At 43.3% G+C, this 66,702-nt stretch overlaps 1 protein-coding gene and 2 long non-coding RNA genes across 4 annotated transcripts in view; 2 read left to right on the forward strand and 1 right to left on the reverse strand.

Annotated features, from left to right (window-relative positions):
- Positions 1-2,014: 2,014 nt before the first annotated feature.
- On the reverse strand, positions 2,015-19,768 carry ELF5 (E74 like ETS transcription factor 5). Of its 2 annotated transcripts, none has more exons than XM_089778540.1 (7): positions 19,614-19,768; positions 16,229-16,356; positions 8,856-9,089; positions 7,249-7,299; positions 5,806-5,874; positions 4,539-4,734; positions 2,015-4,015 (listed from the first exon to the last, which is right to left on the reverse strand). In XM_089778540.1, the coding sequence occupies exons 2-7, from the start codon at positions 16,350-16,352 to the stop codon at positions 3,919-3,921; spliced, it is 771 nt and encodes a 256-aa protein (XP_089634666.1). In that variant the 5' UTR covers positions 16,353-16,356; positions 19,614-19,768; the 3' UTR covers positions 2,015-3,918. The 2 variants fall into 2 exon arrangements, with proteins under 2 accessions (XP_089634666.1, XP_075783579.2); XM_075927464.2 differs by having other exon boundaries at positions 4,527-4,734.
- A 26,335-nt stretch (positions 19,769-46,103) lies between these two features.
- LOC142828987 (uncharacterized) lies at positions 46,104-50,693 on the forward strand. Its single transcript, XR_012903195.2, has 3 exons — positions 46,104-46,252; positions 46,601-46,760; positions 49,151-50,693. It is a non-coding gene; the product is annotated as an uncharacterized LOC142828987 (long non-coding RNA).
- A 6,945-nt stretch (positions 50,694-57,638) lies between these two features.
- LOC142828988 (uncharacterized) overlaps positions 57,639-66,702 on the forward strand; it is a 9,360-nt gene continuing 296 nt past the window's right edge. The window contains exons 1-4 of the long non-coding RNA XR_016349562.1: positions 57,639-57,762; positions 60,611-62,037; positions 65,368-65,486; positions 66,579-66,702. The exon at positions 66,579-66,702 is cut by the window's right edge and continues 296 nt beyond it. This is a non-coding gene — a long non-coding RNA (uncharacterized LOC142828988). The remainder of the gene's footprint in view (positions 57,763-60,610; positions 62,038-65,367; positions 65,487-66,578) is intronic.

The following is a 66,702-nucleotide window of genomic DNA, read 5'->3' on the forward strand; positions in this document are numbered from 1 at the left end:
CTTACTATTATTTATTATCTTTTTAGAGTCTGGAGCTTGACCAAGAAAATTTGGACCATGACAAAAATAATTGAATACACTTCTCTTAAACATTGTTCTGCTTTTACTTACATGTATGTGATCTAATACCCTAATACACTTGTTAGTCTTTAAAGTGCCCCTGGACTTCTTGTTGTATGTGCTATAGTTGAACTGCAAAGCATAGTGCCCTAATGAGCATTCTTCTTAATGGACTATTTCAAACGTTTGTCTTAGGCTTTTCCTACATAAGCTCATAAGTATAATTTAGATTGTAGTTCAGCTGTAGTCTTCAAATCATAAATTGAATGGCAAAAGCAGTTGAAGGGCATGTTGGTTTACAATGGTATCTCTGCTGTGGCTTGCTTAGACTTGTTAAACATTTGTTTCAATTGATAGAGGTTTATGGACACTTTGTATGCATTGACATGAGTTACAAAAGACCCAAAACCAAAAACTAACAATGCCATGCATCTTCCATATTAAATATTTCATTCTCATTGTTTACCAACAGCAACAGCTGGAAAATATACACAATTGAAAAATATTTTACCATAATCCATATTTTAAAGATATATTTACAGTAAAATTTCACATTTGTGCGTTTTACTCCATAGTGCACTTCCGTGCTTCTTACCATGCTGATTTTTCTTTGCTGGTGCTAGTTTAATGGCAATGAGGATCATACAGTACTTCTGAATTGATTCAGTCAGTGATGACTTAACAATGCCTGATTAGACAATGCCAGGGCAGTTTCTGCCACTTGTGAAGATTTAGAAAAGTCTGCTTTTATTAGCACTGGCAAGGAAGCCTGATCATAATATTTTCACTGTGTTCAATATTTGTAAAATGTACATGGTATTTAACATTTTTTCAGTTTTCAGCTGCATATTGTTTTTTGGCCCTAAAATGAGGACTGTAGATTTAATGCCCCATCATTGCTATAACTACACAGTGATTATATTCTATTTCTGCAAAGTTGCTCTCGCTTGCTAAATGATGGGCAGCAGCAGCCCTCAAACTTTTTGCTATTCCTTTGATACTCTATTGGTATCTCTGAGGGGTTTAACTAGATTAAAAAAAAGCTACATGGCAAAATTGCAACAACAGAAATTCTTTCCCAGAGATGCACAATTTCTGGATGAATTGGGAAAATGCTGTGAGAGAAACTTCTTGTGTGACTCTCAGGGCTTGATCTTGCATTCAGTAGCAGGGACAAGCATTTCTTGGGCTTAACACAATGCCTAGTATAGTCAGCAGAAGTCGTGTTGCATCCCTGTTGACTTCCCAGGATCCTGAATAGCAGAGCACCAAGTTAGGCGGTCTCTACTGCATTTAGGTTTATGCTTACTTAATTGGCCAATCCTGATTAAAAGGACCACTACCCAGTCTTTAGGGTAAAACAAAAGGAATAATTGTTACTACTAAAATGATAATAGTTGAGTTTAAAAGAAGCTGACTTGTGCATTATCATTTCTTTTCCCTTAATACAACAGTAAGTTCAGGTTCTACAGAGGACCCCTGAAAAGTGACTCCTGTGAAAACAAGACGAGGACCTCATTTATATGCTCAAAGTGCTATCTGAGAGAATACTAAAGGAGAATGCCTGGGCCCTTCAGGTGGAAAGGGCAATATTGTAATGAAAATATAGTACATCGATGAAGCTTTCAAAATATCATTGAATTATTCATATGCCACCTTGTATTTTAACAAATGTACTTATTAGTTGAAATTTAAGCTGTCAAGGGCATTTAGCTACACATTAACTTTAATAAAATATGTGTGGCTGTGTGCTGTAGACTGCTTTGAAGTTCTCAGCTATATTACCTGTAGAGATTTGGGTGATTTCTTTGTACACTTTTTCACAAAATATTTATTTGCATCTGTTTTTATTGGTGCTTGTTCCCTTTCATGCTTGCTTTCCCCAAACACTGGTGTGCTGGCATTTTATATTCATAGAAGTTCTTAGCAATTAAATTTCAAACTTCCATGTAAGTGTTTGTGAACAGTTACTTTTTAATTCACAGAAACACTTGCATCAATAAGTGCTTGCAATAAGAGTTATGCCAACTCAATCAAGAAACAGAATTAATACCATGTGATCAATCACAGTTAACTACATAATACAAATAATAGTTATTGAATTCTTGCAGTGAATAGTTCATAGTATGTACAGTAATGTTCAGTAAAATTCACAAAATAAATGTGTAGGAGTCATTTGTAGCTAAGTGAGGAATTCAGATTCGTGCTTAAACCCCTGTTTTTCTTATGGATGGTTGGTTTGATTGGACAGATTAATTCAGTGGATGTGTGTGGGGGGGGGAGGGGGGCTCTCAGCTGGCTTGATCTTCTAGCACAAAAGGAACATTGTAGACATCAAAATCCAGGCAATGGAAATGAGCTCAGGAACATATACTGACCACAATGATGTGATGGCCTCCTCCTCCCATGCTTTATGAAATGGACTTATAGACACAAATACACATAACTCAAAGATGCTCGGGACAAATGGTCTCGTGGGACACGTCAACGTTAATGTCTTAATCAACTGGATCTGTATATCTCATTTTGGTGTATGTATCATTCTTGTGTGTAAAGTTAGATATTCAGAGTATGGAATGCTTTATGGTTTTAAATATGCAAATGAAAGCCATCAAGGGTGTTACTCTCAATGTCTAGAGGACCAACTGTAAACTGCTTCTTTTGTCCTTTAAGTCTTAGCAATGGTTGGTCTTAGGAAGTCACATGTCCACCCCCAACTGGTAGGGGTGGGCCAAGTAATTGTCCATGGAAAGGTGGTATCTATAAAACAATAAGAAGCTAGGAGTTTCTTTGTCTTTGGTTGGAGTGGCACACCCAAGAGGATAACTAAAGACCCCACGGAAAATTTGATTTCCCCCCTTTGGAGGCTTAGTTGGAATTAAGAATAGTGCGAGTTTGTTATACATTTGTACTGAGGTTTTAGTGTTAGAATTAGCTAAGCGTTTTCTGTTTTTTAAAATGTGTAATCTACTTTGCTCTGCCTGTTTTCACTTATTATCACTTAAATCCTACTGCTTGTACTTAATAAAATCACTTTTATTTACTATCAAGCCCAGCGTAAATAATTGTTACTTGGGGGAGCAATCAGTATGTACATCCTCTTTCCTTGTTAAAGGGGGCATATCTAAATAATTCATTCGGGGTTCTGATCCCATTTGGGGAGTGATATACCAGGAAGCTGGGCCCCAAACTGCATTTTCCTTGGACCAGAAGAGTTTCAGCATCTGTACTGATCCTCAGGGAGAGGGCAGTGATCGCAGATCTGAGCCTTGGCTGGGGGAGACCAGGCAAAGGGCAACCCAGAGAGCAGGAAGATGGGTGGCAGTGGCCTTGTCAGCACTCTGGGAAGCACCCCATGGGGTTGTTTGTGACCTCACCCTGTCACAATATTTTCTATAGAAGAACCAAAATACTGACATTCTAACCAAGAATAGGAAAAAACATTGTATGTTCTGCAAAATATTTAACAACTTTACTGCAATAAAAAAATCCTCACCAACTACTTTTAAATGTCAGTAGTAAGCAGTAATTTCAAACTGAGGGCTAATAGCCCTTCTAGGCACAGGAAAAGGCATCACAGATAAGAATTCATCTTAATGAAACCTTGAGCTGCATCTTAAGTGTCACTTTCATAAAGGCTATGCACGAGCTAATGCTGGTAAGAAGATATATAGTTGTGAAGAGCCTCCCTTTTGTGTGCTGTCCCATGTTGTCTGGCCAGTCTCTCAAAGAGTTGTCAACTCCAGTCTGGAGTAGAAGAGAGATGCAGGAGAAAAATTCCTTCTCTCAAGGGTCTGTTGTAGTCAAACACTTCATGTCGCAGACTGCATAATTAGTCTGATGCATGGGGCAGTTAGTTCATAGATTGTTCTCCTGCCACCCATGGGCATTCTTTCCAAACTTATATACTAGCCTTCTGTCTATGCGTTCCAAAATTCCAGTTTTATAATAATATCTGCAGTAACAAATCAGAAGTGGAATTTACTTTAGAGGAACTGTTCCCAAGTAGTACACAATAGAAACATAACAGAGCAGTCAATATGATTTTTCCCATCAAACAGCAAGCCTTTCTTTCTGTTAAATGAATAGTTTAACACCCCCAGATCAACTTACATTAGAATTTGAAACTTTCCCAGACTTCTTGAAAGGTGAACTTTGATCCTTTTAAAACAAATACTGCATACGTGTTTTTGCTTCTAAGATGACCGCAATTCAGAATGAACTGCTAGGATTATCAAAGCAGAAAGGCAGGTAGTGCCATATTACCAGTCATGGGTTAAATTCTCAGCTCATGTAAGTCAGAATAGCTCCATTACCTTCAATGGAGTTATGCTGATTTATACCAGCTGAAGAGTTGGCCTTCGAAAGAGCCATAATTCTGTCTTATGCCGTTTGGATACATACAAAAAGCTATGCAATCAATGTAATTATGTGAAATAGACTCATAATACACCATTAGTAATCACCTACTAACGCACCGGAGAGCTCTGCTAAGTTTTTCATATGTCATTCTGTCATTTCGCTTCCTTTGTCCCCACATCTTTGCCAGAGCTTCTGACTTAACAACCCGAAAGATGCCTTGTTCTCTATTTTCCCATTCGAGAATGCCACAATTTTCTTCTGGAAACAGGAGGAGGTCTCGTACAAATTCCCACAAGTGAGAACTCTGCAGGCCTTCAGCAGGAAAAGAACGGAAGGTTAACAGACTTTCAGTGGCACAGTACTATAGCACTAGAAATAATTGGTACCACAGGATTGTGCCTGTCAGTATCTGGCATCCATTTAGCTTACAAGACCAAGTGCATTGCTTATCTGTAAGCGGAATCAAATGACCTTCTGCAAACTGACCTTGAAAGCAAGCTAATTCTAGAATCTGTCTTTTATTCCAGAAAATTTTGGGTTTTTTTCCCCTTGCAAAGTTGGGATGCATTTACATCCTACAGGAATCAGTACTTATCTTCACAGACTAATACTGGAACTCAGTAATAAAGGATAGCTTGATTTGGGGATTGTTTTTACAGCCCATTTTAGATTAATTTTAAAAGTTTTGATGTGAATTTAGTGCTGGTGAAAGTTCTAGATTATCGATAGTGACCAAATTTCCTGTTAGCCTGAACAGTTACAGCTTTAGCAACAGGTGGTGGGCAAAGCTTTCCATGAAGGTAGATTTCTCTGTGGTGCTGTAGTTTAAGCCTGAGGCTAGCTGAATCCTAACTACTCTGGAAGGGATAAGAATCTCTGAAGAAAGAGAACACACTTGGTTACCTCACATGCATGCATGTGTTATGCTCAAGGAGATTCTAGTAAGCAATGTTCTAGGAATCAGGCAATCATTGAAAAATCTTCATCCAGGCCTTCCAAAATCATGTGTGGTTTAAAAATCATGAGGTTTTTTTTGTTTAAAAATAATTCATTTAGGTTTGTTTATTTACCTTCTAGATTTTGAGTCTTTAGGTGATACTCAGTTTTTGTTTTCCTGCTCTTTTCCACAACTCCAAAGGCTGGAAGCTTACTTTTTTTTTTTTTTTTTTAAAGAAAGCTGAGATTCTCCTGACTCCAAGAATGCACCCATGTAATAAGACTCATGCTACAACTGTTGAGAGTTGTCAACACTGTTATACAGCTGCGGCTCAGCATTTTGCGGTCTGACTAAGTGATTCAGCCCTTTTGACAAACATTTGAAACCAGGACTTTGTGTCTCATAATCTTTCAAGCACAATTTCTGCATTTCAAATATATACCTACTTGTTTTACCGTGATTGTGACATTCTTGACTTTTCATGGTCCCTGTTCTCAGGCATGCCCTATCATTGTCTGGAACAGAATAACAAAATGATATGAGGAGGAGGAATCTGAGTTGTGATAATGTGGTCAAATAGGTAATGTGTTCACCTAATCAAATGTCGGGCAATACTGACTGAAACTGGGGATGTGCTGTTATTAAAGTTACCTTTTTAATAACAATAAAAAGAAAATAGCTTTATTATAGAGCTAAACGAAAGTGAATAACCAATTTGCAGTTGGATTAACTTGACAGCCACCCTAAAAGAAAAAGAAACCATTTAACATATCTACACAGTATGTCTGTATTATTTTGTTTTAGGGAATTTAGGTCTCTTTGTCAAATCCATACATATCTGTGAAAACCTTCCGGGCTTAACACTCAAACTACACTGTGGTTGTGGGTACATATGGCCAAAGTGCAATGGTAGTAGGTGAATATGAAATTTGGCAACAACACTGCCGTGACACAAGCTATATCACCAAATTTGAGAAAGAGGGTCTGTCATGACATTGCTGTGACATAAACAGAGCTGGTCAGAGGAAGGCATTGAAGGAGGGATTGCAAAGGCTGATTGTACAGCACTCTTAAGTGTGCGATAGACATCTCATTTCAGAGGTTGATCCCCACTGGGTTCTGAGTTATCTGCAGCCTCTAATGAGAGTTCTTAATCCTTTAGCTGAAGATGAAGAAACTCATTATGTTAGTGCTGACATTCTGGGAGGCAGACCCTGCTGCCAGTGCAAAAGGCATGACTAGAATTACATACGAGACACATCGCCATATGACGGCAGGACAAGGCACCAGTGTGCTTTCCCCTCCACCCTCACTTCCTGGAGTAACACTTTGGCACCTCTGGTCAGTTTGTTCCGTGCACTCTGGGCTGCCTTGAAACCGGTGATCCTGTGTCAGAGGGTTTTCAACACGGTGCCTACATCCACACAGGGCGTGAATAAGTCCGGTAATACCCGTGGACTCTGCAAGAGCTGAATGTGGTTCTACAACCGCAGGCTATTATGGGGTTACCTAGAGCAGTGGTTCTCAACTCGTTTCAGTCCACAGACCACCAAGCCAATCAAAAAATTTTCGTGGACTTTGGACAATGTTCCTGTGGACCACCGAAAAAGTCACCATGGACCACCAGTTGAGAACCACTACAGACAATGTTAGGTCACTAGGATTTTCAATGGGGAAAAAGGAGCCTATATTGGGAACCTCACTCACCTTTCCCTACCCACCACAAGAGTCTTTAAATTTAAAGCATTCAGATGGAGACAATTTTTGGAGTATTTTCTCATTTGTAAAAATCCTTTGAATTGCTGCATCTGGTAGTACTGCTAATCATGGAACAAGTCACACTTTTCCTAGTGAATAGAACTTTGCATGTCGAAAACAAGAGTACTTACAATCCGTGACAGCTGGCTTGGTTTCCTCAGCGTCATTAAAAAAGGAAATGCCTATGGGGGGAAAAACGTGCAATCCAGTATGATCAATTCTGTATTCATACACTGTGCATTGATGCGCAAGGCACAGCTAGAGCCCTTTTCCCATGCTATATTAAATTGTATCATGAGAAACTCAAAAGAGAATTTAATTTCAACAAGGAAAATTAGATGCCTTACTATGCAAAAGCTGTTGCTAAAGTTCAGCTTTCCCTCCCATGTCTCTGGCATTGTCCCTACTATCTCCAGAGCCCTCTACTGGCTCCCTCTAACTTCCTGTATCTTGTTCAAGCTCCTCATCCTTATTTTCAAGGCCCTAAACCCATATCATGTACCCCAGCAGCTTCTTTGCTCTCATTACATCTTAATACCCACTGTGCTCTTTTCGCATGTGTGGTTTTTCCTGTCTACATGATCCCTTTGTATCTTTCTCTCACCTCTGGTGTTTTCCTTATTGTCCTGTACACTTGCATTAGCCCCTCTTCCTTCAGATCTTTCCTAAAAACACATTACTTCACTTCTCCCTACTCTACTTCAAGCACATTTAGGAAATACCAGAGTTAAGGTTGCTTGTCAACCTTAATTTGGCCTCTTTGTGCATATGCATTATGAGCATTTAATTACGTAATTACATTTGATTTTTTTTCTGTAGGACCCCAACCCCATTCACAACATAGGATGGATGGTGTGGCATGACCTGAGATGAGGGGGATAATGCCACACATACTCCTCCCTCGCATACCTCCCCCCCCGCCTAGGGAAAGGCCTACACTGTCAGCCACCACTGGCCTTTTGGAGGTTGTTCTAGCAGCCAGGAATTGCTGGAGTGGAGGGATTCTTAGGCCATGCATCCTTTTGCCATGAACACACCTATGGCAGCAGCCCCATGGCAGCATTACACCACTCACCAATTCTCCCAGACAGGAAGGATCCAAAAGTAGCATGTAAGCTAGCTTTAGGAAAGCCTTGAATCACAGAGAGGCACAAAGCAGATGGAATGCATTACAGGATTGGGTTTAACTCTATTACCCAACAATTTATAATCCATCTGGAGATGGGAAAATAGTATAGCATGTGAGAAGACCTGCTAAACCTCCCTGTCCCCTTGGCAATAAAATGTCATCCATTTAAGTTATCATTAGAACTGAAACCTATGGAGCTGTCCTATTGATCTCCTGGAATCTACAAGAAAGGCTAGCTGTAAAAGAAATTTCACTTTGCTTCAGTTAGGGCAGACAGGGCAATAGTTCTGAAGTTTGAGCCTAAACTCACTTCAGCAGCAATAAGTCTCGTAAACTTTTAGGAAGCAAATAAAGAAAATAAGAAAAGCATAATGTCATAGTGGCCCGGCTGGGAAACTAGTAACCTCATTGCCCATGCGATCCTCTATCTATCTGTTGACTTCTAGCGCACTGATCATTGTATCTAGACACCAGATGCATTTCACCTCTTCTGTGAATAAATAAGGGACTTTAGGCCCAGGGTTGTTAATCTAGCATTTTTTACTAGCATGAAGCTGACACAAAAGTTTAAGGCATTTTTGCTTTGCATTTAATCTCTGAAACACTAACCGTGTGCCCTGATGTTCTGTAAGATGAAATATAGATATTCGCCGCAAATACCAGCAGCATCTGTGAACTCTTCCTGGGTCATGCTGCACAACTGCAAGCCATTAATATTAAAGTGGGAAAAGGGAATGCAGTTGGCATCTAGCTTGTATTGGTCACAGCAAAACTGCAGCCACTCACAGACATTGTGCTTACTCCAGTATTCCGGGTGAATAGATGTCCAGCAAGAATCACCAACTGCAAGAGATTCAGCAGGAGAGAGAATTTAAGTGGAAATACTTACATTATGACATCTTTTCCAGTGAGCATGTTCCATACAAGGGCAGTTCCCATTTCTTATTCTAGCAAGACCACAAGCTTCCTCAATTATTCCTTTTAATACTGTCTGCTTATGTTTTGGTGCCTAGTGTTACAGCTTTTTGCATGTAAGATATTAATTATTGTGTAGGACATTATTGGAGGAGGATCTCAAAAGCACACACCTTTCAATCCATTACACCTCAAGTGTGATACAGAAGATGAAACACAAACCCAGAGTGAGAGGCACCAAAATATTCCTGCCGGATAATTAAAATACTGTGGGATCAAATCCTTTAGCTTAAATAACTTTCTCTCCCCAATTTAACGATTATTTCTTTTTGGTGTAAATAAATTGTCAACAGTAAAAGTGAAGTGAACCAAAATTCAATGACTTATAGTACATTTTGCAGTACAAATGAACAATGTTTAATGAATAATGAACAATGAATAATGAGAGGCTGAGAGATGTGCAAAACACTATGTAAGCTTTAAAGAAACCTAACAATATCCCTTGCAGGTAGGAAAACATGGTAAGTTAATTACTAAGGTCAATGCTAATTATCACAGCTATACTCAGCAAGTTAACATCACACATCACATTAACTTCAGGATGAATTCCAGGTGTGAGGATTTTGTGAACTTTTTTTATATTAGAGACTGCCACTAGATGGTGTAATGTGTAGTTCCCAGAAAAATTATTTTTAGGGAAGCATCTCTGACAGATAAAGAAAAATGCTAGTAGAGCTGGTAGGCAATTTTTAGTCTAAAAATATTTCAGTCAGAAGTGTCAATGTTTTATTCAACTAACGTGAAAAAGTTTCTCAATCAGAAATAGAGCCTGTCGGAAAATTTTGTTAATATTGTACAGTAAAACTTGAACAATATTTTTCTGAGAGTTTGTAGAATAGATTTTTTTAAAAACTAGCTCTGATGTTGAACAGGGGTACACAGGCCTAGGGTACAGTCAACAGACATTATTACTGTACAGATGACATATACAGGGAAGCTTTAGATACAAATGTACAAATTCCTACCACTTGAGCTAACAGAGAATATCTGTAGCGAACTGTAATAGGAGGCTTTGTAGCCTGTCTGAAAACTAGATACTAGAGGAAAACACACATGGAAAAGTCCTTCATCCTGCAAAAGGCTCCCACAGGCTATCTGTGCAGGTGCAGCCTGCATGGATCAACCACTAGAACAATAGCCAAAGCCACTAAAATGCCCTTTAGCTTCAGATGCATTTTCCCAATGCCTGTGAAAAATCAACACAAAATTCTGCCTCTCAGAGCCAACGTTCCCTCTTATCTTTTCCATCCATATGCAGATTTTTCTATTCATTTGTGGAATAACTTTGTATATATAGTGATGCATGTGTGAATGTGCAAATGCGCACCACCAACAGAAACACAAACTTAACTGTGGGCACTCTGTTAATCAGATGATGAGTGACACTTGATTTTTCCTTGAGCAGCTGCACAAGTGCACAGCTTACAGGGAACATTGTACCAGACTCACTATGTCTATTAACTCACTAGATAAATTCTTTTTGTTATACTGGAGTCCTTGAGAATGAGTAAGGATTGGCCTCAGGAGACATTCTGGGTCCATGACAGAAATATCAGCCTTTGAGAATATTGCTCTAATCAATGAGTTTAAAAGAACTATGCCAATTCACATGACCCGAGGCTCTGGCCTGTACGAATCATGACGGAGGGAACACATGACAGTGTTCTGGTGTAAAAAGTAGTGCATTCAGCTAATTTAAGTGGCAGCATTGTTTATGCAAAATTTGGTATCTGTAGGTAATCACGAAGTATGACTTTGTGGATTTGTTTGTGCAAAATAAACTCAATTTTCAAAATATATAATAGATTGTTTTTTGGTCATAATCTAGTCAGGAAGGTTACTTCAGGATTTCAGGGGTCAGGAACCATTTTTGGCTCATGGGCTGCTGACCCTCAGAAAAATCAGTCAGGGGCCGCACACAAGTGAGAGTCAAGAAAACAAAAACAAACCCTCACTGACAAGACCCCTGACTGAGAAGGACAAGGAGCTTCAAGGTCTTAGCTGAGTTGGTCTGTTACAGAAAAAAACAGCAAAGACACTCCTCACATCCCCCTCGCACGCCAGGTTAGTTGATTTTATGTACTCCAGCCAGGTCCAGATTAAGGGGGGGCTAGCCGGGCAGTTAGAGCTGCCATCAGGCGCTGTGTGCCCGGGGTCGGGGGCTGCGTGGCGCCACTTAGAGCTGCAATCAGGTGCCGTGCGCCCAATTGTAGCTGTAAGGTGTGCAACGCGCCGGGGGCAGGGCCACGCATGCATTGTGCGCCCGCTGCCTGGGGCGCAGGAATGACTCGAGCTGACCCTGACCCCAGCCCCAGAGAGGCTAACCCTAACCCTAACCCTAACCCTAACCCTAACCCAGCAAGGTCTCCCAAATGCTGGGGGGGGGGGGGAGGAGTACATCCAGCCTCCAGGCCTTAGGTTCCCCACCCCTCTGATTTGACTGCCCTAATGAAATCAATGAAATGATTCAAAATTGTGACAGTGTCAGAAACATGGATCTTGCATTCTAAATGGGTTTTTATAATATAAATAGATCTTTTTCATGAAATTTTAAAACCAATAGGACAATCTGTTCTTTCATGTATCATCTACATACTGTAAATATCCCCATTTTCATGCATACAGAATTAAAATAATGCTGTACATATTGTTCATGCTGTAGATCCCATGCAGATCTATCATCTCATCCAAGGGAGGTAGCCTAGAAAGGAGGAGAGGTGGCCAAAAGATGCAAACTTTGGATCTGGGTTTCCCAGACTCTCAAAACTTTTGAGGGTATTTGACTCTGACATTGTTTTTGGTCCTTTATAAAGAAAGAAGTCAATTTGTGAAATACAAATTGATGCTAGGTCAGGTTCTATAGGCCTTGGAACTGTGTGTATGGTTATGCCAAAGGATAATTGATTCATGTGGACGAGAAGCAGCTTTAGAGCCACCAGCCTCCCTCAGACCTTTTGCAGAGCAAGGGCAGCTTGAAAGTCAGATGTATTCCCCAGGCTCTGGAGGCTAGTCAGGAATCACTGCATTGCCTGCCTCTGTCCCTCCTGACTGGCAACACCTGCTGTTGGGGACTGTGAGGGCTGGCTCCAGCCCTGTGGCAGAATTGGAACAAAGTAGCCTTCCCTACTCCCAAATCAGGTGGAGGCGCCACGGCATGAATCTGGCCCTATATTTTTGGTGGTGTCTTGTTTGCACCTTTGGGATCCTGGAACTGTTTGGATTTATTCTTTTTATGTAAAAAATAGGGTGAAGGTCAAGGCCACAACTTCCTTTTCATGTGTTGAAGAGTTAAATGAAGTTTGCTCTTTTGGTGCATCTATTTTTATTTCCCTTAGGATACCATGAGATAAAAGTTACTGTTCCTCTATAGTTAAAAGGTACAGTAAGTAACCTTTAAATACGTAAGCAACTCGTTCTGAAATTTTGTCTTGATGGTGATAAATATCAGCTTTGCTGGCAATATAAATGCCATGGCATGTTCCTTTCATGGAACAGTTCTTGTCAGGTTAGCATCCCTACTGACTTCTAAAAAGAGCTGATTATTTCTGGAAGGCAGAAGATATTCTTAGGTCCCAAAAAGTGCTGAGCTGGGTCATGGAGGCTCAAAAGGTGATGACATAGAGGTCTGGCAATTTGAAAAGCACTCTTCCTTTACTCCTTACACTGAAGTTTAATTTCCAGAGTAGCATTCTTTTCCTTTGGGGTATGCACTGTATACTCTTCTGGAAGAAAAATCAGCAATAAGGACAGAGACTCTATAGGAGATGTACAAATTTCCTTTGACAGAGAAGGAAAGAACAGGATATGTTTTCCTTGAGGGATAGTGACATTCTAAGTGAAAACTATTCATGTGAGATGAGGAGGGGAGCAAATAAATAACTCAGCAGTCAGTACAGAAACATTTTAGAAGTGTGCCTAGAATTAGAAGTGAGGGACAGTAACAATTTTAATGGGGGTTATGAGAACCCTTGAACAGAAATGTAAAACACCACACATACTGGAAGTAACTTCTCAAGCTGGGGATGAGGGGTGCTGCAGCACCCCACCATCCCAAAACACTAGTTTTAGCAACCATGGTCTCTGAGAAAGATTAGAAGTTGAAAACAGATAAGTGGGAGCTACAGAGTTCCAACCATCACCTGGACCTTTGCGAAGTTGTGGGGTGTTACTTGCCTTAAGGTTGGATTCAAGTTACAATAACTGTCCCATGGCACTTTTTTGCCAGACTGAATATTTTAAGTGTTTGTTCCATTCCAACCCAGGGGAATGAAATTCTGTGGATCTAGCAAAGTTGTTTGGATTCATGTCCCACCTCTAGGGTTACATGTATAATGGCAAGAAGCCTCACAATTCCCCAACAAAGAAGCTTCATTCATGATAACAAGGATCAAAGACTTTGTGCAGATAGGACTAAGGGAAGCACAGGGACTTTTCCCACTGACTTCTATAATCCTGCTCTGCACTCAAAGCAGTATGGGATAGCAGATTTTCCCAGAATGCACTGGTTCATGCATAGCTGTACTGACAAGCCAACAAGATGTATACATTAGTGCAGGGTCAAATGAAGGCCAAGTACTTACCCTACCCAACCCATCTTAAAATGTGATGTCTGGTAGGATCCCAGCACAAAGTACTAATGATGTAAGCTTATGAAACATTTCAAAAACTTTAACGTAGACAGTCAATGTTCTTTCCAGTGTCCATATGCAATAGTACTGTCTTTGAATTAGATGGACTCGGAACAGCATAGGACATAAACTGCTAACAGCTAATGAAGATGCTCAGAGCTAGTGGAAAATTTTCTAATAGAATTATTTTCCATTGGGAAATGTTGATTCATTGAAATTAAAACATTCCTACATTTTGTTTAGAAATATATATATATATGTCTTGAAAAGAATGAAATTTATAATCTAAAGTAAAAAAAAAAGCCAAAAGTGAAACAAAACATTGATTTACCTGAAATAATCCCGCCCCTCCCCCCCCATTTTGTTTTACAGGAAACTTAGGGTACGTCTAGACTACAGGCTTTTGTCGACAGAAGTTTTGTCGACAATATCTGTCGACAAAGCTTCTGTCGACAAAGACCGTCTAGACTACATTCAGTTCTGTCGACAAAGCAAGCACCTTTGTCGACAAAACCCTGTAGTCTAGACACAACCTTAGATGCAATAACACCTTCTGTCGACAGAACTCTGTCGACAAAAGGCATTATGCCTCGTAAAATGAGGTTTACCAGTGTCGACAAAACTGCTGTGTTCTGTCGACGTTATGTCGACAGAACTCAGCGGTAGTATAGACGCAGGTATAGTTTTGTCAACAAAAGTCCACTTTTGTCGACAAAACTCTGTAGTCTAGATACACCCTTAGACATTAATTTATTTTGCTTTGATTTAGGATGAAACCAAATTTCCTGAAAACAAGAACTTCTAGTTCCTACACAACACTTGGATTCTTCTTTAGCTGAAGCAATAGAGTATTTGGAGTAGTTTCTATTTCAAATCATGTGGGAAATTTTTTGAATGGCTAAGGTTTGATGATCATAAACTTGTTAAGATTTAAACTGTTTGAAAAGTGCTGTTGTCCAGTACTTAAACTGTCTCATTAGGGGACAAAGTCTGCTCTGTAAGAGTGCCAACTTTGTAATTTGAAGACATAAAAGTAGTTTTATGGGGCAAAATTTTATGTGTAAATCTGATTCAGATCCAAGTTTCACCAGAAGCTTGGCTTAGTAACATCAGTGAGACTATGCTACATTTTTTTTCAGAGCCTATTGAATGATTTAGCTTGAGAGAAGGGCCCCAAAGTCCAGTCATTTAAGAATGAAATCAAACTCTTATGGAAGAAAAAGAGTTTCTAATGGGAAATGCTAACTGAACCTTCATAGCAGGAATCTGGCCTGAAAGTATGCCATTTGGAGTACATTCCTTAAAATTAACTATACTCCCCAGATGAGTCTTATGGCTTGGTGACGTGTAGGATTTCCATAATCACAGTGTGGGAATTGTACACTACACATTCAGGAGTAATCAGTAACTAGTCCAGTGGGGGCATTATTGAGTTAATATAGGTGCATTACTACAATCCACAGAGATCTGTGCTGTTTTTTAAAACCCCACAACCTCAGATGTTTACTATGGATTTAACTGGTTCTTGCTACTATGGATAATACAGTTAATATCATACATTTATACAAAGTTACAGAAAATTTAAAGAGATGTCACCAAACTGAATTACTATTGCATAGTCAGTCTGATGTTCAAAGTTAGGCAAAAGCTCTTCATTAGCATGTGCTGTTTTAAAGCAGACAGAGCAAAAGATTGGGAGCCAGGCATACTAGGATCTATTCCTGACTTTGCTTTTTTCTCCCTCTGTAAGTAAGGGGGACTATTGCTGAAATGGAGTGAGTCTCCATTTGTCTTCTTGCAAAATGAAGATGGCAATGCCTAATTAACTGATAGCTGAAACTAAAAAACGTAATTAACCGATAGCTGAAAAGCAATGATGTTCTTTTGAAGTCATGGGGTAAGATTCAGGAGATCTAAGTTTAAATATTGGGTTTCCCGCAGATTTCTGGCTGACCTTGAGCAAATCACTTTATTTCTCTGATTCGCTTTTCCACCTAGATAATGGTGAGAAAGCTTCCCTATGCCACAAGTATGTTGCAGTGAGGAATCCAGCAATGTTTGTGGGGCCTCCATACATTATTAGTGATGTATGCAACACAAGTCTCTTGTAGATATATGATTCCTGTTACAGATGTGCACATATTATTTTTGCTGCAAGCAGCTTGTGTGCCTGAACAGAGCACTAGTTTTTTAATTAGAAATAAACACTGCAACAGGCTGAGCAGCGAGCACAGGGTTACAGAGGGAGTCAAAAGCAAAGTCAGGAATAAATCCTGGTATGCCTGGACCATCACAGTTGTTTTAACTCTATTAAATTCAGTCCAGTCTTGGACATGTATCAGTCTCACACTTTTTGTCAAACTGAGCCTATTTACATACCTGTCTGATGATCAAAGGTGGGATAATAGTCTTCTGTTGTCCCAAACAATTCTGTCCATGACATCAGAGGCTCGCAGATCATGGTGTTCGGCAAAAAAGTGCTGTGAGTGACAGAGTCCAACATCCCCCTAAAATATTAACATAGGAGTCAAAGCATGGCAAGAAAATATCAAAGACCTAGGTTATAAGGCCACAACAAGAATTACTTTAACGGGGAATGGCATGTATCTGTGAAAAGTACTCTTGGGTCTATGCTACACCCATTTAAAGTTCCACTGAAGTGTATGGCTGAGCTCCCGAAAATTTCAGACAGCAGCGAAGAAGTTAGTGAGTTCACCAAGAATGTTATCAGTTCCAAAGGATCTGAAAGCAGATTTATGAGTAAACACGAATGCGAGTGGCATGCAGTTTTCTACAGATTTTTGTGGGTGACTGGGAGCACATGTAAAAGCCCAGGGATGAACAGATCTATAGCACAGTACACAGACACATCATCATTGCTAGTATCATTAGTTAGAGATCATTTAGTTAGAGTCGATTGACAAAGAAATTGTCAAAACATAGGGAAACATGTGCTTACAGTGTAAATCAGAAACCAAGCATAGACACCAGACAGTCTATGGTTTATAGAGAATGTGCCATATCTGAATAATCAATCACAGGCTGGAATTCAGTTTACTTCTAGAGCTTGCTCAGTGCTAGAAGTCAAGCAGAAACTTGCTTAATAAAAATAGAAAACTTCATTCTGTGACATTTTCAACTTAAATTGATCTACAGAGTTGCTGAAAATAATACAATTCTATTGTGAAACAATAAAGGAAGAGAGGAATTAAGAGATCTAGGTAAGGGAGAAAAGCTACATTTTCAGATGAGATTTGAAATGAGGCAGTCCATGAAGTATAGTGATTCACTGGGATCATTCCAGAGGACAGGCAAGCACATGCACACAGGCATAGTTTTCCTTAGGTATGGCTTGTGACACCCCACCTCTAAGCTCCCATGTGAATATTACCTATAACTGATTCAATTTTAATAGTCTGGAAAAAAGCAAAAAACATGGAATGAAAATCATTCTGGTTCAGTTCTGCTTTTCCAGTCGCAAGAGACTGAAACTGTCATTGTTCCAATGTCTAGTAACAGTTCCAGGGATGTGCCACAGTGAATATACAAGTGCAAAAGAAATGGACAAGATTTGACATCTTTGGCTTTTGTCTCTTTAAGCTTTCATTTCTTCTGCATTCCATAATTTACTCCAGATTTGATCTTTCCTAGCAGAAACAAACCCGAGTGAGTTTACATGATCATATAGCCTTAAAGGTTGACATTGAATATAATGCATAAATAAATTAAATACATAAATAGTGGCAAGCTGTGTGCAGTGGATGTAGGAATCCAGATCTGTGCTGGAACTGGTATATTGCAATATGGGCCATCTGCTCCATTTGACAGAGTTCATTAGAAAACCAGGGTTTACTCTCCCATGAGGGAGAGTGGAGAATGGGGGTCACTGAGGACTGTGTGAATGTAATGCTCTAGCATCTCATCATCAACTTGGCCTGGAAGATGAAAGATTTGTTTACCTAGCAAGCTCTGAGAACACAGCTTTCAGAAGCTTTAATGGATAAAATGGTCATTTCTTTCCCTAGTGGAATTGAGGAAATGCTAAAATCTTTACCTGGATGAAATAGGAGTAGACTTGGACATTTGGAACATTTGGGATGCCCCCAAAATTCTCTTTAATCAGGTCCAAAGGGTGTGCATGTCCCAGAAAAAATGCAGCGCTAATGTACTATACCACTGCGAAAGGAACGCACGAACATTCAAACACTCAGTGGATCACTTGAGCTGCTGTATTGCAACATTACTTCTAGTGGAGCCCTACATAGAAATAGGTGACCTATACTACACAGGTTAGAAGGGCAGAGTAATGACAAGTTTATTATTTCATTTTAGATACAGGATCTAACATTATACAAAATCCTTTCCTAATTCTTCTGCAATTATTAAAACAATTAAATTGTTATTTTTGCATCAGATCATGGAGCATTAATACTGCAGAGAGTTACGGCAGGTCAGACCCAGTGCACCAACCATAAAGCAACATACATCAGTTTAGTACCTAGATATTTGGGGTGAAATCTGGGCACTATTGAAGACCAAGGGATTTCACCCTTTGTCTCTGTAAACAGCCAAGAGATGGCAAGACATCAAACAAACAAATCAACCACCTGCATGTACAATGCTGTTTCTAAAAGTACTTTTTACTAGAAATACATAATCTGTGCAGGTGGGGGAAAACAAATCCTCTTTGTGGTGCATCTAATTTTGCAGCTGATTTTTTTAAAAACTAGCATTTGGAAATTTGTCACTACTGTACTTACATATGGGAATGTATTAGCTTTGAAGGGAAAGTCATGTCTTTCCTACCAAGTTTTTGAAAGGCAGGTAAAATACTGTTAGTTTTACAGCCTCATTATCATTGTGACGGGAGAGATCATGCCTTGACTAATGAATTTTTGTGAGGATTTTCCAAGGCCGAATAGCTACTTTTAGGGTAATATGAATTGTTAGAAGTGAAGATAGGCCTGATCCAGAGCCAACGCATCACATTATGGAGAAGTTCAGATCGGAATGTACATCTGATCTCTATGATTTGGTTTGAACAGAGTTTATTTCTCCAAACTGGGAAATTCTAGATCTGCTGCAGCTTTAATGCTAGTTTGATTTTTGGCTTGCAGCTATAGAAACAAAGTGGCTATCACTATAGAGTTCAGCAACACACTATAACAGATGACAAACCTAATTTACAGATGAGAAAATCCCATTTTAGAGAGGTACCTGGTTTATACTGTTGGTCCCATATACAACTGTGCATTTTACAGTTAGATTTATTTATTCTCAAGGTCAATAGGAGGGCTAATTTCTTTTTCAAATATTCTAGATGAACAGATTCTTATTAATTTAGGTACATCAGATAGCATTATCTGGTACTGTTTTTAAACACATTCTATATCTGCTTCCATGAAAAAAGGGAAGGAGAGACGTCATTTATTTAAACAGGAGATCTTTTTAATGGTAGTTTTGCTTCCCTTATTCATGGTTGCAAGAGGCAATTAAATTTCCTTTTGGTTTAATGAGACAGGTCTGGATTTTTCATTTGTTAAAACATGTTTGTTGAGGTTCAATTGCAGGATAGGAGACAGGCACACCTCAATGAATAATGTATTAAATTGAAGTTAAATGGGTTGGTCGGAACAACTGGTTTGAAGCCCAAACACAAATGGCATCAGGTGGATGACTGATAAATTAGCACAGCCCACATGCTGCTTTGGCAGCTAGAAATCAGTTTAACAAATATGGACATCAATAAACAAACTGAGCTTACGTGCAGATGGGTGCTTATTCCCGTCGGAATGTTTAGGTCCAAAAGGAGGTCTCAGAAGCAAGGGGAAGGCAGTGGCTTTGCAGCAGCAATGCACAGCACTGTGGAAATAAAGCCACCTGCACTGCTGTGATATATGGAACTCCTTACAGACAGGTTCGTTTGGTTTTTCAGGTTCTTATACACACCCCTTTTGACGACAGTGATAATACAAAGTGACACACAGAGGAGGGAAGGAAGGAGAAATGTTTTAAGTGCAGAACATTTATTTTTATATATTGTTTATTCTCCTCTTAAAGATGTTGACTTAAGTAACTGTGACTCTTGGGCCACATTAAAAAGTCAGGTGTGCATATGTGCTTCAGTGTAGGAGACTCTCCAGCTATGCCTTCTTTCAGAACCTTGGCACTTTAAAGGGCTCTCACATTTCATTTGTAAGCCTCAAAAAAGTAAATATAGAAGTTAAGTAGCATTATCCCCATTTTACAGATGGAGAAGCAAAGGAGCAGAGAGATGAAGTAACTTGCTTGAAATCACCTATGAATTCATTGGGAGTGTTGTGAATAGAACCCTGATCACCTGACTCCGAGCCATTTCCTATCCACTAGGATATGCTGCCTCCCAACAAAAATAGCTTTTGAGGTCGACTTCAAAAGTGACTGCATTTTAGTAGTGGATGAATGATTGTAAAGTGTTTGCGGATCTTTCAAAGTGAAAGGTAGGATCCTTGCGGTTGCCGTTCAGTAAAAAATGAAAGCACTGTTATTTGTAATGAATGTATCAGAGATCTTATGAGCAGGGTATATTTTAAGAGAGTCAGATGTTTATGGCCACCAGAAGGGAAAGTTGTCAGAAAAAGAAGATCTGGATGGATGATATTGTATCCCAGATGGATCAAAACCCAAAAACAAAACAACCCCCCCAAACAAGGTGCATCTATACTCAGGGGTGGCCCTAGACTAGCTGCCAGCAACTGGCGCCCTTGGTGAACCATGCAATCAGCGCCCCCGCCCACAACCCCAAGGGCAGATATAGGCTGAGATTTTTGGTTCCGTGGCTGGGGATAGGGGGGCTGGGGATGGAGTTCTGTGGCTGGGGACAGAGGAGTAGGGAGAGGGAACAGGGTGCCAGTGGGGGGAGAGAGTCCCCTGCACCCGCCTCTTCCCAGGATTCTTCCCCCCCCCCCCCAGGGGAACCCAGCACATGCCTCTTCTGGGGCGACCACCCTTCCTGTGGCATGGGGAAACCCCCGCATGCCTCCTCCTCTGGGGCTGAACCCCCCCACAGCACAGAGAACCCCCGCACATGCCTTTCCCGGGGCTGCCCCCCCCCTACGGTGCAGGGGAAGCCAGCGCGTGCCTCCCCCGGGGCCAACCCCTCTCTTCCCGTGGCGCGGGGAAACCCCCATGTGCTTCCTCCCCCAGGCCTGACCCCCCCCATGGTGCAGGGAACCCCCATGCACCGCCTCCCCTGGGGCCAACTCCCCACGCCCTCCTCCGGGGCCGACTCATCCCTCCTGTGGCTCAGGGAAGCCGCTGCGCTCCTCCTCCGGGGCTGAAGCCAGGTGTTAGGGGAAGGGGAAGGGGAAGTGACAGGAAATTTGGCGCCCCATTTAACTTGGCGCCCTAGGTGGCTGCCGAGTTTGACGATAGGCACAGGCTGCTCCTGTCTACGCTGCACCTGTAGGTCAAAATAAGATACACAATCTGAACTATGCAAATTGTGCATCTTATTTTGATCTAATTTTGAAATAAAGTGCTGTTCTGAAACTTTCTTTAATCCTTGTGGAACGAGGGACCAGAATAGCACACCCATTATTTTGAAATTGATTTCAAAATAACAAGAGTATTTAAAGAGCAGAATAGCTATTTCAGGATACTTCCAGTATCCCAAAATAGTTCCACTGTCTAGACGTAGCCCCAGAGATTAGCAAAGGATCTTATAGAATGGATTGCCCTGCCTTCAATATAGTGGAGATGCCACATCAGAAGAACATCTGCACAAACTTGCAAGACTGCTTTCAGTTATGCTCCTGCTCTTCTTCAATGCTCTTTTCCTGTATATCAGTGCAGGAAATGCCTTCCTTTAGTGTAGCATTCATGAAGCAGTCAATTGTATTTATCCTCACAACACCCTAGTATGGTAGGGCATTGCTATTATTGCCATTTCACAGATGAGGAACAGAGGTAGATACACAGGCTGAGGGTACATCTCTGCTTGGAGCTGAAGGAGTGATTCTCAGCTTGAAGAGATGGACTTCTGCAAGGGTAGCGAGACAAGGGGAGGAAACGCCTTCCCTGGGTCTTAGTACTCAACCTATCCCTCTTCTGGACCCTATTCTGACCATTCTGGAAGGCTCCTGAAGCAGGTTGTTGGTGCTTGCTGACTGGTGACTCTTCCATCCTGCCCCAAGTGGATCCGTTAACGTAAAAGTGAAAAGCCTTCCAGCTTGCCAGACCTACTAGCATAACACTGAACCTGTGAATGAGCCATTAAGTAGTAATGAAACCATTTATCAGGCATATGCCAATCCTGAATTTACTGACAAAAACAGTTGCACATTACTAGGTCTACAGGGCCTTAACTTAAAATTTGCTTTAAATATTTCATTAGTTTTTTTGCTGAAGATTATAAAATTATATCTCTAAAAGAATTCTTGCATAGATATTAAGATATACCATCCGAGTATTCATTTTTAGCCTTAAATGCTTAGATTTTCATGCACTTTTTAAAATAAATTCAGCAAAAAGACCACCCTTCTCTAAAATACACTTTTTATACTATAGTAATTAACAGTTAAAGGCTTGCTTTCAAAATCTTCCCGTCCTTTCTATCTATCCCTATTCCCCTTTCATCCTCCTGCTGAAGAGAATCCTTCAAACAGGAGTGGGGAAGCTTTTTGGGGCTTGGAACCGCTGACCCACAGAAAAAATCAATTGGGGGCCACACGCAAGTGAGAAGCAAAAAACAAACAGACAAAACCAAGCCCCTTGCTGACGTGGCCCCTGACTAACAAGAAAGAACACACTCCCCAGATTCCGCTTGCACATCAGAGCCTAGGGAGGCCAAGCCTAGTAGATTTTGTGTGCTCCAGCCATACAGTGGGGCAGTGGAGAGGCTGGTGAGCCAGTGCGAGCTCGCCAGTGCTGGGAGTGGGAGCCCATGAGCCTCAGAAGCTGGATCCACCCATACCGTAAAAGGGACAATGTTCCTTTTCTCCCAGATAGCTGGACAAATGAGTTTCCCTTTTACTTCTGACTATTTGATGAACTAGTTTAAGGGAACCTTCCATCAATAAAATACTTTGTCATGCCTAAAATCTTTGGAAAAAATATTTTTAACATAATTTCATTAACATGTCTTGATATGAAAACCACACAAAATAAATGATTGTTCTATTTTTCTAGCAGCAATTAACTTTGTTATGAACACACTAAACTGCTCTGATTAAAATGATGTCTTTGTTTCAGTGACTTTCTGTATGTAGCAAGTTGGAATGATTAAGGCTGAAGAGTATATCTGCAACACAAAATTGGCTTAGAAATAATTATGAAGAAAATGTAAAATAGAGAAGGGCAGCATCATGTATTCCATAATATTTAATGTTGTATTCAGCAGGACAACTGACTTGCCCTTACTACAAAGTTTTTTCAAATAAATCTCTGACAAATTTCAGGATGTGTATGTATATATATATATATATATATATATATATATATATATATATATATATATAAAACATAAACCAAAACTTGTGGCTGACATTTTTTATTCCCAAACTTAGTGCTTTTAATTAGGTACGGTCTACATGTCCAGTCTTCCTAGTCTGGCATGCAACGGAAAACATCCTCCATTTTCTTTAGAAAGATATTTTAGAAGAGTATTTTTTTTCTAAATGTCATTTGCTTCATTTGGGTTCAGGGATTTGGCTGGAATGCGTGAGCAGAGAGAGGAGGGGAAAGAGGCTGGGGTGGAACACAGATAGGGAGCTTGCCTCCCTAAGCAGCAGGTTCACCCACCCACCACAACTCTCACTCTCTAGTCCAATGGCTAGAATACTCCCTTGGGCTATAGGAGATCCTCGTTCAAATCCACAGCTGCCCGTTCAGCAGGGGTTTTCACAGGGATTTCCTGCCCCCTAGGTGATTGTCCTTTGAAGTGGGTCATCCTTGTCCAACCCCCTTTTTTCTCAAGAGGCTGCTGTCTTCTTGGGATGGGGAAGGGAGTCAGACAGGGATGGCTCACCAGTGACTCTCCCCAGGAGGTGGGAGCCCCCAGCACTTAGGATCTGATCTCTTACTTCTCAAATGAATGGTCTTTCTCAGAGAGCATAAAGGGGGTTTGAACCAGCCTCAGACTGGAGGAATTTCATGTGCATTGCGAACAGTGACTGATGGGCATTTTTGATGGTTTGAATTTGATCAGTAATAGGGATGTATTATTGAGAACTGGTCTCGAGAGGATTGAAGTCACTGCCAGCTGGAACTTTTTGGTCATGTAGCCTGCCTCAGAGATAAAGTCCTTGCACACTGAACCCTGAAGATTGGACTTCAGGTCAGAGGGAAACGTAGTCCAGCCACGGACAGGTGGCTGCCTTGTGTTCATCTATGACTAATTTGGCTGTATCAAATCAGTAACAACTTTGTGGAGCTATTAAACACCTGGAATAAAGCTATACAGTGTGGCCATGGACATCCAGCACTATGGTCTCACTTTGCCAAGCATATTGTTGTTGTTATGAAAGAGCCCCCAGGCTTTCAAGCAAGCTTGAGCTGGTTTAAGGCTTTCCAAGAGAACCAAGTAGAATCCCCCATTTCCAGACAGTTTCAAACTTTCATCTGTTTTGGTTTGATATTGTAGATTCATTGTAATATGTGTATGTATATTCCTTTCCATACTGAACAAGTATTGGCTCTAGTTCTGGCCTATGTTGAAGGTTCTTATCCAATTAGATCATAGATCACAGAAACTCCTCTAGTGCCCCTCTGTGTATGCTTGCACAACATTTTACCTTATTTATATAAGCTGAACATCTCTCCTTAAGTACATGCTGTGATGCTGGCAGACTAGTCACCAGCTCATGCCAAGGTCTCCATGTCTCAGCGGGACACTGACAGACGCATAACTGGAATTAGTCTGTCTCATTTATGGTTTACTACAGTACTGATAGAATAGCATGGGTGGAGGTATTGTAGGCAGGGGGAGGCTGAGCCTCCCCAAACAGCCTATTGTGACCCTTCTCTCGGGCCTCTGTATTGGGATTGGATGTGTTGCCTCTCTAGTGTACTGGGGCTCAGAGCTATGGGACTGTGGGGGCAGCAGCCACATTGCCCAGGAACTGTGGGCGCTGAATCTGCAGCACACCAGGGTTGGTGCCTTCTTCCTTGCCCCCAGTCAAGCAGTGCTGGGGTCGTGGACCATGGAGGGCATGCTTTGGGCTTCTACAGTGGTGAGAGGGTAGAAGATGGGACACAAGGGGCAGGGCCAGACTGCCCATGAACTTCTGCTAGCTCTGATAGAGCTAATGTGCTAAAATTAGAGTGTAGCTGCAGTGGTATAACAGGTTAGCCAGGTTAGCGGGCCTATGGTTTCAGCTGGGCACAGGCTCATGGCAACTAGCCCTTCCTGCTAGTCATGGTTTTGTGCACCAGCTTGATGAGTCTGTCTTCTTGAGCTGCAGTCGCTTCTCTCTTTCCAGCTGCAAGTATTGACACAGCCTAAGTGACTTCTCATACAGTTTGGTAGCACAAAGGTAGCACTTGAACCAAGGGTCCCAAGTCCTAGGCAGGTCACAGAAAATACAACTAGGGAGCTCTCTCAGAACCTACATTTGTTTACTCTGTCGTGGTTGTTTGAAATCTCTATTAGCAGAATAAGTGGATGAAACCTCTCACTTGCAGGGTAGTTTTGTAGAAATATTTCTGTACCTCAGAGGTCAGGAACAGGCCACATTTGCTATTACAAGGCACACAGAAACAGCAGTAATAGATGCTGTGTGAACTTCATCAGGCACATTTCTGCCTGGACAGTAGTGCTTAGAGCTCAGTGGATAAACTAAAATCAAAATCTCCTCAGGCATGGGGCCAAATCCCAGTGTTTTTCTCTGGGTTTTAATCTGGGCTTTACTCATATGTCATACCTGACACTGAGCTGAGAAATCCCTCTGTAATGGGAGATTTGCCAGAGAATGGACTGGGTAGGAAGTTAAAGGCCAGATGAAATTTTAGTTGATAGAAATTGGTCTAGTGCTACATGATTATGCAGTGGGATCTTACTGCTTAGATCATGTTGATTGTGATACGAGACTGGCTGGAGTCTCAAAACTAGAGGAAAGAAACTTTTAATGTTTTATCCCACAACCACATTTTCCTTTTTAAAAGAACTTGCCACAGAAAACTTTATGCTCTAGTCAGCAGTATCGCTTACGTGACACAGAGGTGAGTACGAATGGATACCCACGATTCCCACACTGGGTTATTTCTGCTTCAAATACAGCTCAGATTTCAACTGACTAAAGCTAACTTTGTTCACAGTCTGTTAAACCAGTTTCATCTGATAGTCCCTTGATTTATGACCATTATTATTTTTTATCTCTTGCAATCATCTGAGTGGCTCCAAGGAAGCAGTGAAGTACATCATATAGGCTGGAAAGTGTGGTCGTGAAGGACTCTGTAAATATGAACTTAGGTGTGTCTATCAACTAGAGTAGTACAAAACCCAGAGTAATTATTTCTCTCACTCCATACTGGTCAGTAGATGTGGATAGGCAAAAAGTACAAGAGGGTTGTGCCATCACTACAAATGGGGCAATTGGAACACTTTCCATACTGTAGAGAGATATGAAACCTCTTGTCTCTGTCTCACACACAAAACAGCTACTTCCAACAAGCAGTTATTTACTGCAGAATTATTTGCAGAAAAAACAACTGGTGTTTTGCAATCAGAACTCTAAACAATCACCATGCATCAGTGAATGGGCCCTAAGTGGTATTTGGCTGAGGGCTTCCTGACCTGCCTCATGATCTCCTTCCTTAGATTAGTTCTGCAAGACTAATTTTTGTATCTTTTTCACAGGCAAGTATCTGCATAGAACTAGCTACAGTAAAAGGAAGGATCAGCACCATTTCAAATGGTGGTGCAGCAGTCAGGTTATGTAACAACATGGCTGTCAGTTAATCAGCAAACACAAGCCTGTGTGTAAGAAATATTAATTCAGGATGGATTTATAATTAACAGATATATTGAGTCAGCTTTTTCAGAGCTAGCTATATCACTTCATTGGCAGGAAACATTTCCCCCATATCTTCTCCTTTCGTGGGCATCAGAATCTCACCACTTTGCACAGAGCTGGCCTGAGGACTTTGGGGACATTTAACAGGGAGTTTCTTTGGTAGAGAGACTAAATTTAACCAAACCCAGCTTTGAGCTAGTTCAATCCTTTTTGCTTATAGGAGAACTCTGCCACCATGCTAAACAATGAAATACCGGATTTTAAAAAACCACAGACATACACGCCTATCTCAAGAACACCACCCATTTCATAGGAACTGTTTTTCTACAGTCAGAATAAATAGAAATGGCTACAACATTTACATGGTTAAATATTCTTTGCTTTCCTGTTAAGTCTTAGATTTCTAGTGTTCTTGGGCTGGCACAGAGTTAGTGCTCAGACATTTTAGATCACTGTGGATGAACCTGCTCTAGGGACAAGAGGAGTGGAAATGCAGTTCGGATTCAGGGATAGATCCTGAGCCCTCCCAAATTCCTCTGCACCAGTCCTTAGCTGGGGTGGAAGTGGCACAGGTCTGGCTGACACTGATGGCATGGCTTTTTAGGGGCTATTGTCTGCATGAACAAATGAGAGCAGCCCCATGGTGTCAAAAGGTGCCTGGCTGTGGAGAAGCGACCCAGTGGAGCTACAGACCAGAATCTGAGACCCATTCCTTATTTGCATGAATTTTTAACACCGCTCCAAACCTCAGCATCCTCCCCATAAAAACCAGCTGATTATGGATTCTGCTAATGATCCAATTCATCTGCCTTCAGTAAGTAGCAAGTGAAGTCAGTTGTACAGGTTGTAAAAAAAGTGACAAACTTCCATTAACTTCCTGGGGAGTTCCTGAAAACATACAAATTCTGTGTATTCTTTTCTTAGTCATCAAATCCCAAATGGGGACAAGAATACTGAATGGAGACAGCCCAAGAGCAATAATGAGATTAACAGAGTGTTTAAAAGAGGCTGACAGCATATACAGAATTCTTACCAGCTCTTCTTTAGAAGATGACACATCACTTCTTTAGCATCCTGGGGATCAAGGCTGACCCTCTTCTTAAATGCCAGAGAACTACTGACAAGGACACCACTTGCTGTCATTCTTGATCCTTATTGTGATAGTCACTCTGAATTTGCATATTTCAGTGATGAGGGACTCTCCCAAGAGGCAAATGGCAAGTACTTTCAACTGTTTGACAAGCATCTGTGGGTAGCTACAGGTCTGTATATTATACATCCAATTTGCAAAGGGGCCTCAAAGGGCATTCAAAATTTGAGCTGTAGTTTTGTGTCCCAACTTTTTTCTGAACATACAAAAGATCAAATCTCTATGCACACATTGCATTAGGATGTGAAATTAGGTACATATCTAGGATTTGATTCTCTTTGCTTTTACAGCTCTGTAAATTGGAGTCAATGGGATTGGATTCTTTCAAGAGTTTACTTTGTGCTGCTCATGCTTACCTGGTATCAAGTGATCCTAAAATAGTAGAGATCTCCACTGGAGCGTTCCCTTACTTTGGAATAACCCTGCCCTTGGCTCTGGCATAATGGAAGGGAAGGAAAAGTTCAGGAGATGGGGGAGAAAAGCAATTATGCTTGAATTTCCAATGGTGTTAAGTCTCTACAGAGTCCTTACATAAGTGGCATACATTAAAGTTGCAGTCAGACATCTTTAAATAGCACCAGACTGTGCAGTTAAACATGGCAGATTCCCAACACATTCCTGTCTCCATGGTGCTGGAACCAGATCAGACACAGTACAGTACAGAATCTTAACCAATGAAGTGGAACTAGTGTGAGATCAGGATCAGGCCTGTATGGAAAATATGCAAAATGCTGTCTATCACACATGTTTGAGGCTCTTTATGTGCTAATCCTCAGGCTACAGAAAAAACTGAAACAGAGTTTCAGATGGGAATATGTCAAAATGTACTATGAATTTTCAGTGTGCTGTAGCAGAATATATATGGGGCGTTACTGAATTTACATCCTGACTTGCTGTGCACTAACATTCCTTGTAAAGGGACCTTATACAATATTCTGATTTTGAAAGAAAATAAAACCCATGGGGCATCTCTGACCTTCAGAAGTAAGGTGGGAATTCCCCTATGAACTTCATCTTACAGGGGTTAGATAACAACAACAGTCTACATCTATCAGTCTGAAGCAGTCTGTTATAGGCAAGCCCATGCAGTAAAATAGTTGCACCTTTCTAGTATCTTCCAGCTGGCCAATGAACTAAGGTGGATAATAAGTATTATTATTGCCCAGTTTTAAGCTTGGCAAAGTGAGTCACAGGCTGGCCAGTTGATTTTCCAAAGGATACCAGGAAGTTAGTGGCAGGAGAGAGCCAGTAATAAAATCTGGGAATTATGCAGCTTCTTGTCCCTCGCTCACTACACTGAAGCACTTCTTCTTTCCACAATTGGGCTGTGTCTATACTACATGGCTCCATCGATGGAGCCATGTAGATTAGACAGATAGGCAAAGGCAAATGAAGCCACTATTTAAATGATCGCGGCTTCATTTAAATTTACATGGCTGCTGCGCTGAGCCGACAAACAGCTGATCAGCTGTTTGTCCGCTCAGCATGCTAGTCTGGACGCTCCCCTGCCGACATCAAAGCCCTTTGTCGGCAGCCCCGTTATTCCTCGTGGGATGAGGTTTACCGGGGCTGCCGACAAAGGGCTTTGATGTCGGCAGAGGAGCGTCCAGACTAGCGCACTGAGTGGACAAACAGCTGATCAGCTGTTTGTCGGCTCAGTGCGGCAGCCATGTAAATTTAAATGAAGCCGCGATCATTTAAATCGCGGCTTCATTTGCCTTTGCCAAAAAAAACAAATCTACATGGCTCCGTTGACGGAGCCATGTAGTCTAGACATAGCCTTGCTGGAAATAGAGCAATAGGCCATCTTTGGAGAGAAGTTAATACCTGTGTAGGCAATGAGGAAAGAAAGTCTTAGCTCTATTTTTGGCTCCACCAGATTACAGTGTGATCTTGGGTCATTTAATTAAACTTTTTCTTTGACTTCTTCGTACACTGGAGCCAATAATAATACTTCCACTCTACTAAGGGGCCTGGAGAGGCTGAGTTCATTAATATCTGAGTAGCATTTTGAGATCTTTGTTCTGGAAGGTGGTTTATGAGTGTAAAATATTATAATATTTGCCACTGGCATACTGTAGTCTTCCCAGACAAAAGCTGAACTGTGTTCTATGCTATCCTCTGTGCAAAAACAGTTTAATCCAGCACAAAGCTCTTCTATATGTTTTTCCACAGGAGACACTCCAGAATCAGATCAGAAGTAAACCTAGTACAGTATCCCTGAGGCTTCAGAAGATGGGAAACCCCCCAGAACGCACCTGGCCAATTATGAAATGCAGCCCGGGGGGAGGGGAGAGGTTGGGGGGGAGGGAAATTCCTTCCTGACCCCTGCAGGCAATCAGCTGATTCCATGAAGTGTGAGATTTGTGTACCCATATCATTATCTTAGTTTGCGTAACTGCTAAAGGCTATTTAGGTGAGTTCTGTCTTTAAAACTTGCTGTTGCACTTGTCTTGTTGAAAACCTTGCATAGCAATGAATTTCACAGCTTGAATATACACCTTGTGGAGAGAGAGAGAGATTTCCTTTTATGAGCTCAACCCTATAATTCTACTTCACTTTTAAGACACCTTCTTAAGATGGCAGTAAAAAATTAACTCAGTTCCTCTTTGTTTTCTGTGTATGATAGATGCTGGTTACTAGCCACATCTTGGTTGCCATTTTCCAGAAGTTATGGGTAAGTGAAAGAGCATTTTCTAGTGCATGTACTGCACCTTTCCTAACAATAAGTAAAACAAAAATAAAAGTTGTTACACTGACAATCAATGCTCCCAGTTTGTCACACAAAGACAGACAACACAGTTTTAAAAGCACAACTTGTCCAACATGGCTTCTCTGAACAGCCGTTTCCTTGCCATCATGTTGACACTGATGGCCTAGGTTTGTGTGGATATCATAGTCCTCCAGACTATGCTATCACTATTTTTTTAGAATGTGCAAAACAACAGTTTCAAAACCAAATGTCTCAGCTACTTGCAATTGTTTAGTACTGGGGACTCACATATGGCCTCCAGGACCTGATCTTTATTGGCAAGAGACAGAGAGAGCCACAGAAGCCATGACACAGCAGAATGGACAGCTGCACAGCACAGTCTTCAGAGAATGTGCATGCTACAGAGATGTGCATGCACATTTGTGTCCTGCCTCAAACTACGAGACAGTGAATTCATTACAAATGGAACCTCTATTCTAAGGAAGTTGTCAATCAGTGGCATGAGAGATGATAATATCAAAGTTCTGTTTATATTAGAGTCAATGGGATGGGATTGGTTCTCAGGAAAGCACTGCTAATAACTGAAGATTGTGGATACAGTGTTTGCTGGTTATTAGCAATCCTAACATTATCTCATTTAGACTCAATCTAAGTCAAAAGACATATAGGCTATGTCTAGATAGGGTTACCAGATGGCTTTCAAAAAAATACTGGACACACATGATCTCAGAACGGGAGGGGAGGGACCAGCCAGGAGGGGAGCGAGTCTGGTCAGGATGGAGTTGGGGAGAGCGGGGCTGAATAGGGGACAGAGGGGAGAATGGCCAGTGGGAAGTAGGGCTGGCCGGGAGAGGGTTAGGGGGAGCAGAGCTGGCTGGGGAGGGGAGGAGCCGGCTGGCAGGAAGCATGACTGGCCGGGAGGGGGTCGGGGGGAACGGGGCTGGCCGGAGGAGATCGGGGGAAGGAACCAGCTGGCAGGAAGCAGGGCTGGCTAGGAGGAGGTCGGCGGGAGCGGGGATGGAGAATCGGCTGGCAGGGAGCGGGGGTGTCCGTGGTGCACGCAGATCCCGGGGTGCTGTCCGTCCCACACATGGTCCCAGCGGGGCACACGGGTGAGTCCGGCCCCAGGGATTCCATCCCACCCCTGCCCTCCCCTGCCCTCCTCCTCTCTACTGCGTAGCTGCGTACTGCCTGGCTGGTAGACATGCTCACACTGTATGTAACTACGTACTGATACTCATGATAACAATAAAACTTACTTAATTAGAAAATACCGGACATTTATATGTCCAGTATTTTCTCAATTTGTTTCCCGGACAGAAAGCTCAAATGCTAGACTGTCTGGTTCAAAACTGGACACCTGGCAACCCTATGTCTAGACTATGTAGAATTTTTGAAAGAGGATATGCAAATTCCCATGGGCATTCCCATGGGAATTTGCATATCTTCTTCCGATCTCACTTTCAAAAGAAGATCTTGAGAAAGTGAAAGTAGTGTGGATGCATTTTTCGGAAAAAAAAAACCCTTTTCGAAAAAATTGCTCTTCCTTAAAAAAGGAGGTTTACGCTGTTCTTTTCCTGAAAAAAAACCCCACATCCAGACTACTTTCATTTTCGAAAGATCCTCTTTTGAAAGTGAGAGCAGAAGAAGATATGCAAATTCCAGCAGAATTTGCATATCCTCTTTCGCAAAAAAAGTAGTTTAGACATGCCCTCAGTTACAGCACATGAGAATTTACAGTTATTATAACTCATATAGTTCAAATACCAGTTACTACTATTACACTGATGTAATAGTCAGTACACAGAGTTAAACAGAAGTATTTGGCTCTCAGTAAATCTCCTTCCTGTGTTTGCTACTAAGAAAGATATCCTATTGGGAACTACACAACAGAGTAGAAGAAATTCATGAAAAGGAACTAGTGAGAGAAAGAAAAATGAGGATTTCCATCTGCAATATCATCAACAGTCCTATAGGTGGAAAGAAATGGGATGCTTGTTTTTTGTTTTAAGCCATGATCAGATATAATGGGCTCATATTCTCTGCGTTTTTTTCAGTTTCCACTGCCTGCAAGGGGAGTGGAGGGTTTGACAGGGAGCAGTTTCTGGCTTTGTGATCATCTGCCCATGTGCAGTCCTGAGTGCAAATTATATTAGCTATGGGACTGACCTTATATGTACCAGCAGGTAAAGGACCCATTCACCAACTGGGAACTGTCAGAATGAATTTCACTCCATCCATGCCCCAGTGCTGGTGACTGCAGGGAGGGTGTTATAGTAGCCAACTATGTGCCCCAGGGGGAGTCTTTCATACCCGGGAACTGCCTGGCAGGGGATTTGGGCCAGCTTTTGCTCCCTTTGACCTGCCTGAGGGGGCAGAGATGGGGCAGAGGGGGCAGATATGCCACCTCAAAAAGCAAAAATTCTGCTTCCATTTACTCTTTATATATCTGGAGTAGCTCTATTTAAGTCAGGGGAGTCACTTTGGATTTAAACTGGTGAGAGATGGAATTTGGCCTATTTGTTCTGTAGTCAGTTGGTAGAAGCTCTACTTTCACACCAGTGCTGTCTGTGGAGGGCAGTTTTCTTTCTGGTGCCTTCAGTGAGAAGCAGAAAGCTCTGCTCCTGAAGAATGTGTCTTCAAAGCATGGGAGCTGACCTTTAAAAGTACACTGTAAAGGTTAACATTGTTTGTTTGCACCAACGAGCTTCCCTCTCACGGATCACACAATAGAAGTGCCACCCAAACCACAGCAATCTATCCAAGTTTGCTCAGGTATTTAGACCTTGAATACGTTCCCCAACAACCAGTAAGTGGAATGACACCAACTGTTAGCTCATGAACATTTAGCCTCAATGCCACAGACTGCAAGAGCCAAAACCATCAGGTGACAAATGTGACCAAACCCACATGTTGTTAATGCACATTTTTTTTGGCACCTGAATGCTCGTCTGAGGCTGTGGGAAGCAACCTGAAGAGTGGTAACAGAACCCTAGGTCTCATAGCTGAACCACTGCTGACCTAGTCTCAGATTCATATAGGTCAATGTGATTGTTGGATCAGAAACCCTAGAGTAAAAGTATGAACAAATGGATGAGATAATGCCAAATCTGGAGGGATTATGTGATTAAGTGAAAGATGAAACTTGAAAGAGTTGGAGTCTCTGTTTCTTAATCCCTTGAGATTCAAAGGGACAAAAAAGTAACCTCTTCATTGCTATGCACCTGTGTATGCCTTTGCTTCGTCCTGTGAAGGCATTCCTTGTATTTTCTAGGAACTAGAGAGATGGGCACCCACTGACCATAGAGCTACAACAGTGCTCTTCGGCTGAATGGTTTCCTTTCTTCTATGTGAACATTTATGAGGAGGGAGAGTTGCCCATGATCACTGAGTCTCTTAGGCCAGGTTTACACTAGGAGAGAAAGTTGACCTAATATACTCAAATCCAGCTATGTGAAGAGCATAGCTGGAGTCAATGTACCTTAAGTCACATTTCTGCAGTGTCTCCACTGCAGGAGATTGACGTGAGATACTCTCTGTTGACTTCCCTTACTCCTTGTGACCCAATGGAGTACTGGAGTTGATAGAGATGCCACAAGTGGTTGATTTAGTAGGTCCTTTACAAGACCCACTAAATCAAACCTTGGGGCTGTGTCTACATTGGCACCCTTTTCCACAAAAGGGATGCTAATGAGACACTTCGGAATTGCAAATGCCGCGGGGGATTTAAACATCCCTTGCGGCATTTGCATGAACATGGCTGCCGCTTTTTTTCCGGCTCGGGGTTTTGCCGGAGAAAAGCGCCAGTCTAGAAGGGATCTTGTGGAAAATAAACCCTTTTCCGCAAGATCCCGTAGGAATAAGGGATCTTCCGGAAAAGGGTTTATTTTCCGCAAGATCCAGTCTAGACTGACGCTTTTCTCTGGCAAAACCCCAAGCTGGAAAAAAGCGGCAGCCATGTTCATGCAAATGCCGCGGGGGATATTTAAATCCCCCGCGGCATTTGCAATTCCGAAATGTCTCATTAGCATCCCTTTTGCGGAAAAGGGTGCCAATGTAGACACAGCCTGGGAGTTCAGTCTTTGCAGCATCCATCTCCCAGTAAGTGGAGAGCAGCCCATAGCATCGGCTAACTTGCTCACGGGAGATGTTCACCTCTTGAAGTCAGCAACTTAGTGGGTGTAAAGGTTTGGACTCGGTTAGTCCGCCTTTATTGACTGACCCGTCCACCGACGGTATCCCTCACATTCGTCACTTGCGTATGCCTCCAACGCCCTGAGTAGGTAGGGATCTTCTGCTCCTCTCACGGCGAGGTGAGTAGGGGGGCTTGGGCCCATCCCCACTCTGAGCCCTGACCCAGGGCCCTAAGGACGGGGGTCACTGACCCCGTCTGGTTGGGGGGGAAAGTCTCCCACAGCTCACCAACCCAAGGGCCTATCCATGGCCGCGCCCTGGGTCGCTTTCTACTGCCTCTGCCTGGCATGCCTCTCCTGAGTGCTTCCTCCTCCACAGCGGTCATCTTCCTCCCTTCCCACCGCAGTCTCGCCACTACTCCTCTCCTTGAAACGGGGATGACGGCTTTTAAATTGCCCACCACGCCTGTGCCCTGGCTGGTGGTACTGTCCCCGTTGGCTTCAGCCCTGCCTCTGCCATCCTCTGTCATAGTGCAAACATGCCGGGCTACCCCGGCGGATGCTGAGCATGCGCTGCAAAACTGCACTATCTCTGGCAGTGGCTTTTCTCCCCAGCACGCCAGGGATGGCACCTCAGAGGTGCGGGCTCCGCTCGGGGCCCCGTCACAGTGGGGAATGGTTGATGAGATTCTCAGATTATTGTGGATGACTAACTGGGAGAGTAGTTATCTCGCTCCATGATTGCGTGGCTGCTGTACAGTAGTGGGGACAAAAGATCATGGGTGAAATTCTGGCTCCACTGATTTTACCACTCAACTTCATTGGAGCTAGATTTTCACCCACATTTTCAGTGCTGGCTCTGTGCAACAGTCAGAACAGACTAGCTCCTAGGCCCACCCGCAGGGGTGGGGGGCAAAGGGGCTATTGCCCAGGGCACAGCAATTCAAAGAGACCCAGGGCTTCTGGCCACTGCATAGTGGTAGTGGACGGAGCCCTGGGTCCTTTAATCACCGCCAGAGCACTGCATGGTGCGCTCGGTGCAGCTGTGAACTGGGGGTAGGGTGAACGTAGCATTAAACTCTCAGAAGCATGGAAGACTGGCTGCCTTGGCCCCTCCCCTTCTGCCCGAGGAACTGCCCCTTCTGGGAGTATGGAACCGATCCCTACACCTTGCCCAGGAACCCATGGAGGCTGTCGACTTCCCTGCTATCTTTGCAGCTGCTCAAGCACCCATCTCCTATGCTGGCTGTGTAGACCTCATTACTGTTCCTGCTTTCATTAGTTTTCCTTGGTAAATGTTCCAAAAGCATTTACAGCCCAATGTAGGAGGAGGTTAAAAGGTATTCCCCTATCACACTGCCAAACTATAGTTATAGCTTTCAGATGTTAATGGGTATAAACATGCTTGGATTGTACCAGATATCAAATCAGATAGCAATTTGTCAGGGGTCAACAGCACTTGCTTATATTTATGTCTTTCTTCATTTCTGTGATAAAGGACATTTCCTTGAGATAAGGTTTCCCAGGAGAGGGTGACTGTAGGGAAGGATTGGGAAACTTTGTTCTAGTATATGTATAATAACACCTATCTGTTCTTGTTTCCTATTGGAGCTTCCCCTCATCCAGGTCATTAATGAAGATGTTGAACAAAACTTGTCCTAGAACTGGTCCTTGGGGCATTCCGCTAGAAACTGACCGCCAACCTGACATCGAGCCATTGATCACTACCCATTGGCCCTGACAGTCTAGCCAGCTTTCTATCCGTATTATAGTCCATTTATCCAATCCATACTCCCTTAATTTGCTGGCAAGAATATTGTGGGAGACCGAATCAAAAGCTTTGTTAAAGTCAAGGTATATCACAGCCACTGACTTTCCCATAGCCACAGAGCCAGTTACCTCATCATAGAAGCTAATCAGATTGGTCAGGCATGACCTGCCCTTTGTGAATCCATGTTGACTATTCCTGATCCCTTTCCCCTCTTCCAAGTGCTTCAAAATGGATTCCTTGAGGATCCACTCCATGATTTTTCTGGGGACTGAGGCAAGGTTGACTGATCTGTAGTTCCCTGGGTTGTCCTTCTTCCCTTTTTTAAAGATGGACACTACATTTGCCTTTTTCCAATCATCCAGGATCTCTCCCGATCTCCACGAGTTTTCAAAGATAATGGCCAAAGGCTCTGCAATGACATTTGCCAACTCCTCAGTACCCTCAGATGCATTAAATCCGGACCCATGGATTTGTGTATGTTTAACTTTTCTAAAGAGTTCCTAAGTTGTTCTTTCCCTACCAAGTGCTGTCCACCTCCTTCCCAAACTGCATTGCCTAGAGTGCATTAGTCTGGGAGCTGACATTGTCTGTGAAGACAGAGGCAAAGAAAGCATTGAGTACTTCAGCTTTTCCCACTTCATCTGTCACTAGGTTACCTCCCTCATCCAGTAAGGGCTCCACACGCTCGCTGGTCACCCTCTTATTGCTAACATGCTCATAGAAACCTTTCTTATTATCCTTCACATCCCTTGCTAGCTACAATTCCAATTGTGCTTTCACTTTCCTGATAAACTCCCCCTGCATTCTCGAGCAGTATATTTATACTCCTCCCTAGTCATCTGCCCAAGTTTCCACTTCTTGTAAGCTTCCTTTTTGTGTTTAAGCTCACCAAGGATTTCCCTGGTAAGTCAATCTGGTCGCCTACCATACATATTTGCTTTTCTTACTGCGCATCAGGATGGTTTCTTACTGTGCTTCTTTAAAATACTGCCAGCTCTCTTGGACTCCTTTCCCCTTCATGTAAGCATCCCAGGGAATCCTGCCCATCAGTTCTCTGAGGGAGTCAAAGTCCGCTCTTCTGAAGTCCAGGGTGTGTATTTTGCTACTCTCCTTTCTATTATTAATAGAATAGAATAGAATAGAATAGAATAGAAGTATCATTCTATTATTTCTTGCTTCATGCAATCCCCTGAACTTTTTTCCTGTAAGTAAAGTGTCATGGACTTCTCTTAAGCTATCTCTTCACTAAAAACAGGAACCGTTGTATATTGAATACAATATGTATATATTCAATTTCATTCCCTGCAGTGGCCCTGAAGTACTTATGCTGACCGGCAACCAGAGCACATGCTTAGCTTTAAGAATACAATAACCCCATAGACTTAAGTAGATTGAGTCTTTACTCTTAAAATTCCCTACCTGGTGAAGTGCTTTTCTAGACTCTTCCTGTATCCAGGTCACTCATATACCACAAATGCAGTTCTTTCCAGAGCTAAACAGCAGCAGCCAATCTGTACTGACAATACTATGCAGCAATTTTTAGGAGGAAATGTGAAGAATAATGTCAGCTGTTTAGAGCAGATAAGTTACAGTGGAGTTAAACTGACATAGTTAGAAAAGCCCATTACAAAATCAGAATTTATAAACTGAGAACACCTACCAACTTACATATGAGCCTGAATTAACAGAAAAGGGGACTATGAATAGTATTTACAGAGCTTTAGTCACCATAGCCCCGATGTGCCCGTTCTAGGTTTTGGACATGCCATTACTCCAGGGCCAGATTAAGACATGCTGGTTTAAGAGGCCACATAGCATTACCAAAAATGTGTATTATTTTAACAGAAAGGACAATAAAATAGAAATAATAAAGTTTTATATTTGCATTGATGCCAGTAAATAGGCAAGAATTCAACTAATAACTAGGGATTTTTTATGTGTGTTTAGAGCCCCCCCCCCATAATGTGAGGTTTTATAATGTAATTACTTATCTTGTGCATAAGTCTGGCACCGTGTTACTCCATTTCTATCAATAGAGTACAAGGTATTTTTTCTTTAGTTCACAAAAATGTGACTTCTGCTCCAAATTCTGCTCATTAGCAACAATCAATAACACCCAACAACAATTAATTCAGCAAATTAGGACTTGCACTGGATACATGTACTTTTTTAACAACTACTCCTGTTTCTGTGAAGGGTCCTGGCTGCCATCCCACACCCAAGATCCCAGCACTGCTGGCACCTATCATCTCAAAAAAATAGAAACCAAGGGAATACCCTTGGGAAGAACTGTGATCCTGGGGCAAGGCACTAGCAGCCTCAACCCCTTCTGGGTTAAGGGCACTCGGGACAGCATACAATTAGACCAATGTTCCCTCTAATCTTTTCTACCCATGTGCAGAATAAATTGTATGTAAACCGAGACAAGTGTGACTGTGCACCACCAATAGAAACAAAACAAAACTAATCAATCCATCAGATGTCAGCTGGAAGGCATCTGAATCTCTCCTGAGTGGCCACACAAACACACAGTTTACAGGTAAAACTGTGTTATGCCTTTTAGAAGTTTTAAATATTTCTAAAATTAAGAAATATTTAATTTCTTAAATATTTCCCCTATCAACACAAAAGGAAAAATAATTCTATATGGACTCCCCCTGACGGACGGAATTACAATCTGGATTTCTATATACAAAGCTTCCGCAACAACGCACAGACTGACATTATTCGCAAACGACAACAAGCGACACACAATCTCAGCCACGCTGAACAACATGCCGTCCAGAGTCTCAAAAACAACCTGGACATTATAATCAAACCAGCTGACAAAGGTCGTGCTGTGGTCATTATGAATAAGGCTGACTATAACCAGGAGGCAACCAGACAACTCTCCAACACCACATTTTACAAACCTCTCTCCTCTGATCCCACCTCGGAATGCCAAAAGAAATTACACTGTCTCCTTAAAAGCCTCCCTACAGCTACTCAGGAACAAATCCACACAGAAACACCTTCTGACCCCCGACCAGGATTGTTCTATCTGCTTCCCAAGATCCATAAACTTGGACACCCCGGATGCCCCATCATCTCTGGTATTGGCACACTCACTACTGGTCTATCCAGCTATGTAGACTCTCTCCTCAAACCCTATGCAACCAACACCCCCAGCTATCTCCGAGACACTACTGACTTCCTAAGGAAACTACAAAACATCGATAACCTCCCCAATAACACCATCCTTGCCACCATGGATGTAGAAGCACTATACACCAACATCCCACATGAAGACGGATTACAAGCAATTAGAAACACTATCCCAGAGGACACCACTGCCAACCTGATAGCAGACCTATGTAACTTTGTTCTTACCCACAATTATTTCCAGTTTGAGAACAACTTATACCTCCAGATCAGCGGCACAGCCATGGGTACACGCATGGCCCCACAGTATGCTAATATCTTTATGGCTGACCTAGAACAACGTTTCCTCAACTCCTGTCCCCTTTTGCCCCTTCTCTACTTACGCTACATCGATGACATCTTTATGATCTGGACGCATGGCCAAGAAACACTGCAGACATTCCATAGAGATTTCAACAACCTACACCCCACCATTAACCTCAGCCTGGACCATTCTACATGAGAGATCCATTTCCTGGACACCACAGTACAAATCAATAATGGAAAATTAGACACCACCCTCTACAGGAAACCCACTGACTCATACAGTTACCTTCATGCTTCCAGCTCCCATCCAGCACACACCATACGCTCCATCATCTATAGCCAACCCCTTTGATACAACCGCATCTGCTCTAATCCCACTGACGGAGACCAGAAACGTCAAGATCTCTACCAAGCATTTATAAACCTCAACTACCCACCCGGAGAAATAAGAAAGCAAATTGAAAGAGCCAGACGAATACCTAGAAACCATCTACTACAAGACAGACCCAAGAAAACCAACAATAGAACACCACTTGTCATCACCTACAGCCCCCAACTTAAACCTGTCCAACACATTATCAATAAACTATAGCCTATACTGGAACAGGATACTAAACTCCAAGAAGCTCTGGGAGACAGACCCATAGTCTCTGAGGGTATGTCTACGAGGTGTACCGGTGGAACGAGGTGTACTGGTAGTTCGGAATAGGAAGCCTAGTCCGAACTACCTAGTTCGAGCCCCGTGTAGCCGCGCTGCACGGGGTTCGAACGAGAAGGGATTTAAAAATGGCGGCGCCCAGTTTATGCAAATGAAGCCCGGGAAATTCAAATCCCAGGCTTCATTTGCAAGTGCGGTATGCCTACATTACCCTCCTAGTTCGAACTAGGAGGGTAGTGTAGACATACCCTTATAGACAACCATCTAACCTCAAGATGATTCTTACCAACAACCACAGGACATACCACACTAATACCAACCCTGCTATCTTCCCTTGCAACAAACCCCGTTGCCAGCTTTGTCCACATATTCACTCTGCTGATACCATTATTAGGCCTAACCAAGTGAGTTATAAGATCAAGAATACATATTCCTGCGCATCCAGAAATATAATTTATGCTATCATGTGCCAAAAGTGTCCGTCTGCTATGTACATTGGACAAACATCTCAGACACTTAGCGAAAGGATCAATGCCCACAAAACAGATATTAGACAGGATCACAAAGAAAAAACAGTTTCTGGCCATTTCAACCAGAAAGGACACTGTCTCAATGACTTAATTACCTGCATCCTGCTCCAAAAGCCTTTTAAATCTGCACTTGAAAGGGAATCCTCTGAATTGTCATTCATGCTAAAATTCGACACTACGTGTCGGTCTCAACAAAGACAATAACTATCTTATCCATTACAAAGATAGCTTCCCCAGTTATCACCTCTAATATCATTAGCTCACAGACATTTACCTTCCTTTCCCCCCCCCCCGCATACCCCTTCTGTTCTGAAATGTGATTTGTCCTTTTCATATGTATTCACTTTTTTTTAATTGTATCCTTTGGTATATATGGTTGTGACTATTTTCTTCCACTATTTGATCTGAGGAAGTGGATCTGGCCCAAGAAAGCTTATCATCTAATAAACCATCTCATTAGTCTTTAAAGTGCTACATAGTCCTGTATTTTGTTTCAGCTACACCAGACTAACACGGCTACATTTCTATCACTATTCTAAAATTAAGATTATAGTTAATGCTCCTCAAGTCCACAGAATCTCTAGCCAGGCAAGTCACACAACTGATACTGATGTCACATATTCTGATCAGCAAGGTCAAAACCATCTTACAGACTGCATATCAGATTGTTTTAAACAATCAGATAACTTTGGAAATTATATATTTTTTAAAACCCTCATGGTTAAACAAACAAAAATCCACAGCTTTTCTCAACTAAGAGTTTGGAGCATTTTGCAGGGAGCTCATTGTTTTACAAGAGATCGGCTATGAAACCAGCAAACCAAATGAAATAGGACTAGAAACTCTGGAGAGAGAAACTGATGCCTAGGCAGTACAGTGAAGAGGGAGAAAGATTAGCTAAGAAATCCTCAAGAAAACCATTATTTTAGAGGAGCATATCACCTTCCCTCTGCAATATATGCCAGAGTGACATCCATGGAAAAGCACAGGATAGCTTTTGCTGAGAGGCTCTCTTGGTCAAGCAGTAGTCAAAAGCAATGGAAAATGTAACAGCAAAATGGCTAAAGCTACTCTGTATGGTCATTGTTTGATGGACAGCCACCTCTTTAAATCCTTGGGATGGATTAAAGTTTCTGTTCTTATTACTGTATGGTTATCTGTAACTTTCTTTTGTAGAAGTTGAGCCGATTGAGTTCTTCCCAATTGAATGTTTTTCTGTTGGAAATTGCCCTTTCATCCACATTTAAATGTTGTTTTTGAAAACATTTAAGAAGGGATGGCATTTCTGATCAAAACTAGGCCCCGAGAGACACTGTAGCCTGGTGGTTAGGACACTGGAATGGGCTATAAGAGATGCAGGCTCAAGTTTCTGCTCTTCAGATGTGTGTGACATGGGGGTGGTGCTGCACCCCTGTTTCTCTGAAGGGTCCTGGCTGCCACCCCACACCCATGATCCCAGCACTGCTGGCACCATACTTGGGAGTCCAGCTGTGGGACCCCTACCCAGGCCTCTATCCCTGGACCCACAGGCATGACCCGTGCTTGGGTGTCTGTTCCCAGCCCTGCACAAAGGGTCTCAAGCCTTGGCCCCTTTACTCCATCTGCATCCACGCCCCTCCCTGAGCTGGCTCCTGGCCCCAGCCGTAGGGGGTGGGAGGTCATGAACAGGAGTAAGGGGCTGGGTGAGATGATAAAGTTTGGGCTGGGGATCACTGGCTTTCAGCACCCCCAGTGTAAAGGATGTTCCAGCACCATTGCTACTCTGTGTGGTTTGGCGAGATCTAAGCTACAAACTCTGCCTGAAGGCAGAGCACCAACTTAAATCTTTGTCCCCCAGGCTATGCAGTATCTCCTGAAGATGCTCCAATGATCTTGTTTTCATTTCGCCTCAGAATAAAAATAGAATTTCATAATCTCAAAAAAATTGAGCAAAATGAAGTTTTCTGGCCAACCTTGCTTAGGCGCCTCTGGAAGTGTTACTCTTGGTAAAGATTAGAGTGGACCTGGAGGAGGCTCAGCTATCCCTTTTCCTTGGGCCACTGGAAATCCAAATCCAGATCTTAACCCACATTTTGCAGAGTCCTCATCCTTATAACAGGTTAAACAAATACCAGGCTCTCACCAGAGCCAAACACCGAAGCTCTGTTGTGTTCAAAATGCAGAACTGGTTGGAATCCATGACTTAAGTGAGCAAAGTTCCATAGCTACATGGTGTGAAAGGAGTGATACTGTCAGATACTGTGTAATTCGTGTAAGAATGTCTTAAAATGATACCAGCATACTCCATGTGTTGGATTATTTGATTTACCTGAGCAGGGAATTTAGGAAATGGGCAGAAGTCTTGATTTGAGGGGAAAGTGATCAGGAATAGCCAACATGGATTCACGAAGAGCAAGGCATACCTGACCAATCTGATTACCTTCTATGATGAGGTAACTAGCTCTGTGGATATGGGAAAGTCAGTGGATGTGATATACCTTGACTTTAGCAAAGCTTCTTTATTCCCACAATATTCCCACACTATTCTTGCCAGCAAGCTAAGGGAATATGGATTGGATAAATGGACTGTAAGACGGATAGAAAGCTGGCTAGATTGTCGGGTCCAACGGGTTGTGATCAATGACTTGATGTCAGGTTGGCAGTTGGTTTCTAGTGGCGTGCCCCAAGGATTGGTTCTAGAACTGGTTTTGTTCAACATCTTTCTTAATGACCTGGATAAGGGGATAGATGGCACCCTAAGCAAGTTTGCAGATAACACTAAGCTAGGGGGAGAGGGAGATATGCTGGAGGGCAGGGGTAGAGTCCAGAGTGACCTAGACAGATTAGAGAATTGGGCCAAAAGAAATATGATGCGGTTCAACAAGGACAACTGCAGAGTCCTTCACTTGGGATGGAAGAATCCCAAGCATTGTTACAGGCTGGGGACCGACTGGCTAAGTAGCAATTCTGCAGAAAAGGACCTGGGGGTTACAGTGGATGAGAAGCTGGATATGAGTCAACAGTGTGCCGTTGTAGCCAAGAAGGCTAATGGCATATTAGGTTGCATTAGGAGGAGCATTGCCAGCAGATCTAGAGAAGTGATTATTCCCCTTTATTTGGCTCTGGTGAGGTCACATCTAGAGTATTGTGTCCAGTTCTAGGTCCCTCACAATAGAAAGGATATGGACGCATTGGAGAGGATCCAGCGGAGGGTGACCAAAATGATTAGGTGGCTGGAGCGCATGACCTATGAGGAGATATAGGGATTTGGGTTTTTTAGTCTGCAGGAGAGTGAGGGGGGATTTGACAGCAGCCTTCAACTTTCTGAAGGGAGGTTCCAAAGAGGATGGAGAGAGGCTGTTCACAATAGTGAAGGATGGCAGAACAAGGACCAATGGTCTCAAGTTACAGTGGGGGAGGTCTAGGTTGGATTTTAGGAAAACCTATTTCACTAGGGCTGTGTCTAGACTGCATCCCTTTTCCGTAAAAGGGATGCAAATTAAACACATCGCAATTGCTAATGAAGCGGGGATTTAAATCCCTCCCGCTTCTTTTGCATAAACATGGCTGCCGCTTTTTTCCAGCTCTGGGCTTTGCTGGAGAAAAGCACCAGTCTAGAGGGGGATCTTTTGGAAAATAAAGCCTTTTCCGAAAAATCCTGTATTCATTTTTTAAAGAGGAATGAAGCGAATAAGGGATCTTTCGGAAAAGGCTTTATTTTCCGAAAGATCCCCGTTTAGACTGGCGCTTTTCTCCGGCAAAGCCCCAAGCCAGAAAAAAGTGGCAGCCATGTTTATGCAAATGAAGTGAGGGAGATTTAAATCCCCAGTTCATTTGCAATTGCGATGTGTCTAATTTGCATCCCTTTTACGGAAAAGGGATGCAGTCTAGACACAGCCTAGGAGGGTGGTGAAATACTGGAATGGGTTACCTAGGAAGGTGGTGGACTCTCCATCCCTAGAGGTTTTTAAGTCTCAGCTAGCCAAGCCCTGTTGGGATTGGTCCTGCCTTGGGCAGAGGGCTGGACTTGATGACCTCCTGAGGTCTCTTCCAGCTCTATGATTCTATTAGGGAACAACAGATGTGTAAAAGGCGTACTTCCACATGGAAGAATGTGGAGAAAAAAAAGAGCAGGTAGGTTTAACATTTCAGAATTGTGTGTATGCATGTAGGTGCATAAAAATTCATGTGCACTTGCATGTACCTTTACCAGTATTGTGCACCTAGTGGCCAGAATGGTGAACGCTAATGATATGATGTTTAAAATGGCCTATATTTATCACAATTGTGCATGCAATTGTGGTAATTATATTGACAAGTTAGATGTGCTCTTGTTCACATAATTCTGAAAATCTGGGCCTGACATTTAATAGTGACTGCCTTCCATTTAGGACAGATTTTATAAACTTTATACCAGTATATTATGAACCAGGGGTTGGCAATAATTTTCACCGGGGGGGGGAGAGAGAGGGGTAACTTTATGAATTTTGGTCTGTGGTCATGTACTGGCTCTGAGTCCCCTGGAAAGGGTGGGGCTTCTGGTGAGTGGGGGGCAGGGAGCTGGGGCTATAGATAGAGTGTGAGTGTGAAAAATAGATACTGTGTGTGAGAGGCAGATTTTGAGACACAGATTTAGTGTTATAGCACAGAGTTTGGGAAAGTGTGTGTGGCACAGACTGGGTGTGAGTGATAGTGACACAAAGTGCGTGTGATGGCTGCTTCTGGGAAAGTTTCTGATAGAAGCCATACACTGTCTCTTTAAGAGAGGAAAAGCTGTCCTGCTCTGTTGTCTCCCTCTCCCCACTCAGCTGTGTATAAAACAGGCATTCCTCTGAATCACTTACCATCCATGCTTCATATTGGAACAGCCCTGCTGTGTGTTTCCCTCTCCCCCATCTCTGCTCTGCAGGAGCACTGAGACTTCAGCCCTCTCCTCTCCTTCTCACTACACAACTAGCAGGAGAATCCTGGTTCAGCTGTAGGAGAGAGCAGGATGGGGGGAGGACTAACTGAACACATGCTGCCGGGTTGTAAGTATGCACCTTTGCTAATCATGGGTGGGGGGCGGGAGAAAAATGCTTGGTGGGCCAGATTCATGCCCCCCTGCCTGATTTTGCCCACCTCTGTCTTAAATGCATTGATGTTCCATGCACTGTGAAAGAGGATTAACTCTGCCCTCTGACAACTGCTGTTTAGATAATAACAATATAATTTAGACAGCCTGATTTTGCTCATTAGGCAAGGTGAGTAAAAGTGTACAAAATTCACCTCACCAAAAAGGAAACTACAGTTATCCTGATGTAAAGTGAAGTCTGCAATCACTTGTCAGATGCCCAGCTGTTTTAAATGAAACAATGCTGATTTATAATTTAATGCAGCTGCACAGATTTATACTAGCCAAGGATCTGGACTGCAGCCTCATTTATGGAAACTAGTTGGTGACTCAGCAAGTCTGCTCTTGATGTTGTGATTTCTGATTTCTGCACCTGCTGCTACCGAGGTCATTGCCCATTGAGGTTCTCCCAGGATCTAGATGAGGTAAGCCATCGTCCCTGTCCAAAATCCACAGCAGGGGCAGGTTTGTATAATTTTTGGTGGTGCCCCATTAGCCACACCCCCTGTTAGCCATACCCCAACCCCCACTAGCCATGTCCCCTGACTCCCATTAACCAGGCCTCTGGAGGTAACACGCTCTGGGCAAGATGGACACATGACCAGAAGTAAAAGGTGTCATGTCACCCCTCTTGAAGGGCTTTTCACCCTTCTCCTACTAACAGGGATTAGTTTGGCCCCCACCGACCCCCCCCCTTCATGCAACTATCCTGCCGTTGCATTAACCCAGTGTATGTGACATTAACTCGGGGGCAGAGAGGCTGGGGGAAGTGTTCCCTCTAAGGCTATGTCTACACTCGCGGCTTCTGGCGCAAGTACAGCCATTCTTGCACGAGAACCCACAGAGCATCCACACTGCCCGCCTGCTCTTGCACAAGGAAATTTACAGTACAGCGTGGTAAGAGAGGGCGTCTTGTGCAAGAGTACGCTCTTTTCTAACTGGTGTAAGCTCTCTTGCGCAAGAGGGCAGTGTGGATGCTCAGCAGGGATTTCTTGCACAAGAAACCCCTATGGCTAAAATGGCCATCAGAGCTTTCTTAAGCAAGATAGTGTCCACACTGCCATGGATGCTCTTGAACAAAAGCACAGCTTGCACGTGGCAGTGTGGACATGTTCTTGCGCAAGAAGCCACCAGTGTAGACATAGCCTAAGAGTTTCCTCCCATGAGCAGAATGGATTTTGTATTGTGCACCAGTACCGAATTCATGTGGCTTGTTTGGATGTGCCACTGTGGCACCCAAGTTATTAATAAATATTTTATAAACCGTTACCTTTTCTCTCTGCTGCCATGTCTCCTCCCCTTGCTCCATCAGCTCCCCTGGTGCCTGCTGCCCCCCAACTCCTCACCCTCCTCTGCTGTCCTGACTCCTGCCCTTCTCACTGCCCTCAGCCCTCCTGCCACCTGCCCCCCTCCACCTGCCCTTCTCTGCCCCCAGTGCCCACTCCTCCAGTAGCCCTACTCTGATCATGTGAGCTACTCCTCCTCATCCCCTCTTCTAACACCTCCCTCTACACACCTGTCCTGCCTCTCTCCTCTGGTGCTGGTCCCTCCCCTGCAGGTGTCTGCCGTTCTGCTTCACCCCCAGAATCCCCTGGCACCTGCACCTTCCCTTTGCCCTGCACCCTCCTCATGCCTCCCCCTTCCCTTACTGCCCCTGTCCCCTTTGCCCTCTTTTTCCCTGATGCCCACCCCCTCACCACTCTCTGCCCCCATTCCTCTCATGCCCCTCTGTGCCCTCACACATTACTTGCTCCATCCCCACCTTTCTCATGCCCACCTCTTCTTTCAAGCCTTCTCCCAGCACCTCCTCCTCCAGCCCCCAATGCCCTTACTCTCTCCTCTCCCAGCATCACCATGTCCCCCCTCCCACTGACACCTCCCCTCCTGCCCTTTTCCTCATTGTCTGCACTTGGCCCCCTGGCATTTGTCTCTCCTCCACCCTTTCCCTTGGTGCCTTCCCCTTTGTTCTCCGACCTGCCCCCATTCCCTCAGCATAAGCCCCTTCCTCTCCCACCCCTTCAGCTATTTCCCCCTCTCCCTCCACACAAACCCTTTCCTCTCCCACCCCTTCCCCTATTTTTCCCCTCTCCCTCCACACAAACCCTTTCCTCTCCCACCCCTTCCCCCTAGTTTTCCCCCTTCCCTTCCCTTCCCTTCCCTTCCCTTCCCTTCCCTTCCCTTCCCTTCTGCCTTCTACTTTGTGGGGCCGGAGTCTGTGCTTGGGCCCCAGAAGTCCCCGGACTCTGAACCCAGATCTAGGCCACATGGTGCAACGCTGTGCCAAGCAGTTTTAAAGTCCCAGGCCATGACGTCACGTCATTCCCGGGAGTCTCCCCACTCACCTGTAAATGCCATGCATGGCAGCAGCATCTGGCAGAGCGCACTGGCAATGGGAAACTGGACTGAAAGCTGCGCATGGCAGGGACGGTCCAGGTCTGGGTCTGGGTGGGACTCTCTAAGGCCGGGGTGGGAGGACGTGGGGGGGCCAGCAAGTAGGGGCTGGGGCCTGCTCCAGGCAGGGCCAGGGGAGAGACCCAGCTCCAAATATTGGTGGAACAGGGCCTGCGGCTCTGACTATTGCTAGAGCATGGGCACCACGAGCCCATATAACTCGCCGCCCATGTCCTGCAGGGAGTTATATGAGCTCCTGTGTGTCCAAATCACTGGGGTTGACTGTATGACTGAACCTCTTGAGGGCTTGACTGTTATGCTTGGCTCTTCTGAATGCAAATTCCATATAGTGATTCAACAAGAAAGTTGCTTCATCACTGACCAGACCCAAAGTCCTGACCTACTTGTGTTCTGGTTGTTACAGGAATGCAGTATGAAACACCAGAGAGGGATGTTCATTACATGACAGGTTGGCTACCATGATTTTGGCTGCACCCACCCCAGTTTTACGACAACAACATTTTCACAATATTACTTGTATACTGCAAGAGTCAAGGTCTATGGCAGGGGTGGCCAACCCATTAAACAGAGAGAGCCGAAACAGCGGTGGAAAAAATGCAAAAAGCCGCAACAGAATTGTTGAGAGAAAAAAATTGGAAAGGCCCCATATTAAAAAAACACAGACTTAGGCTTTTTTGTCACATCAGGCACCTGTTGGCCACCGTCATCTTGTGGACACCATATTGAATCACCACCGGACGGCTCCCCTGCCCCGGAGAGCACAGGGAGTGGGGGCTGAGGGCCATTTGGAGGGGCGTGGGGGTGGCTTTGTGAGCCACAGGGAAGGCTTCACAAGCTTCACTTTGGGGGTGGGGGAAGAGCTGCATGTGGCTCCCGAGCTGTGGGTTGGCCACCCCTGGTCTATGGTGTCAGGTCAGGTGCTTGAAATTAAAAGATTATGAAATTAAGGGCAGCAGGGAGTGGTATTGAAAACCCATTGAACATTCACACTCCAGTCTGTTCTTGAGGTTGTATTTTAGAGTGGCAGTCAAGGCAGTCGTTAAGGCATGTCAGGAGCAGTGTGGTAGTACAGAACAGGTAGTCAAACCAATTTTGTTTTTTCACACTAGCAATAAAAACAGTTTTTTCTTTTTTTTTTAAAAGTGTCCTATCTGTGAATCTTATTTTATCTGGCCATTAAAGTCAAAACCATTAGCTAACCCAAGACTCTCCGCTACTATACTGAAAACCTTACTTATTTGTGCAACCCTTTCTGATTAGTTGTCAGGAATTATTATTTCCTTAGCCCTGGTTAACACTAGGGAGTTACAGGCAGTCCCCGGGTTACATGGATCTGACTTACATCGGATCCCTACTTACAAACGGGGTGAGGCAACCCCGCACTAGCTGCTTCCCCCCAGCAGACCAGGGAGACGCGAAGCTAGCGCTCCCCCCCCCCCAGCAGACCAGGGAGACGCGAAGCTAGCGCCCCCCCCCCCAGCAGACCAGGGAGACACGGAGCGGCTTTTCTCAGCAGACACCTCAGCTTGAGAATAAAGGACTGAGGGAAGTGAGGTGTGGGAGAGTAAAACTGAGCTCTGAAGAAATGTTTGGCTAGAGTTACCCCTAATATGTACCAGTTCCGACTTACATACAAATTCAACTTAAGAACAAACCTACAGTCCCTATCTTGTACGTAACCCGGGGACTGCCTGTAGTTCAAACTGGATGGAGCAGCAGAGCCAAAGCAGCCCTACCCTTGCCCTGACCCCTCCCCACTCCCAAAAGCAGCTGGCATGTACAGCAATGGCTCCATGTGCTACCCGTCATGCATAGGCACTGACCCTACAGCCCCTTATTTTGAAATAACAAGCAGAACGTCCACACTACCAAGCCCGTTATTTCAAAATAACAGGCTGGTTATTTCAAAATAACGTCTGCTTTCCATGAGGAATAATGCTAATTTTGAAATAGTTGTTTCAGAATAGCAGTAATGTGGACGCACCAGTGCTGCTATTTTGAAATAACTACTCCCAGAGTAATTCAAACTAAGCCCCTATGCCTTTTGGGGCTCTAAGTCAAGATAGCATGTCCACCTTAACCGAGCCTGCCTCAGACTAATTTTGAGGCTTGCCCGCCTAGGCATGCTATTTTGAAATTATTATTTAGGGAATTATTTTGAAATAACTTATTTCAAAATAATTTTCTAGCATACTCTTATTGAAAACAAGTGTTGCAGGCCCAGCTCCCTTGAACTCTGTGAAGGATATGTCATTGTTTCTTATTTTGTAGCATTGTCCATTAGATGGTGCTCTTTCCTTTATCCTGCAATCACTCTCTCTTTTGATAAAAGACAGATTTGAAGCCTCCATATCTGTGTCTCTTGTTCATATGTATTCCTTCTATGATCGGGGAGCGCATACTGTACTGAGTGACTGTACGTGACCTGGTATTTGTTGGATGGACTGCATTCCTAGATCTGTCATGTATCATGCAAGACTGACTGACCTGCTGCATGGTTAGAGTCCAGAATTTACTTGGGATGCCACTCTGCACTGTAAAACTATAATGTTGCTGCTGAATATTATAACATTGTGTCATTTTATCACAATACAATACAGGATTGACACACAGCCATGAGGCATCATGGTATGATTAAAGAAAAGTTTCATAGGGGTAGCCGAGTTAGTCTGTCCAGGATAAACTTAAAAACCAACAGATAGTCTAGTAGCATGTTAAAGACTAACAAAACATGTAGATGGTATCATGAGCTTTCGTGGGCACAGCTCACTTCTTCAGAAAAGTTGAGAGACAACAAAGAAAAAAAGTGGTATTCCCCATATTTCTCTGCACCGGACTAAATACCACAGTCTTGTAGGCCTCAGCATATTTGTCAGATATTGAAATAGTCTATGAAAGCCATTGTCTGAAGAGTTTTAACTCTTCTAGGGCTATGTACTGGTTACCACAGGCTAGAACCACGTCACAAAGGAGAAAATGTTGCAAGGACCATGAGTCAAACTGAAACAAAGTTGGAGTCATATAGAAAATACATTTGATGTTGCCACAAACAACACTGCCCCTCACAACTCCTAGAGCAGGTGTTTGATTCCACAGGAGATTCTGCTCCCTGGTTATGGTTATGGGTATGGAGTACAGAGGTGAAGTAAGATGGAGTCATGGTGCCCAGCTAGAGTGGCTTACTTCAGGCTCTTGTGGCTTGGAAGTACCAGAATTGAATCGGGTACTAGGACTGACAGTTGTGTAGGGAAAAAACAAGTAGAAATAAGATGGGCAGCTCCACCCCCATACTTGAAAGAAAAGAGAATAATTAACCACTTATATACCATGTCTCATCCTTTCAACCTTGTGCTCACTGTCCCATATTTGAGATGTCAAATTCCTGCACTCATAACAGCCTGGCAACTGGTCTACATTAAAAATTACAAGAACCATAAAGATTCCCTTATTGGAAACATATGCCTTATGCTCAGAAAAAGTCTGCTGGAACTTGCAGCAGTTTACACAACTTAACTTCTGAGTTAGCCAATGTATCACGTTCTATGACTACCGGGAGAAACAGTCCCCATCTGTTCCAAACCCTATATGGTCCGAACAGCCTACTCTTTCTGGGGGTTGGTTTGTATTGGGAACTCAGACAACAAAATGTACAACTCAGTCCACTTAGAAGGTGGTTCCAACCTCTTTTCTATCCCTATTGGAGTCAACATACCTGTGCTAAATGATTCAGCAAGAGTTATCCTGCATTTTCATGCAGTGGTTCCAGCAAGTGAAGAAAGGACATTACAGTGGAACCCTTTGTCCCTTTGTATGATCCTATGCCCAGATCCACAAAAATATTTAGGTGCCTAAATCCTAGAGTTAGGCTAAAAATTTCACTGGTTACATGTTACACTGGTTACTCCCGCCTGCCCCCTCGTGCTGCTGTCTCTATCACAGAGGGGCACTATGTATAACCATGAATGTTAACTGATGAGCCAAAGCTCCTCAGTTCACCATTTACATGTTCCCACTATCAAATTCCTAATGCCTACATTTCTGCCTCTGGCCAGCCACACTACTGCCCATCTCCCAAGCCCGAGAGCAATTTAGACACCAGGGAAGACAGGCTTCCCTATATCACACGTGGGGCCCAATCTGTTAGGCATGCTCAGAGGGTACCTGCTGGGTCAGGTCCAATGTTCCCTCTAATTTTTTCCATCCATTTGTGAAATAAGTTTGTTATGTGCATCAAGGCATATGCAAATGTGCATCACCAGTAGAAATGCATGCTTCCAGAATCAGCAGGGTGGCATTTGAATTTCTCCTTGGTGGCTGCCCAAGTGCTCAGTTTACAGGGAACACAGATCAGGTCCCTTTCCAAATTCACCTGGAGAAATAATTGCCTAGCTTATAACTTGCAGCCAATTGTTTACTCCATTTCCCTGGGGTGGGGGTGGGGGGAAGGCTCAGGTTCAATTCCTCCCTTTGTCTGCGAGGGAGAAGGTGGACCCCTGTTCAAATCCTGCCTCTCAGGAAAGTGCTCTTCTGTTGAACTACCAATATATGTTGATCTAAATCAGTGGTTCCCAATTTTTTTGGCATCACTCCCCCTTTTTGATTTTTGAGAAACCCTCACACTTCCCCCCCCCCCTTCAAAAAACTTAAGAAAAAAAAAAAAAAGACCAGGGCCGAAAAACAGTCACAGCCCCTTTAATTCCCAGAACCTGTGTAAAAAAAAAAAGACAAAAAAAAAAAAAAAGGTTCCGGTACTCCAGATGCATGTTCCGGCGGACACCCAAGCTAAGAAAAACAGAAAATATCTGACATTTCATGTGGTATTTTCTGAATTTTTTTACCGGATGGACCAGGCTCTTACTTGGGGGGAGAATTAGGGGGTTGGGTTGCCTCACCCCCTCCTGGAATCTCTTCACGCTCCCCCCAGGGAGGCATGCCCCCCAGTTTGAGAACCTATGATCTAAATAGTCATTGCCATAGCCAGTGTGCAGTAAAGATACATAATCTTACACTTTCAGCCAGGATGATTAGACATGCGTATGTCAAAGAGCTCATGGATTAATAACACAAGTCAGGTTTTGTGAAACAAGTACAAACAGGCATGATAACTAAAGCAATCGTAGGCAGCAGTAGCCTCAAAGACCCAGAGATAATTGAATATCAGAAACCATCAGGATGCTGGAACTGTAACCATCAGGTTTGCCAGCAACCTACAGACTCCATGTCTACCTCCAGACTGCATCCCTCTGTCGGCAGAGGGATGCAGATCAAGCACTTCAGAAATGCAAATGAGCCCGGGATTTAAGTATCCCGGGCTTGATTTGCATACTCACGTTTGGGCGCTGTGCCGATCACGCGCCCTTTCGAAAGTGAAAGTAAAGTCTAGCCGCGGCTCTGCTGACAGCGGGGAGCTTTTTCGGCAGATCCTGTACTCAAAAAATGAGCTCATTTGCACTTCCAAAGTGCTTGATCTGTATCCCTCTGCCGACAGAGGGATGCAGTCTGGAGGTAGCCCATGTGTGCACAACAGCAAAGGAATTCAGAGTTCCGATTGTCATGAGTCCATTGTTTTATTCGGTTGCCACACCCGATTAATCACAGGTTCACCAATCCTTGATTAACACGGGCTGCCCTCCCCACACGGATTTATCCGAATAACGGCTCCCGCGGGAGACAAGACAGACGCCTCCACTTGCAGTACTGCACACACGGACCGGTGGCAGAGAGGGGAGTCTGGGCCCACCCTTGCTCCCAGACCCCGGCCCAGGGCCCTAACACCAGGAACCACGCTTTCAGTGGTAACAGGTGGGGGCGTACCCCTAAATGCGTCTGTTCATGGGCTCCACGACCCCAACCTGGGCCACATTCAACTCTGCCACCGGAGCCCCTTCCAGCCTTCCCCTAGGGGAAACTCTTCCCTGGGCACTTCCCCCGAGTCCCCATTACCTGCCTCCTCTCCTTCCCCCCCGTCTGTGCTCCCCCTCCCGTATTTATACCCATCACCTTCTCTTCTTCCGCCCGTGACGTGTCCCGTTCCCGCGGTTCCACCGCTTCTTGTGCCCCGCCCTCTCCCGTCGCCCTGATGACGTCAGGCGACGTCATCGGCTGGGGCGGCTGCACGCACGCCTCCACGCTCCCCGGCTGGCATGCTCTGGTGCCACACGGATCCGCCCCCGCCCCAAGTGCATCCAGTGCTGTGCGGCCCACCGCCGCTTGCGGCAGGTCCATGTCTCCCCTGGCTGCCTGCCGATTCCCCAGTTGGGGATGGTGGCAGGGTTGCCTCACCTCGCCACACCGATTAAATGTGACTTTTACTCCATGGGACTGTTCCCTGAGATTTCCATCACTGATAGAGCATCAAGCTGTGGAATTGTCCCTCTGCTCACACACTTTCAGCTGCACCCCTTCTTCAGCTCCTCTATCATATACCTTGTGCCTGGCTTACCCCTTGTAGAGGTTGCGCCTCTCTAATCTGGCACTCTCTGGCCTGGCAATACCTGTGGTCTGGCATGAGTTTAGTTAGCTGGGTCTCTACTTATCCTGGGTGTGGGCAAGTTTCCATTGGTCCCATAAATTTGTTTAGACTAGAGCCACCAGTCCCAGCTCTCAGTGTTCTGTGCTATTATGCAGTGGAAGTGTTGGTAATGCTGCTAGACAATATTGACCTCCCGTGGTTTGGCAAATTCTCTGGTTTGGCCCCGGTCAGGTTGTGAGGATGCTGGACTAAAGAGGTTCAACCTGATTCATTGTCCCTCTTGTTGGTACTTGTCTCTTGGAGATACTTTGGAATTCCTAGGCTCTCTCCTACTTTGGAGGTGGAGGGGAAGCAAGGTTCTTTATCTCATCACTGGAGGGGAAAGACTGCACAATACCTGTGGCTAAACGGATTTCCTCCTTCATGTTCTGAGCTGTCTGGTTCAGTTCCCATTTGAAATAAATTTGGGAGGCAACCAGGACTATCCACAGAAGGGGAATAAAAACACATTCAGAAGCACATGCAGTCTTGATGGGGTCTGTGTAGCAGGCTGCAAAAAATGCCTTCCTTCAGCGCAGGAATATAAATCGCTTCCACTGTGTGATCCCAGGAAAGCTAATCAAGCAAGAGCACTTTTGTCTTATCCAGAAGAGTAAACTCACTTTGATACATTTGAATGGCACCAAATGGAAAAGATAACGCCTGGCTTTCCTGTAGGCTCTTGCGTTACACATGGACATAGGTAAGCTCAGATTCATTAACGTGAAACCAAGGAGCTATCATCCCTTCTTTTGAGTGCTAAAGAATGAACGGCTTTCCTGTTTGTGCCTGTTTTATTTTTGCTTTGTATCTAGATTGGTGCTCATGTATGGGTACACAGAGTAGGAGCAATGTTCAAGGTATCCCACGAAAAGGTAGGGAAGAGTATGGAGGTTCTCCTTCCACTTTAGCCACTGCCCCTGAAAGTAGCATAACAGCTACTTGCCACAAGAAGTCTAGGAGATGTTGCCTCCTGGAGCTCTCTTTAGGGAGAGGCTGCAGCTGAGTTGCCCTTCTATTGTGGGTCCACATTTAATAGCCATCTTCTGACCGTTGAAGTTTGGCTAATAGATTTTGTGTAAAATAATGACTTAGAATGATACTGAAAAAAATTGTGTTAGATGTTGTACAATCTTACTTAATGTGCTGCAGGGAATACTTTTACATGGACACAGGGAACAGCTGGATGATCTAATACCACAAATATTTTCAGTCACTAAGATCCACAGCCTGCGACTCTGTTCCTTAAATGAAGTGAAGCAGGCTCTTGGAAGGCAGCGGCAGATTCAGTTTCCTCATAAGGCCATGGCTCTGGCAGCAATACCAAGGGATTGGAATGGCTTAGATCTTCAAATATGAATAAAAGTCACAAAATGAGAATGGAGTTTGCAGATGACCTCTGGCCATGGCAGCCCAGATGGGCACAGTGGATAGCATGAAGCATTCCAGAAATGTATTGATTGCCAAGCTAATATTATCTGATGTCCTTGCAGCTCATTTCACATCTCTCCTAACTTTGTCCTCTGGAATGAATCACTGTCACCATATTTTTGGAAACTCCTAACGACTAGGGGTACCAAAGGTGCTGAAACAATTTCTCTAATGGGGAGGGGTGTGCTAGGAGCCTTGGAACCAAACTGTAAACTTTGTATATAATAGAAACCACGTCAAGCCAGGAGGTGCTGCAGCACCTTTAGCACCCCTAGTTGTAGCACCTATGATGGGTCATTTCACTCCCTGCATAATTCAGTTTCTGATGTCAAGGGCCAAATTCTCATTCATGCAAGTGGCTAAAATACACAAACTTTGCTCTGGGGAGATTAGCTGGGGTCCCTGGGTAAGGTAAGGAAAACTTGCAAGCAGGTCATGCAGCAGCCATAGGCTATTCCTGCAGCCATAGGGCAGCTGTAGCCTCCCTGCCCTGGGAAGTTGCATACTTCCCATGAAGTGTGTGAGGATTACTGATGGACATGTGCACTGAAGATCTATCAGCTCCGGCCCTGCCCCTCTCTCAAGCTCCCTGGGACACTGAGAGTGTCCATAGAACAGTGTTCTGCATGAGATGTGGGTTAGCAACACAATAAAAAGCTTCCCTTTTGCCTCCTCAGGGAGATCATGGTAAAGACTGCAAAAAAGCACTAGGGAACAATGGTTTGCATAAACACACTGAATTTGCTTTGGCAATTCTTGCCAGCTCTCATTCATTTCTCCTTGTGATAGGGCGCCTGCCCTGCACTGGTCCTTTAAGACCAAGAATCAGGCCCTGAGCTGGGGCTGGGAACAGAGAGGCCAGCTGAAGCTGTTAGGGTGAGTGAGAGTCCAGCTGACAGCTATATATAGAGAAGCACAGTTTGCTTAAGGGGGAAAGCCAGTGAGGGGCTGACTACAGAGGAAGCAGGAGCTCCCAGAAGGGAGACCTGCTGGGAGAAGGCCAGCTAAGACTCCCCTGGCTAGGGGCCGGAGGCAAGGCCCAGGGTTTGGAGGTGGATCACAGTGTGGCTTAGGTAAGCGGGGCCGTGGAAGTAATGACAATGATGGGCAACTGGTATGGACTGTAACTTGCCCTGAGAGGGGCTAGATGAGGACAGTCAGGGGGCACTGAGGCACGGTGGGGGACCTGCACCCTGACACTCCTCAACAGACATGTTAGCAACATTTTGTTCACTAGAATGCTGGTGAGAAGAGGAAGTGTCAAACATGCACACAGCTCTGCACTCACCCCGACATGCACTTGGCAAGGTATTTACACGAATGCTCACAGCAGAATTGTTTCTGTAGCCATCCTGAAAGAGCTTTGTGGGTTTTGAGGTCATCCAGTCAGAGAGCAGACAAAATACCATGGTGACTTCAGTCACACAATGAATATGGACACTTAAACTAGCAAATATTCAAAACAAAAATTGAGGTGAATGACTGGTCAGAAATGTGAAGATTGAAATAGATTTGCAAAAGCCATTAAATATTTTAGAATAATAAACCAGACTGTAAAAGCCTTAGGTGATCCATGGATAGTTCACAATAGAGAATAAACTGATCACTGACTCGTTCCCCCTACTTCTATTCTTATCTTAACTAAGAATGGTCAGTTCATCTCTTTGAAGGTGAATTATTAAATAAAAACCTTGGAGGGGAAAAAAATCAATGTGCCAAGTTTACCTTTTGTTACTGATGAACAGAGTGGTGAATAATTGCTTCATGCTGTTGCAGCAACTGGGTCTGAAATCATGCATGTGAGAAATCTCTCAGAAGGCACCTTCCTTTTACACTGCTTCTTAGAACAAAAAAAATCCTTTAACTTTGCACACCTCTTGAGTTAGGCTTTGTACAATAGTATGTATTATTGCTAAATCACAAATTGTTTAGCTGTTTTGTGTTTTATTTGAAAGGATCATTCATATGTATTCAGGTTTGTAACCATAGGCTTTTCTCTAGTACTCATCACAAAGATTCAGAGATTTATTCTCACAACACTCTTGTGTGGTAGGGAAGAGCTATTATTCTCTTTTATAGATGGGGAACTGAGAAACAAATTATATAACTTGTCTAAAGACACTGCTGTGTAGAGGTACCCATAGTGTTATTTCGGAATAACTGACATGCACCATAGTGCATGTCTACACTACAAGCCATTATTTTGAAATAATGGCGAGCTGGAGAACTTCTTACTCCAACTCCTGTAGCTCTCATTTCACAAGGAGTAAGGGAAGTTGAAGGAAGAGTGTTTTTTCTTCGACTTCCTGCTTTATAGACAGCGCCAAAAGCTAAATTAATCTATTTCCGCTTAAGCTATGCAGTTGACATAGCTGAAGCTGCATAGCTTAATTTGAATTTAGCCCTGCTGTGTAGACATACCCATAAGAAGTCGGACTAAGCCAGAAATACAGTCCAAATCTCTTGACTCCTAATCCAATGCTTTAAAAACAAGTCAATGAAGAGTCAAGCCTTAACTTTGAATTTGAAACCAGATTTTCAAAAATTTGAAAACAGACCTATGGAAATGAAAGGCAAGAAATGAGAATGATTTTAGGTTGCATCTTTCCCCAATATGATCTATGTCTGAAATAGGCTAGTGCTTGATACTATCATGAAATTAAGTACAAGAAGATTTGCATTTCCTGGGTGAGTGAAATGCTTGCACTTTGACTTCCTGTTCTGTGAATTCCACACTTGTGAAAGAGAGGAACTGACAAAGTCAAGAATGGTCCAAAATATAATGCTTGCAATGATATCTCTACAGCATGGACACTGCCATGTGGCAGGACTACAGAATCAGAATGAGTTAATTTCTTGTAACACTGAACAGGAAATTTATTAGAATAAGGAAAGTAATATTATTGTTCTGTGTCTTTCAGCTTCATGGCAGAGCTTTTGCCTTTCTGTACTATTGCCTATCTTTCTATTACAGATTTAAGGAAAGAGGCATTTTTCATAATAAGAGTGGAACAGGGATAGAATGTTTTAGCTCAGGTGGATACGATGAAAACATTTCTCTCATGGCCCTGCTAATTAGTGCATTTAAATTTTAATCTGCAATGTCATTCACAGCAGCAGTCTTAAGTTTCCTTTGAGTTAAAAGTGCCAATTTCACATGGCTGGTGTTCAGAGACAGCAGAAGGGAGATAGATATCTAGGAAAGGAGGCCGCTTGTGACTCCCTGACCCAGTCTGGTTCTGCTTTCCAGGCTGGAGGAGAACATGCACCATGGGAGGGGCAGGAGCACATGTTCCAGCCATGCATATGGGGTGGAGGACAAGCCGGTAGCAGATGAGCAGGAGGACACTGATGTGCAGGGCACCAGCCACCAACTAGGTAGAGGGAAGCACAAGGCACAAGATATGGAGGAATTTCGGAGTCGTTCCTTCCCAGCCGGGAGCTGATTCCCTCATACCTCACCCTTTTGGCCATATCTCAGTAGCTCCCTTCACTCCCACTCCTATGCCTCCAGCAGCCCATTCACAGCAAGATTCCTCCCCTTCCACCTGTTGTCAACTGGAAATTAGGATTACACCATCAAAAGTACTTCATTTGAGAATGGAGGATTAGATCCTGTAAGCTGGTGACAACTCTCAAACTCCAGTGGCTTCCAGGTGAAACCATTAAGGAGTATAATCCAGAACTGCAGATGTCTGAACCTATCTCACTAGGAATGAAAGTCACATGCCTTCATTGGCTGAATTTCCCTTTATTAGCTAACCCTAACATGATACCCTAACAGGTTGGAACTGATGTTCTGGGTCAAACAAGGTTTGTTTATATTTAAGTGGTAATAGCCATGTTTTCATCAGTGTTTGACTGGTGTGCACAGGTTCAAGTTTACACTATTCATCATGCTGTCCATCTGTATAACCATAGATGTCACTGGACCAGAGTCCTGGACCACAGAAGTCCAACCTGTACCATCGCTTGCTTCTGCCTGTGATGGCTTCTGACCTCTTTGACATAGGGGTAAAAAGAGAAGTGTGATGTACAAAACAGAATGAAAATGATCATTATACACATTTCAAAGGCACACAGAAGAGCAGAAGCTGAGCACCACAAGAACCAGATGTGGCCTGGGACTGGAAGGAAATACTTGTTAATTACCTGTTACTAACAGGAAGCAGAAAATCAATCCATCCCATTAATTACATGCAAGTTGACCTAATATTTATTGAATGGTGGAGAGAGGTTTGGTTGCTAGTGTTTCATACAGGCACATTTCTCAGACTATTTCCCGAGCGCCCCAGATTTCCATAGCAAGTTGGAAACAAATGAAGTATTTTTCAAACATGGTAGCTGATGTTTCAGGCACATCCCTGCTTTTCATTGACATAAAATAGAACTGCTGTGTCACCCTACAGGGAAACTAAATAATGTTTTTAATGCAGAACAGGACTGAAGCCTGCATTCCCTTTAGGGAATGGCTCACTTATGGTACAGAAGACACACAACCACACGTATAGGAATTAAAATGTTCAAATGTACCATTGTATTTACTTTGTGCCAGAAGTGCAATATTAATAATACATGCATGCATTGCATATATCGTATGAAAGCAGTTAATGAAATTGTTATAATATAGCAGACAGAATATCTTTGATATTCCGAATTCATTACTGTACACATTAAAATATATTGGCTTTCATCCCACATCTGTAGACTAATTATCACTGTAACAGGCCTCAATGAGTTGTCTTTCAAGTAAATGCTCATTCATTTCCCATGTGCTGTATAGTGAGTCATCAGGGTCAAGATATATTATCTTTACTTGCAAGACATTTGCAGTTTGCATAGCTTTATTTCAAGGGATGTCTGGGTCCGTAAAGTCACCTGGAATAACATGAAAGATACTGACAACAAGTGGACAATACACGTTTTCTTTAAGGAAATATGTTTATATTAAAGTGCAGAGTGTTAGAAATGTTTTTTATTCAAATTTTACAGCTCTTGTCCTTTTCTGCTTTCAGTAAGATTATACTTTATAGCTAGGTATCTATTAAACAAATAAATAATCATTCAAAGTGAGCCAGACACCTCACAAACAAATATGGACACTAGGTCCTTGTCTTAAGGAGCCCACATTGGAAATCATAATTTGCACCATGACTTTAAATTGTGTGTTTCTTATGTTTCCAACAATTTCTGCAACTTCCTGCAGTCTTTGCTCAGTTTTAGAAAATGATGACATGAGAGGACTTGACAGGCACACAAGTTCTAACATCTCTCTGCTACTGGTAACCCAATGAATGATGGATCTATCACTGTAAATTATATGGATAAATTGAACTGTGTTTCTAAAGGTAAGTTGGAGGGGAGGAGAATATTCAAATCAAAAGCAATTGATGTTTTATGTAAAAAAAAATCTGAAATACTATTTGAAAAGAATTCTGCTTATGTATCCAAGTCACTGTATTTTGAGGCATTTTCTTTAGTCATTGCTTATTTGTCATTAGGCACGAGATCAGAAACTCATTCCCTATTGGAATAAACTTCAATATTTATCCACATCGACAGATGTTGGGTGTTGTCACCAACAGGGAGAGATCACTTAAGAGGTAAAGAACCAATTACAAAAAACAGGAAGGAAGAACGCTACCTGAGGATACTCCATAGGGTATGTCTACACTTCCCCGCTAGTTCGAACTAGCGGGGTAATGTAGGCATACCGCACTTGCAAATGAAGCCCGGGATTTGAATTTCCCGGGCTTCATTTGCATAAGCCGGGCGCCGCCATTTTTAAATCCCGGCTGGTTCGAACCCCGTGCCGCACGGCTACACGCGGCACGAACTAGGTAGTTCGAACTAGGCTTCCTAGTTTGAACTACCGTTACTCCTCATAGAGTGAGGAGTAATGGTAGTTCGAACTAGGAAGCCTAGTTCGAACTACCTAGTTCGTGCCGCGTGTAGCCGTGCGGCACGGGGTTCGAACCAGCCGGGATTTAAAAATGGCGGCGCCCGGCTTATGCAAATGAAGCCCGGGAAATTCAAATCCCGGGCTTCATTTGCAAGTGCGGTATGCCTACATTACCCCGCTAGTTCGAACTAGCGGGGTAGTGTAGACATACCCATAGGGATATAATCAGGAGCATAAATGAAAATGAGAGGGCCAAGGTTGAGTTTGATTATGAGGCTATATATTTCCTGACAGTGAATGTGATAGCACTAGGCTGTGGTACAGTCTTCCAAGGGAAGCAATGGAAGTCCCAATCCATAAAGATATTTAAAACTAGACTAGATGTATCTGGTTCTGACCCATGGGCTGAATATACTGTGAGATCAATCCTGCTCTGCTAAAGAGCTGGACTAGATGATCTAACAATATTTTCCATTTCTCATTTGTATGTTGCTGTAAGAGAAATATAGAGAAAGTGACTGTACCTTTTACAACACAGTTCACACAGTATATAAAATCCAAATTCATCTATTCCCGGTGTGTGGCTTTAACAAACAAAACAATAACAATACAGGCTCTGTTACACTAGATAAATTTACCATGTGAGTCACTGCATGGTCCCCATACATTGTGAGAGCAACAGAAGGCATGGTTGGAAAGGTTAATAACTATCATTGCATCCTGGGGCTAAAAAGGCAGATATGCTGTCCACTTTTAATTACTCCAGAATAGGGTCCATCAAGTACTGAAATCCACTCATGAAGCAAAGATAAGAAAATGAGTCACTTTGTGAAAAACACTTTGTCTAAGGCAGGGGTGGGGAACTCTTTTTGGGTCAGGGGCCACTGACCCAAGTGAGAAGCAAAAAAACACCCCTCTGACTGATGTGGCCCCCAGACTCTCAACTGAAGACACTCCCCAACACTGGGGGAACTAAGCCTTGGGGGCTGGATCCAGGCAAGCTGGGGCTGTATCTGGCCCCCAGGCCTGAGGTTCCCCATCCCTGGTCCAAGGACTTACAACTCAGCTAAACTTAAAAGTTCTGTTCCCCAAGTATGGAATTTAAGGTGGCTAAATAAGTGTATTACTAAAAGCTGAGGAAAGAATTTCTCATAATTTACATATGGAAAAACTTTGTCTCCCTGTCCTGACCTAGTCCAAAAGATTGCTAAGCAGTGTAACATACTGTTTGCTCTGTCTTCACTCCACCTCTTCCTGTCCCACCCACATCTCCTACACACAACTAACCAGCTGATCACCGGGGGCAGTGGGTGCTTAGGCGGGAAGGGAAGGAGCTGATCAGCAGAATTGCTGGGGGATGCTCCAGCCCCAGAGCATCCACAAAGTGGGTGTCTGTGTAAATGTCTGTTTGCCTTGTGAATCAGTTAAACCATCTCCCTCTATGTGGATGTGGTCTCTTGTTTGGTTGTAAGGCCTAAAGGAAGTGAAATGCTCATATACAATCAAAGAATGTATGGACTATGATTTAGAACAGTGTTTCCCAATTTTATTTTGCCGAGGAACCCTTTTTAGCTTTTCAGAATTTCAAGGAACCCCTAGGTTTGTCAAGTAAAAAGAAAGGGGGGGGAGAGGTACCCAGTAATTCATGAAAATCCCCACCAATGCATGAAAATCACATTCCTTCCCCAAGATCCTCCTACCCCCCTTCCTTGAGGCCTCATCCTCTCTTCCCCTCCTCTCCATCACTTGCTGTCCCCAGCCCTTATTCACTCTCACTAGGTTGAGACAGGAGGTGTGGGGTGGGAATGAGGGATTTGGGTGTGGGAAGAGGTGAGAAGTACAAGCTCTGGGAGAGAATTTGGATGCAGGAGAAGGGGCTGTTGGCTTGGAGAAGGGGCTCCAGGCTTGGGAGTGTTGGGCTCAGGTGGAAGGTTGGGGTGCTGAGCAAGCCAAGGGCTTGTGGATGTGAGAGTGAAGGAGTTTGGGCTAGATATGTGAGGGACTCAGGCAAGAAGGTTGTGAGTATGATGGGCTCAGGACACAGATTTGTGATGTGTGGATGGTGCAGGAGTGTTGTGGCAGAAGACTGAGGGTTTGGGGATGTAAGATGCTCAGGACAGGGGGTTCTAGTGTATGATAGGAGGAAAGGTCTGGGTGGTAGGCAGGGTGCAGAAGCAGGCTGGATATAGGGTGTCTGGCTACGAGGGAGGGTACAAGGAGGGGACTTGGGTAGGAGTTGGACCTCCCTGATCTAGCACCCTCTGAACCTGACTGGTCCCAGACAAGGGATTTTTGGACCAGGGGAGGTCATTTCAGGGCTCCTGGTTCTCCCCCCCCCCCCCCCACACACAATAGGCTTCTTTGCACCTCTATCCCCTGCAACTCAACTGAGCTGCCCACCCCTGCTGGTTCCCTGCACCTCCCCCAAAACCATCCCCCACAATCCAAGGGAGTGCAGCACCAGTTCCCTGTTTTATTAGTCTTTAATGTGCTACTAGACTATTTGTTGTTTTTAAAGTTTTTCCTGTTAGACTAACTTGGCTACCCCTCTGAAGAAATTGCTGATATTGTTAAATTTTTCATTTTTCTATTCTTTTTGTTATTTTTACATAATTTCATGACTGATCAGTAGTATTACATGATGTGTTACAACATGACATTTAACAACATGTAATAATGACATAATATTTGAATTTTTTATTATTTTAGTTTACTTTATTTTAAAAATAATTAAGGACAGTATTTAATACTGATTTAAATATATCTTATTTTCTAGATCAAAGGATGTCCTGTTTGCATTGTAACAAAACAGCTTGACACTTTGAACAATAAGTATTCTTATGTTGGAACAATTTTTTTTAGAATGGTGCAAACAGCACTAATTAGTTCACTGAGGTATGTCTACTCTATCCACTTGATCAATGGGCAGCAATTAATTCATCAGGGTCGATTTATCACATCTAGGATAGAAGCAATAAATCGACCACTGAACTCTTCCCTGTCAACTTTTGCAATCTACCAAAATGAAAAGTGTAGGTGGAGTTGGTGGGAAAGCGTTTGTCATTGAGTCACCGCAGTGAAGACATTGCAGAAGTATGTTGACTTTGGCTATGTTATTCATACAGCTTCAGCTATGTAATTTAGCTTGATGGCCCATAGTAGTGTAGACCAGACCTAAGTTCTTATCTTCCTTTCTTGCAAATATTACAACATATTTGAAGTACTAGTATAGAATATGACTTGGCACAATGACAATATTCTGCACAACTAGTCTTTAATGTAATAAAATAATAAAAGTAATATAACAATGGGGGAATCAAATGTCCAATTAAAAATTTGTTTCCAAACAAAACTGCAAAATTTTCCAAAACAAAATCTTCCAAAATGAATTTGAGGAATTTCCATTTTGCAAAAATTTTTGAAAACAAGTTTGCAATGCTGACATTTCCTTGAAAAACAGAAATTTAAAGTTCCAGCCAGCTCTAAAAGAGGATATTTTGAAGCTTCCTATGAGGAATCGGTATGTAAATTAAAATATTGGCCCAGAGCTTTTAGGTCGTAAGACAATATTTCACAGCTGTTCAGATGCAAAGATTTGATTTTATATGTTATAAAAATATGGACGGGATGCAAAATTTGGCTCTGATTGGACTTCTTCAAAATTCAGTGCTGAAGGGTTGTTGGATCTAATTCGCCAGCTGCAGAATAAGAATGAAGTCACTTCACCGGGAGTTATTCATTCTCTGTCTCTCTCTCTCATTCTCAATCTCTCTCTTACCACAGATCCACTGCCATGTGCCATCTGCTAAACAGGACTGGTCACCTTAGCTTTCAACTTTTTAGCAGTCATCCTAGCTTTCAACTTCCAGGGGGTGCCAGACTACTGTGCCACCCAGCTTTTTGTCTGTTTTGTTCTGCTGTGATTATCTGACCATTTTTGCTTTGCCAATCCAGATAACTGTGGTGTTTTTTCTCTGCCCCACTCAGGAGGAAGAGAATAGGGGTGGAGGCACTGAAATTTTTCCACCTAGGCTGGCAAAATGGTAGGACTGCTCCTTCTGCAAGATCTATCGTAGAATGGGCATGGCAAAAAGCAGGAAGAATCCATTTT

The sequence above is a fragment of the Pelodiscus sinensis genome, chromosome 5 (assembly GCF_052426305.1).
Source record: "Pelodiscus sinensis isolate ZL-2025 chromosome 5, ASM5242630v1, whole genome shotgun sequence".
Taxonomy (NCBI): domain Eukaryota; kingdom Metazoa; phylum Chordata; order Testudines; family Trionychidae; genus Pelodiscus; species Pelodiscus sinensis.

Bases quoted from the DNA above. Each gene is read 5' to 3' on its own strand.
- ELF5 (XM_075927464.2), bottom strand. From the start codon at position 16,352: ATGTTGGACTCTGTCACTCACAGCACTTTTTTGCCGAACACCATGATC. The intron at 7,300-8,855 runs GTTAGTGTTTCA...TTCCCCCCATAG, and splicing joins ACAGAACATCAGGGCACACG to GCATTTCCTTTTTTAATGAC. The intron at 4,016-4,526 runs GTGATTACTAAT...TTGTTACTGCAG, and splicing joins GCTCTCCGGTGCGTTAGTAG to ATATTATTATAAAACTGGAA.